General features: G+C 38.1%; 1 protein-coding gene across 1 annotated transcript; it reads right to left on the reverse strand.

The window, feature by feature from the left end:
• Positions 1 to 10,860: 10,860 nt before the first annotated feature.
• On the reverse strand, positions 10,861 to 48,555 carry npy2rl (neuropeptide Y receptor Y2, like). The gene is made up of 5 exons (XM_041780075.1): positions 48,385 to 48,555; positions 46,268 to 46,400; positions 22,187 to 22,352; positions 13,872 to 14,025; positions 10,861 to 11,457 (listed from the first exon to the last, which is right to left on the reverse strand). The coding sequence occupies exons 1-5, from the start codon at positions 48,553 to 48,555 to the stop codon at positions 10,861 to 10,863; spliced, it is 1,221 nt and encodes a 406-aa protein (XP_041636009.1).
• Positions 48,556 to 72,089: the final 23,534 nt, after the last annotated feature.

The following is a 72,089-nucleotide window of genomic DNA, read 5'->3' on the forward strand; positions in this document are numbered from 1 at the left end:
TGGACCTTGCTTTGTGCACTGGTGCACAGTCATGTTGGAACAGGAAGGGGCCATCCCCAAACTGTTCCCACAAAGTTGGGAGCATGGAATTGTCCAAAAACCTTTTGGTATGCTGAAGCATTCAGAGATCCTTTCACTGGAACTAAGGGGCCAAGCCCAGCTCCTGAAAAACAAGCCCACACCATAATCCCCCCTCCACCAAACTTTACACTTGGCACAATGCAGTCAGACAAGTTCCGTTCTCCTGGCAACCGTCAAACCCAGACTTGTCCATCAGGTTGCCAGATGGAGAAGCGCGATTCGTCACTCCAGAGAAGGCGTCTCCACCGCTCTAGAGTCCAGTGGCGGCGTGCTTTACACCTCTGAATCCCATGCTTTGCATTTCACTTGGTGATGTATGGCTTGGATGCAGCTGCTCGGCCATGGAAACCCATTCATGAAGCTCTCTACCACTGTTCTTGAGCTAATCTTAAGGCCACATGAAGTTTGGAGGTCTGTAGCCACTGACTCTGCAGAAAGTTGGTGACCTCTGCGCACTATGCGCCTCAGCATCCGCTGACCCCGCTCCGTCATTTAACATGGCCTACCACTTGGTGGCTGAGTTGCTGTCATTCCCAGTGGCTTCCACTTTGTTATAATACCACTGACAGTTGACTGTGGAATATTTAGGAGCCAGGAAGTTTCACCACTGGACTTGTTGCACAGGTGGCATCCTATCACAGTACCACGCTGGAATTCACTGAGCTCCTGAGAGCGAGCCATTCTTTCACAAATGTTTGTAGAAACAGTCGGCATGCCTAGGTGATGATTTTATACACCTGTGGCCATGGAAGTGATTGGAACACCTGATTTATATGATTTGGATGAGTGAGTGAATACTTTTGGCAATATAGTGTATGTGAGGAAAAGGTGGCAAAAGAGGATTTAAAAGCAGCAAAAATCAGTTTAAAGTGGTAGAAATGGTTGAAAAAAGTGATGAGACATCGGTTAAAATGTGGCAACAGGTGGGGTTAAGTAGCAACAACAGGCAAACTTTGAACAAGAGTAAGAGAGCCAGAGTCTGAGGTAACTCTTAGCTAGGATGGCAGCACCAGTGCGACTGATCCAACACTCATGTATTGATATCATCAATAGTCATGGCTGGGGAGGGCTCAATCTCTGGGTCTGACAGGGGCCCAGCTGGATCTGTGAGTCGGCCTGCACATGGAAAATCTGTTTCACCCCAAGACTGTTTAAGTTTTCATCAAAAACAAACAAACTCAACATGCATATTAGCTTAGCAATGATACACACACTGACAGTCATCTGAATCGCTCTTATAATTCTAAACCAGATTAAAAGATGATTCAAGAACAAAGATTTAATCAGACCTGTGGATACAGGTCTGATTGAAACACCTGAATTCAAAGCATAGAAACATGTCCTTTAAATCTAAGTTTGTTCTAGTGTTTGGTGGCGTACAGGAAGAAAGAGACTAGAGACGCGTTTGTGCTTGAGAATAGTACATCTGTTGTTGGACGCAGGTAAAGGCCAACATTTTGTGCTGGGTTACAGTCTTTCACACGGTCAATATTTACATAAAATAATACAATATACAACATTACAGCAATGTTACAAAGCAGTTTACATTCATGTTTCATAAAGGTCGAGCAGCATCTGTGTCCTGTCATCACAAACCACATCAAAACATGAGCAACGAGGAACTTTACAATCAGTCTTTTCTCCAAAATAATATGAAAAAAAAAACAAATCATTAAACCCTGAGGTTCATGAAGACGGTCTGACACCATGCTATTTACTCTGAGAGCCAGAACCCTAGCTGGGACTAGTTTCATAGAGCATCCACGTTACCAGTTTGGATGATGGTGGCAGCAGCATGAGCTGGTAGGCTTTCAGGAAGTTGCAGAGCTCCCTGTTACAACTGGTATCGGTTTCTTTGACTTAATGATGTTTTAATTATCAGAATGTCTTTCAGTCATCTTAACTGGTTCTAAATATTTTACCAAAGCTGAAAGCGACTTCTTTTAATTTCTTCTTTTGTTCAAGTAGCAGTCCAAAACCCAAACTATCTTTATTACCATAAACTGGGCCCACATGTAACACTTGACACGCTCTTCAGCTCCAAAATGAGGAACTGTTAGCTAGGATGCTAGCACAAATGCTACTCCAACACACAGATGCAGATGTCATCATAAATTACCTCTGGGGAGGGCTCATTCTCAGCCTACCAACTTTCAAAATCCAACATGGTGAAGGGGTCTGATTTTTTTATTTTTTATTTTGTAGGGGTCGCCACAATTAGCCACACCCACCGAAAAAGTCTAGGACATCTTTCTCAGTTTCTTACAGGCATTTTTACCACCATGTTTGAAGGCTGTACAACTAGAAAAAAAATTCTTTCCCTGTAATGGCAAAAAAAAAAAAAAAAAAAACTTCTGCCTGTTTAATGGCGAACAAAGTAGAAAAAAACGTATTCCTGTTTAATGGCGAACAAAGTAAAAAAAGAAAAAAAAAACAAAACTTCCTCCTGTTTAATGGAGCACAAAGTTGACAAAAAACCCTTCTTCCTGTTTAATGGCGAACAAAGTAGAAAAATACCTCTTTTTGTTTAATGGAGAACAAAGTAGAAAAAAAACCTATTCCTGTTTAATGGCGAACAAATTAAAAAAACAAACTTCTTTCCGTTTAATGGCGAATGAAGAAAAATACTTCTTCTTGTTTCATGGAGCACAAAGTAGAAAAAAAAACCTTCTTCCTGTTTAATGGCGAACAAAGTAGAAAAATATTTCTTCCTGTTTAATGGTGACCAAAAAAAATAAAAAAATAAAAAAATCACCATAGCCACACCCTCTGATGAAAAGTTACTGATTTTTCTACATTATAAAATCAACACCTTCAAGCCTTCCTGACACAAATGTAACATTAGTACCTCACACCAGCTTGAAACAGTGGCCTGTACCATATAGCATGGTTCTTCCATTCACCACTAGGAGGCACTATGATCTGTACTAAATATATGAATGTGTTCAGTTTTGGACCCTCTGCATACATGGAATGTTTTGGTTGGATCTGACCATACACAGCTAAGTTATTAACTACTTCCTGTGTCTTAAAAATTACGAGAATCTGAGGGCTCACCATGGCCACCCCCTTTGAGTTTTGTACACTGTAAGAATAACTTTTATCCCTCAGGTCTCTTCTAGCTCTAAGCCGATTTTCACTTTTGTCAGAGTAACACCACAGGAGGAGTTCATCCTCGAAAAATGCCTGGAAATGGAAAAAAAAAAAAAAAAAAAAAATCACACTTTGTCTCAAAAATGGCGGACTTCCTGTTTGGATTTCATTTCTCATCTGAGGAAGCTGCAAATATCCAGTAAATTTATTTCATCTAAGTGAAACGGGCAGACTTTTATACAGGATTAGGGGGTGCTAGTGAGCCAATTTCCATCACCCATGTTGGACAACAATAAAATTTCCATTTTTTTAGGGTTTAAAGCGTTTTCAAAAACATTAAGGCTTTCAAGTTTGAGAAAAACTCATCACTTTTGAAACTTGAAACTAAAATCATATTTGAGGATTCCTGCATGTTTAAACCAGGAGTTTGGTTTCTATCAAACCTTTAATTGTTAATTTACAAAATTAACTTTATGTTAGGAACTTTGCATGTCCGTATCCACAAATTGCATCGTGGGATGGCTGCAAGGATTCAGAGAAAACAAAGTGGTGCCACATTCTTCATGAACCTTCATTTTAAATGCCTCCAATAAAAGAAAAACACAATTCACAAAAACTTAAGATGTAAAAACAAACTGAAGCACACAGTGGTTTACAAGGTTATCATGTTTTAAAGTCATTTTTTCAAACAAAGGTGGTAATACAGTCAGACGTGAGCGTGAAATATTTACTGGCATTATAATTTAGCAGCTGTCCTACCAAAAAAAACTTACTTTTCATGTTCATTTATTCCCTTAAGAAAGACACCCGTTCTAGCTTTTTTGAGGAATGCAGTCAACGGGAGAGCGAGGACAGAGCTCAAACGAGGACGCCGATAAACAGCTGGTCTGGTTCACTGGGAGGGAACAGAGGGATTTTGGGATTGTGGGTAGAGCGAGGCGGTGACGCATCTCAGAGAGAGAGAAAGAGTATGGAGAGATTTGAAGAGGAATAGAGAGGAAGGCTGAGTCTAAAATAAATGAAGGATTTCATCTGCCAGGTGTTTGATCCCGTCTTACACCTGAGTCTGATTGTTTCTAAAGCTTTACCTCATCGCTGATGGCTGTTCTTACATTTAAATGAATGTAATGCTGGCATTAAGAGGAGTGTTTGAGGATCATTATTCAGCTGGTTGTGTTTACACTCAGCTAAGATGCTGACACAGCCCGGGAGGGAAACTCAGAGCTGTAATTAAAACAGGCAGTTAAAGCATCAGAGAACATTTGGTAACATATTGAACGATGGATTTGATTTAGACACTCTTACAGCAGGATTCCCCCTGAGTTTAAGTCTGCAAACATAATCAGCATGTTTACATATCCTAGAGAAAGATTAATCTAACCAAAGCAGGTTGAAGAAAAAACGATTGTTGGGACAATTTTGGGTCAGATTCCCTCCTTTCAACCAGTCAGCCAAAGCCTGAGGCTCTGATGGTTCTAGAGATGGTCTTGACAGATTTCCCTGTAGTCTAACGGTGCGCTCAGAGGGATTTTTCCCTCTTTGACTTTCAGAATCAGTAAATAGTTTAACCCTCAGATGGTGAAGAATACATCATCACATTAAGGGTGTTGGTGACCAAAAATAGCAACATACAAACAATAGCATAAAAAATATGCATAATCATTGATATATTCCAACTTTTTTGGCATTCATTTTAAACTCCATATAGGACCTGGTTATAAATATCAAATAAGAATAAATCTGAGGGAAATTTAACCCTTTAACTGCCAGTGAAAGAGCAAAAACCTGTTATGATAATACAATAAAATATAGTGATGGAATTTCCCTTTGTGGGACTAATAAAGGAGTATTTTTATTTATAGGATTGAAGTTGCTATTTTTAACATATTCAACACTGTTACAATCTCTGTCAAAGAAACAAGTTTGCCTAGTATGTAATAAGTATTTATTTTTTTATTTTTTTATTTTTATATATTAATAAATTGTTACACTCGGGGTGTAAGGCAGGGGTCATCAAGTACCTCTGCACAAGGGCCAGATTTAGTCTCAACAGAAACTCGGGGGGCCGGATTTTCAAATACACAAAAATTAAACTAACATTTTGGTCTGATTGAAATATTATTGCAGCAGTATTTGTATTTTCCTTTAAACTACAGGACATTTTTAGTCATTATCAGTGAGATCTATCCCTGTGATCGAGAATGCAGCAGGCCACAAGGAGACAGGCCTGACAACAGAGTAGGCCGGACCCCTGAAAGTCACAGAGAATGGGCCCTCCCCAGTGGTCATCTCACACCAATATTAACCCAATTTGACACTTTTAACCGCTTTTCGATACTTTTTGCCTCTTTAGCCCAATTTCTGCATGATTTTAACCCCTTTTAAACCACTTTTCCTGCATGTTTTATCCCCTTTGTGCCACTCTTTTATCCAATTTGCCACTTTTTAACCGCTTTTTAAACATTTCTTTCAACAATTTTTGCAACTTTTAAAGCATTTTTCCCACTTTTAACCCATTGTTGATACTCTTTGCCTCTTTAACCCAATCCTGCATGTTTTATCGCCATTGTGCCACTCTTTTATCCATTTTTGCCATTTTCTTCTATTTTTGCCACTTTTTAACCCCTTTTATTACATTTTTTCAACTATTTTTGCAACTTTAAAAGCATTTTTCCCATTTTCAACTTATTGTTGAAACTTTTTGCCCATTTTTGCCTCATTAACCCAATTTTTGAAAGATTTCAACTGCCTTTAAACCACTTTTTTCTGCATGTTTTATCCCCTTCATGCCACTCTATTATCAATTTTTGCCACTTTTCTTCTATTTTTGCCACTTTTGAACCCCTTTCCTTTACTGTCTTGCACAATTTTTTGTAATTTGTAACCAATTTTTGATACCTTTTACCCCCTTTTCCTCCTTTACCATTTTGTGACACATTTTAACCTTTTTACACAACATTTTTCTGCCAATTTTTGCAACACCTCTGCCAACCTTAACCATTTTTTTTTTAAATGGACTAATTTTGACAGTAAATTTCTGTAAAAACAGATCAAATTTTCAGTCATTCTAAAATAATTTCAATGTTAATTGTGGGATGGATTTAACAGCTGCAGACATTTAAAGCCAAAGGATACTCTTAAATTCTTCTTTTCCTCCTTTTCTGAAGTCAATGATCTTTCGGGGGCCGGACAGGAAGCTTTGGGGGGCATGATCTGGCCCCAGGGCCACCTGTTGATGATCAGTGGTGTAAGGGCAAAAATTGGGCGCTTTGTAATTGAACATAAAAATCGAAATATTTTCAATATTCAACATGAGTGGTTCCCAGCCTTTTTATCTTTAGCCTGTAAAGCTCTAAACATATGTTAACCAAACTGTAGAATTTTTGAAGCAATAAAGTAAAAAATCCACCCACTGTTTTTTTTTTTAACTTTGCATTGTTTCAATTTTAAAATGTGACATTTTTTAGTTACTAATTGCAAAGTTTCCAACCTTTAAAACTTAGATATTTCAAGGTTTTTCTTGTTAATGTCTGTATTTTTAAACTCTGAAATTCTGAGTTTAATTTCTTATAATTATATGACTTCACAATCTCAATTTTTTTCCCCCAAAATTTGACCTTTTGTTGCACAAATGTACAAATTAGCTTTGTTTTTTAGTTTGGCCCTGTAGCGCCACATTATGTAATAACGCCACATTATGTAATAATGTAATACATTTTCAATTCATTATGTAATAATGCCACATTTTGTAAGCCACTAAGCGGTTAGGGTTAGGGTAAGGTAGCAGGGTATACCCTGGATAAACACTATACACCTTTGACGTGACGGCGGTTAGCTACTTGCTCTTGTTGGCATGGTCAACAGGAAGAAGGTTCACGTAGCTGAAAGGGGAATCTCTCAATCTACCAGTGTGGAGGCAGACATGCTCCTATAAATAAAAAATCTCTAACGCTGACGAGGACAGCAGCCCCGTTAAATGGCTTAATGGCTCTATAGCTTTATATAAACACGCTGACTGATCTGTTGGTGGAGCTGAGGAGGGATGGTTAAATTTAGGAATCATCAACAGAGCCCTTTGACTCCTTCTCTTCTCTACATCAGCGTAAAACCAACATTTAATGATTCTAGCCTGCAGGCACCACCTACACGGGGTTAAATAACATAGCTGGAGGTGAGGAAAAGGAAGTATTGTACAGGGACATGTGGGTATAAATAGATATGACCTGGAGGAGGTGGAATGATGACACCTGACTCTCAGAGGGTATTAGCAAAAATGTTGATTTGGTACCGACTTCTTACATAATCTACTCCACTCAGGCTATTCAACAACCAAGGCCTTGCTTTCTGGGCAGTTTGTTTTGAAGGTTTCATCCAGGTTTGGTAACCCACTTCCTTTTCTTTCAAGGATAACAAAGTCTAGATCAATTTTATCTCATCTTTGATGCTGTAATTTGCAACAGATGTTGAAAATGCCAAGTGTCATGCTTTTTCTGTCTACCAAATCATTATGTCACAGCTAGTTTATCCGATATATCCTTAATGAAAACTCAACAAAGACAAATTCACAAAGAACACCAGTTAACATCAGGTAACATGATGACGAGTAAGACACTAGCTGGTCATCTGCTTGGTTTGTTGACTTCTGTATTTTACCAAGTGTTGCTGTACTTTTATGAATATGCTCATCTGTCCAAACCTCAGTAATAAATTTGACCTCCTGCTACTCCAAGTACGGCTCACCTCATTGGTAGAATTATTAGCTTCCTATAACGCCTTGAATGCATAAAGTCACACAAGCATGCAACACTATATTATATTTTATTAAAAGTGGAAAGATGGAGCTTTGGTGCTGATGAGAGTCTTGGATGGGTCAAAGATTAGCAACAAAATTAATTTCATTGCATTTGTATTTTTTATGTAGTGCCAGCTTTAACATTAGGGCACCCTCTGGACACCTTTGAGGCAAAAATGTACATGTTAAAGAAAAACTGTCATTAAATCAGCATACACCAATATTTGTTTCTACTTTTTTTCTCATAAATCTCTTCACCAACTTCAGACCTGCTCAAAACCACCAAACATTCAATAATTCTCAGAATTTTAACCCTTTCAAACTCACACAAAACTCTCCATAATATAACGGACAAAAATACCAGAATTTGGTGCATGGTCCTACGATGAGTAAATGGTTGAATCTGGTGGAATACGGTAAAAATGTCAAATTTCACTAGACTTCTTCACATTGAAATGCTGACATTAAAGAATGCATGATTTTATACTGCAATGACAGTGAGATTAAAAAACCTGGTTTTAATGGAAGTCAGTGGAGGCATTTTTGCCTCAAAGATGTCCAGAGGGTATTTCTGACATTACGTAAAAAATATCAATGCAATCAAATCAGTTTTGTTGTTAATCTTTGACCCATCCAAGACTCTCATCACCCCCAAAGCCCCATCATTCTACTATTTATTATATGGAAAATAATCCAGTTTTTGTGTTTTTTTGCGGTAAAAAAATTAATATTTCAAATAATCAAACTGGCATTAAAAGGGTTAAAATTCTAAGAATTATTGAATTTTTGGTAGTTTGAGCAGGTCTGAAGTTGGTGAAGAGATTTATGGAAATAAAAGTTCAAAAAATATTGATGTATGCTGATTTAATGACAGTTTTTTGTACATGTACATTTTTGACTCGAAGGTGTTCCAAGGGTGCCGTAATGTTAAAGCTGGCACTACAAAAAAAAAAAAAAAAAAAAAAATAAAATATATATATATATATATATATATATATATATATATATATATACAAGTGCAATGAAATCAACTTTGTTGCTAATCTTTTACCCATCCAAGACTCTCATCAGCACCAAAGCCCCTTCTTTCTACTATTAATTTTATGGAAAATAATTCACTTTTTGTGTTTTTTAGTAAAAAAATAAAATATTTCAAACATTCAAACTGGCATTTAAAGGGTTAAAATCTTGAAAATTATTAAATATTTGGTAGATTTGAGCAGGTTTGAAGTTGTTAAAGAGATTTTTAAAAAAAAAGTGGAAAAAAAAACTGATGTATGCTGATTTAATGGCAGTTTTCCTGTATGTGTACATTTTTCCCTCAAAGGTATCAGAGAGTAGTAAACTTGAGGGCACAAGGGTTCTGTACTGGCTTGGCAGTAAAAAATAGCCATTCTAAATGACTACTGAGCCACTGATAAGAGACACTGGTGCTTGAGGTTAGGGGTAGTATCAGGGAGCCTGGATGCTCATTTTTCCCTTGCAGTGGTTTCAAACAGACTGAAGTTGATTGAGATATTTAACCCCCAAAATGGGGACCATTTTTCAAACATAATACTTTTCTAAATGCTTTTAGAACAGGACAAGCTGGAATCCCAGAATTTATCAAGTACAAACTCTTCTTACAAAAATCACGCTGCATGCAGTAACAGCCAAAAAGATTGCCAATCAAAAGTGGAATATCCACCATTATGGACCAAATCGTCTGTAACGATACTGACGTCTTAATAAGCAGACGAAGTCAAAGAGATGAGTGTTTCACCCCACAGTGAACCAAACGGCAGAAACACGGCCAAACAAAGTAAAAAAAAAGATCGAAAATGAGCAATCAGACATGTATCTGTCAGCTCTTCACAGGGGGTGTTTTCTCGGCTCATTCCTTGACAGCCTGCTTTTTTCCTTGAGCTCATTATCTCCCTCCTCCCACTGATCTTTTCAGCCCTTATTTTTCCTCCGCTCCTGTCCTTCAACGTCTCCTTTATCCACAAAAACAACAAAAATCAAAGCATCAGTAAAACCCCAACCATCCCTTTCCCCTCCCTCCCTCCCTCCACATTTTCAATCCATCCTATTTTTTTTTTTTTTCTGTTAAACATTCCTATATCTGGCTCTTGTTGTAGGATAATCCACATTGAACACAATTTCATTACATAACAATGGCGATTTCAAGAGCTTGCATCATGCATCCTTAACCTCCATGGCACCACTGGAACGACAGAGAGTCCATTTTTCTGGCCTTTTCTTCAACATTTGGAGGCTTCCAGGGAACATGCAGAAAATCAGCTCATTTCCTTTAGTTTTAAAGAAAGCTGCTGGGGAAATTGATCAAGTATAATCCCCAGAAACTGCTTACGTGTTCTTTGTGAGCCGCTGCGGGTAGAACGTACCGGCTAAATGCTTCACATGTAGAAAAAGGATGGAGTAAAGCCCTGTTTTGACAAAAGTCCAAGGTAATTGTTTTAAAGGAAGTTCATATTTGAATGTTTGCAATCAAACGTCATATAACTGCCATGAAAATCTTCAGAAACCCCTCGGTGAAGGTTGGGTCCACCATCACGATGAGGTCAAACCTCTGAAGGAACTTCACCGTGAGTCACTGGGAAGCACTTCCTCTTCTCTCGTGTCATTTTGCACCTCTTAATCCCAGCTCATCCCGGCCTCGTATGCTATTTCAGCTTCCAAAAACTCTTTAATCTTCCTTCCTCTCCCTGTTGAGTCGTTCCTTTTCTCTATCCCATCTTTATCTCCCGTCTGTTTCAGCCTCCGTGTGGATTCTTGTTTTCTTCTATTGTCCTCTAAAGAACAAAAGATTTCCTGACAATGCTTTTCTATCCTGTCATCTCTCCATCACTTTATCGTCACGCATCCTCGTGGTTTCCTCCGCCCTCTAGCTTTCAGACATCAGTGGCGTTCAAACGGGTTGAGACTACATCCTGGGTTTCCAGCACTATCTTCTTCGCCCTCCCTCCTCCACCTCCTCCTCCTCCTCCTCCTCCACCTCCGATTGGGTGGATGCTGTCCAGTCGCCCACTCCTTGCTCTCTCCCCTCCCTTATGACACTTAAAGACGGCGAGGAAGGCTGCTCTGTAGTTCCGGTTCATCCATCCGTACAGCAGCGGGTTGGCGAAGGTGGAGCACATGGCGACCACGTGGAAGATGGTGTAGAGCAGGCGGTAGTCGAGCATGTCCAGCACCGTGCTGTCGATGTCTGTGGCCAGCTGGAAGGCGTGGAAGGGCAACCAGCTGACGGCGAACACCACCACCATGGTCACCAGCATCTTGGTGGTTTTACGGCGCCGGCGGTGTCGCTCGGAGCCCGCGCTGCTGCTGCCTCCGTTCTCTGCCGGGCTGACGTGGCCGCGCAGTTTGGACCAGATGCGGGCGTAGGCGAAGGAGATGATGGACAGCGGGAGGAAGTACTGCAGGATCAGCATGGAGATGCTGTAGACCGTGCCGCCGGTGTTTTTACCGGGCCACTTCTCCGTACAAACCTTTAGTAACGACAAAGACAGAAGAGAGGATGGAGAACAGCGGAGATAAGCTTTACAGACTGGCTCATTGGTCTCTGAGCAAGGATTAACTCATTACAACCCATGCTCCAAAAAAGTTGGGGCACTGATCTTAAATGTAAATAAAAAAGAATGCAATGATTTTTAAATCTCAAACCCATATTTCATCCAAACAAGAAAAAAAACAACATCTCACATGTTGAACCTGAGAGAATATACCATTTTAATATACCAAGCCATCTTAAAAATGTAAAATACTTAATTTAAATCAGAATAACAATGGGTCAAAGGTGGCAATAATTGGCTGAAAGTGGCAACAAAAATGTTTTTAACAAATAGTGAAATGCAGTTAAAATTGACAAAAAATGCCAAAATAATGGTGAAAAGGGGTAACAGTCATAAAAATTAGTTAAAAATGGCTAAAAATGGCAGATAATATATAAAAAAGGGTTAAAAACATGGCAATGTAGTAAAAATGGGGTTAAATGGGCAATAACAGGCAGAGAATGTGGTGGAAAGGGGTTAAAAAAAGGGTCAAAAATGGGTTAAAAAAAAATGGCCAATATGGGATGAAGCGGCAAAATGTGCAAAAAAATTGGGGCAAAAGGGTTTAAAAATGGCAACGTGGCTCATAGGTCACAACAGTTGGTTCAAACTGGCAAAAATGGGGTTAAACGGGCAATAAAAGGCAGACAAAGTGGGAAAATGGGCAATAAATTGTGGTAAAAACAGGTTACAAGTGGCAACAGTAGGCAGAAAAGTGGCAAAAAAGGGTTCAAAGATGGAAACTAGCAGAAAAAAATGGATGAATAGGGTAAAGAAATTGGCAACGTGGCATTTACGTGGCAAAAGCTTGTTCAAGAAAACATAACGTTGTTTAAGACTCAAAAATCATGGGGTTAAACAGGCAAAAACAGGCATTTTTCTGTCAAAACCAATGAACAAAAAAAATGAAAAAGACCACCCTTTTTCCTTTTTTCGTTTTCAGCCAAAAACAAAAAAAGGTTGTTTTTTTTTTCTTTCTTAAAAAAAAGAAAAAAACAAAATCAAATAACAGCTGATTTTGGTTTTCGGATTTGTCCTTTTTTATTTTGCCGTTTTAGGTCTGGAAACAAAGAAATGGAAGCATGTGACCATGAGGTAAATGGATCTTTTTATTATTATGAATTTATAAGTTTGGATTTTATTTTGGTAGGGAGTCCATTTACCTCATGGTCATGTGCTTCTGTTTCTTAGTTTCCAGACCTAAAACGGCAAAACGAAAAGGGAAAATCCAAAAAAACAATAACGGGCCGTTATTTGATTTAGTTTTTTTTTTTTTTTCGGTTTTTGTTCAGAAATAAAAAATGTTTTGTCGTTTTTGGTTGAAAACAAAGAAAAAGGGCACCATTTTTGTTTTTATGTTTATTGGTTTTGACAGAAAAATGGATTATACTTTAGTATATTCTCACCCAGAGAAAGTGGTGAAAAGGGGTCACAAGTGGCATCTTTAGTTGGAAAGTGGCAAAAATGGGTAGAGAGGCTAAAGAGACTTGGAAAAAATGGTAAAAATAGCTTAAAAGTGGCAAACAATGAGTGTAAAGTGGCAAAGATGGGGTAAAAACATGCAGGAAAAAAGTGGTGAAAGGGGGTTAAAAGTGGCCCAGGTGGCCTTGAGTTCAAATCAAACATGATTCTGTCCTGATTCTGCCTGGGCTCAGGAACACTTCCAGAAATCACTGTCTGTTGTTGGCAGTGCCAAGTCAAAGAAGAGAGGAGGCTACACAATGGTAAACATGTCCCTGCTTTTTTGAGATGTGTTGCTGCCATCAAATTCAAAATGGGCTCACATTTTCATGTAATGTCTTAGTACAAACACCGGATGTTTATGTTCTGTTGAGAATAAAATATGGGTTTATGAGATTTGACAATCATTGCATGCCATTTTTAGACACATTTTATACAGTACACCAACTTTTTTTGGTATATGGGTTGTAATCCTTGAATCAGAGAGGACATCTGTGCAACGTTACAAGAAAATACCACGAAGCTTTGTTGAGAAATTGAGTCCATACTGGAGGACTATATTAGTCTTTTACTAAGTGGAAGTGAGCAGCAGGATAATCTGGCTAAAATAAAAATTAAACACGTATTCAGGATTAAAATCCAGTAAAGGAGAGTGGAATATGTCAGAGAAGAAAAAAATGTGACGATAGTTGTAGCTGGAATGAGGAGCGTCGGGATTTACAGAGAGGCAGAGACTGAGACATGAAAGGAGAAAAGAGGAGGGAAGTCAGAGATGTGAAGGACGGCGGAGGAGGGGGAGGCAGCGCCGAGCGAGCAGGGACATCAAAGAGGCACCTGAGGAGGGAGGTGAAGGGACTGATGTGAAGTGTCACAGGTGTGTATGTGTGTACCTGGATTGTGTGTCCAGGCTCCAGAGTGAAGGAGCGGTATTCTCTGAAGATGGCCAGAGGGCTGGCGAGCACGGCGCTTAGCACCCAGGTCAAGGCTATCACCCCGAAACACACGTCTTTACGCATCCTGGTCTCCAGGTGGTAGACGATACACCTGAAACCCACACATATAAGCTGTCACACCACTCAACACATCTGAGTCCACCTTTATGTTTGAAAAGATCAGAGACCAAGGATCATTAAAGGTTGATGTCAGAGATATATTCATCAGAATACGTGGATTTGTCATCAACAGCACTTTACAGCAGCAGCAGTTTGAAAACCACGTTCAGTTTCATCCAGGTCAAATAAAATCAACACACTTAATGTCTGAAAAGTCAGACGGCAATGGGGGAAGATAATGAATAAAGCAAATACTTTGAGTTTTATTCACTTAGACCTTTGAAACTTTACAAGATCAGAAAACTAGTGCACTAGAAAACAGAATGCAATTGTAAATGTTAAAGAAATCTGTTTATTAAATGCATTTTTAAGCACAAAACAAACGCAAACTGGTCACACCAAACCCCCATGACAGCTTGCAGTTCTTATAAATGATTCAAAAGAAAGGCAGTCTACGGGTATGGCCCTGCTCCAAGTGTCCGTATGGCTCTTTGATGAAGCTGTCTGAGGTTATGGCCCAGGTGCATGCATCCGAACAGCACTTTGATGTTAGGGTCTAAGGGTAAGGCTCTGGTGGAGGGGTCCTAGCGCCTCAATAAAGCTGTCAAAGAGTATGACCCAACTTTAGCATCCAAACGGCACTCCAATGATGCCGTCTGAGGGTGTGGCCCAACTGCAAGCATTCTCAATGTCACCTCAATGACATCGCCTGACAGGTATGGCCCAAATTTAAATGTCCCAACAGAACTCAAATGACGCCATCAATGGGAGTGACCCAACTGTAAGGAGAAGGGTCTAGGTGCAGCCGCAGCCGCTACACACCATGCTCCGAACAAAACGTGCCCCCTACAAAACACGCCTCATCGATCCATATGATTAATTCTAACCCTAACCAGTGGAAATTCAAATGCTAAACCTAACCTAAAGCTAATTAAAGTCTATCTATACTAATCGAAGTTAGCCTTAAACTAAGCAAATAGCACAAGTGGGCGTGTTTTGTTGGGAGCATGTTTTGTAGGGGATGGGGTTTGTACGGTACCCATGGATGCAGTTGGGTATTATTGACTGTAAGCCTCCAAATGCATCTCCAGTGTCGCCGTCTGAAGGTGTGTCCCACTTGCAAGCATCTGAACTGCACTCTGATAATGCCATCTGGGGGGTACCGCCCAACTTTAAGCGCCAAAACAGCACTCTGATGACACTGTCTGATGGATTTGGCCCAACTGTAAGCGTCCTAACAGAACTTTGATGGACCCTCATGCTCTGCACTCGTTTGTCCCGCCCTATCTTTTTGAGGATGGAGTAGTCAGTTGTCTCTTTTTTTTTTTTCATTGGTAACTCATACATATTTTAAAAGCCAAACAATTACCAAATGATAAACAGTATGGAAGCCAGAAGACGGGTTCTGACCACTGAGCTGAGCTCTAGTAAAGGCAGTTGCTGATGCAACCAAAACAGGTTAGCGTCCCTTGCCTCTGTTGCCTTGGGGTGCTCTCCTCTTACACTGTATTGTACGTAGACACCTACAATTGGGTCCGCTGTAGAGGGGTTCGGGGTGAGAGGCCTGAAGCCCTCGGGACATTTGTTGCCAGACCAGGAAAACCCCATGTGCAGCAAACATTGGCAGAACATTGCTGGTGGTGCTGAGGAAGTGACGACTAGTGTCTCAGTTGTTTCAAGAGGACTCTCCAGTACCTGTGGAGGGAAGGGGCATGGGCCTGGCACAGATCTGGATGATGGCCATCAGGAGGCTGGAGCAGGGCAGTTTGACCACTTGGCTAGCTGTAAACAGCGCAGAACTTTTGCATTTCGATGCTACTTCTTTTTGCAGTAACCACCTTTTGCCCCTCTCATTTTTTAATAGTAGTACCAATGAGGTTGCGACCTCAGATTAGTTAGTCTTCCATCATTTTTGTTTACAATGCTGTTTGTTTATGAAGTCCTGCTCCTTTTTTATGTTATATTTTGATCCGTTGGTGAGGTAAGAGACATTGACGAGTGTGCCGGGGTGCCATAGGCTGTACATTTTTTAAATCAGACTGCTGTAAGGACAAAAACAAACACAACACGGTTTTGTGGCTACCATAATAGCAATGTTTGATAGGTCTATTTTTTCACTTGTGCTCTTATTGTCAGAACAGAGTCAAACATTTGCCTTATTTTTGGACACCAATGTCACAGGGTGAGGCAGTAAATTGAAAACAGACCTCATATGTTCAGGTCTTGACTATTCTGAGTGTATTTGTCATGACTTTCCTGGTAAAGCGTCTCATTTGATTACAGAGCAGAGATGCTTTGTGGATCTGCAGTCCCTGGACAGGTGGAGGGAAACGACACAAAAAGAAAAAGCAGATTGTGAATTCTGATGCAAGCTTTCAAATCCTCTCAAAGGACCAATTATGTTCACAGATTTAGTGTTTTAACTTTGGTATTTAAAAAGAACTTTAAACTGTGGATATTTCATCAGGAAGCCCACACAATGGTTCATTGATGCTCTGTAAAAAGGTGGGAAGTTGCTGAGTCCAGCTGATTTAAAAGCCGCTCTCTAGGGTTACACGGGTTCAAATTATATAACACTTAACCATAATGTTATTCTTAACACCTACACTCAGACTGCCTAAACAGCTCCAAACCAAAGTGAATGGTGCTGTTGAACAGCTGAGAGGCCATCAAAGTGGGCTCCATTTGCATGTGAATCGCTGCTGTAATCCTCTTTTCCAAAAAAGTAGTAAGGAGGTCAGAAAAGTCTTGAATATTTTACATTTTTAAATTTGTAGCTCAGCACCTCAGCACACAATGATCCAGCTGGTAGGAATAAGATGAACTTTTGACCTTGTGTAACTTCTTCAGTCATGCATTTGCATGTTTCAGTGATGGCCTTCAGGCTTTACCAGGTACAATAAGTCAACTGGGAAAGGTTTCCAAGGCAATTTAGAGCAGAAAATGAAAGTATCCTGGCTGCTGCTGCATATAAAAGCAACCAGAATGTTGCTCCACTGCACTGCATTGGCCGTCACACCAGTGTCAAATCTGTCAACTAAAACTATTCATCAAAAGCTTTTTTTTTTCCATTACAAAAACTAGACTAAGACTAACAAAAATAGAGCTGTGATGACTAAAACTGACAAAAAAATTAAGTTTATTTTTTGTCAAAATTATTAAAACTAGACTAAAATGCAATTAAAAATTTGTGATAATTCTCCACTGTGGGTAAATCCATCAAAATACAATAAATCTGTATCTATTCTATGTCTCAGCTGTAAAAAGCAGGGACCCCAGATTTGGCGGAGAGCAGAAAACACACTACCATGACTTGGTACAAGATTTAGGCAAGAAAATAAATGCTGTGACTAAAGTAAAGACTAAAATTTTAAGGACTAAAACTAGACTCAAATGTTTTGACTTTTTGTTGACTTAAACTAGACTAAAATGTTTTGACTTTTTGTTGACTAAAACTAGACTAAAATGTTTTGACTTTTCGTTGACTAAAACTAGACTAAAATGTTTTGCATTTTCGTCAACTAAAACTAGACTAAAATGTTTTGACTTTTCATCAACTAAAACTAGACAAAAATGTTTTGACTTTTTGTTGACTGAAACTAGACTAAAATGTTTTGACTTTTTGTTGACTGAAACTAGACTAAAATGTTTTGACTTTTTGTTGACTAAAACTAGACTAAAATGTTTTGACTTTTTGTTGACTGAAACTAGACTAAAATGTTTTGACTTTTTGTTGACTGAAACTAGACTAAAATGTTTTGACTTTTTGTTGACTGAAACTAGACTAAAATGTTTTGACTTTTTGTTGACTAAAACTAGACTAAAATGTTTTGACTTTTCGTTGACTAAAACTAGACTAAAATGTTTTGACTTTTCGTTGACTAAAACTAGACTAAAATGTTTTGACTTTTCGTTGACTAAAACTAGACTAAAATGTTTTGACTTTTCGTTGACTAAAACTAGGCTAAAATGTTTTGACTTTTTGTTGACCAAAACTAGGCTAAAATGTTTTGCATTTTCATCGACTAAATCCAGCCAAAAATGTTTTGAGTTTTCATTGACTAAAATTAGGCTAAAATGTTTTGAGTTTTCGTTGACTAAAACTAGACTAAAATGTTTTGAGTTTTCGTTGACTAAAACTAGACTAAAATGTTTTGAGTTTTCGTTGACTAAAACTAGACAAAAATGTTTTGCGTTTTCGTCAACTAAAACTAGACTAAAATGTTTTGAGTTTTTGTTGACTAAAACTAGACTAAAATGTTTTGAGTTTTTGTTGACTAAAACTAGACTAAAATGTTTTGAGTTTTCGTCGACTAAAACTAGACTAAAATGTTTTGAGTTTTCGTCGACTAAAAGTTCCGCCCTTCTTTCCTGATCCTCCTCTCATATGGCAGCTGAGAGAAGGGTCAGGAGTGCCACATCCTTTTCTTGAGAGAGGTGGAGTCAGACAGCTCAGTAATATTTAAAGCCACAGACACAGAAGCAGGGCTGAAACAGAAGGGGTTTTAGACATGTAAAAATCCAATAATGGAGTGTTTTTGTCAGTAACAAACTTTACAGGCATGTTTTGGGGACCTCTGAGACTGATATAAACTTGTCTTAAAGGGGTAAAATATGTGACCTTTAATCTTATTTGAGAAGAACTCAATCTAGCTCTTTCAAGAGTTGTATTTTGTACCCAGCATCCTCAGACTGTTAATCAGGATGTCTAAAAGAGTCCAGAAAGAGTTCTTACAAAGACAGAGGCTGTTTTCAAAGAGTGACATTCATGTTTTAACAAAACCATTAAAAAATTCATCAAAGATACATTCAGAATATGAGGTTTGTCCTTGTTCATTTTCCTTGTTGGTATTGTTTTGAGACCTGATGTTGTTGGGTGTTAAAAATGATGCTTAGACACAGTAACAGGCAAACTGATCATTAGTGGCTGCACTAGAGAAAGAAAAAGCAAAAATAGGTCTTTTTTTCCATGTCTGGGTAATGGAATCTGGTGGCAACAATTGCACAGCTTTATAAAACAGCTTTCTCTGGTCTAAAATACAATCATCTTCCTCTAACAATAAGGCTTCTCTCTGAATAGATCCTTTTTGAAACGTTGCCAGGCGCTGAGAATAACAATCCGAGCCTGTCAGCTACTAAAAAGAAAAAAAATGTAGCAGTGATTAAGTTGGCGCCATCGCAGCTCATTTTACAGCTGCTGTTTGCCAAATTAATTTAGTATGCAATCCTGAAACTCTCTTAGCACAGGATGCGTAGAAATGGCATCCAGGGGGGCTATGATAGCCTTGCGGTTCAGCGTATTTCCACATATGGAGGCTAAGTCCTCAAACTGCCACTTAGGTTCAAGTCCTACCTTTCATTTCCCTGTCATTTATGTCACCCCCCACTTCCTGTCCTGATATCTAACCCTATCCCAGCGGTTCCCAACCTTTTCAGCCCGCAACCCCCAAAATAAAGGTGTCAGAGACCCCCCCCCTCTGTACCTGAAGGTGGTTGAACAGCCAGGAACATTCAAGAATAGTCATGTGGAGACAAGGCCACCCATTAGGGGGAAAAATGGCCCAGCCAAACTGGGGGCCAGCAAAATCATGGTCCATTGTAAAGTTAAGCTGTGGTATTTTATATTTAACCTGCATCATGACCACTCTTATCAAAGAAACAAATATCTTTTTAATTCATGTATGCAGTAAGTAGCCCTCTTAAAAATGTTAATCCTTTGTTTAAAGCAGAACTAAAATACTTTAAAATAGCTAAAATGGATTAAGACTGCTTGGAAAGGTGATGTAAGTGGAGTTTAAAAGTAGCAGAAACAGGTTAGAAGAGCCACAAATTGGATAAAAGTGGCAAAAAATAACCAAAAATGGAAAAAAAAGTTTTAAGTGGAAAAAACTGGAATAGCAAGTGGTAAAAGGGGATTAAAAAAGTGACTGAAATGGCATTAAAGTAGCAAAAATAGGTCTGACATTTGGTGAAATGGGATGATAAAACTGATAGAAACTGGAAAAAGAGTAAGCTAAGGCAGAAATAGGCAAAAATGGGCATATAAAATTGTGAAATGTGGTGTAAAAAAAATGGTAAAAAGGGGTAAATTGTGGCAATACCGGGTCAACAGAGCCAACGATAGGCAGAGATTTGGTTTAGAAGTGGCAAAAATAGGTAGAAAAAATGGTGGAAAGGGTTAAAAACTGACAAAAATGGGTTTTAAGCTGGCAAAATTGCTGTAACGTGGCAACAGTGTAATTTAAAACAAATTCCTCATTTTATTAAGGCATCTGGAGACCCCCTCTTAGAGTCTCGCTGCTTCCAAGGTTGAGAACCACATGTTGCTTTGAGCCCACTCTGTAGGCCCACGACTCCCCATAGAAGGCCTCACAGCTGACAATAATATCAGAGAATGAACCAAGCCATGAGGTCAAAGAGCTTGGGGACAGGATGGTTGACAGGCACAGATCTGGAGATAGCTAAACAAATCTGTTGCACTGAGAGCCCCCAAGAGCACAGTGGCCTCCATAATTCTCACATGGAAGAAGTTTGGACCAACCAGGACTTTTCTAAAAGCCGGTCTCCCAGCCAAACTGAGCAACAAGGGGATAAGAGCCTTAGTAAGAGAGGTGACCAAGAACTTGATGGTCTCTCGGATTGAGCTCCAGAGATCATGTATGGAGATGGGACAAAGTTCCGGAAGGACAACCATCACAGGAGCCCTCCACTGACCTGGTCTATGAGGAATAAGATTCTCTGGTCTACTGAAACCAAAGTTTAACCCTTTGGGCGCCACAGTTTTTTCAGAAAATATTCCATTTTAATATCAAGATTTCAAAAGGCTGTAGCTTGAAAGTGGTTAGAGATAAAGGCATACTGTAAATGAGAGAACTCTTCAGTATGACCCAAACTTTGTGATGGAAGTAAATTCACTCATCTAATTTGCATATTCTGCCATCACCAGGCGGCCTCCACTGCCACAGCTTCTACCACGTCTGCCCCTACCTCCGCGGTGTTTCTTATTCCCGCTACCTCCGTCAACATTCGTGTTTTGACCATCCCTGCAACCCCCACCATGTCCCCACCCTGGCCACAGTGAGGAAAAGCCTTGGCTTTGGTATGTGCTGCTTGTGGACTCTCATGGCGCACAGAGTCACTGTGGCTCACAGACACTGGCAGTCTTGGTCTCACCGGATGACTGAACGTCATCATCAGAGGGGTAAATAATTCTCTATTCCTCCCGGCATTGTGAGTATTCTCGCTAAAATTCTCTTTCTCTCTTTTACGCTCCGACTACAACCACTTCTACCACTTCCTTGTTTCCTCAACTGGCGGTGCGTCTTCACACTCTCTCTCTCCAAAACTTTGAATAGAAACACGCCCACAAATGCTGCTGGGATTGAAGTTACTCATGTCCACCATCTCCTGGTGTAAAGGTGTAACAATATTAGGCACCATATTTGCAGCTAGAGCCCGTTTAATTCACCAATGTTGCTTGTCACAATTTTGCGACTTAAAGAGTTAACTTTTTTAGCCTCAATTCTAAATGTTATGTCTGAAAGAAAGCAGGCAAGGCTCCTCACTTGCCCAGTACCATCCTGACAGTGTAGCATGGTGGTGGCAGCATCATGCTGTGGGGTTGCTTTTCAGCAGCAGGCACTAGGAGACTGGTCAGGGTTGAGGGAAAGCTGAATGGTGCAAAGTATAGAGATATCCTCAGCGAAAGCCTGTTCCCCAGTGCTCTGGACTGGGCTAGCATGACGATGACCCTAAACAATGCAGGAGGACAACTCTGTGAACGTGGTAAAGGGGCCCAGCCAGGGCCGCAACCTGAACCGTATTGCCAATTTCTGGAGAGTCCTAAAAATGGCTGTCCACTAACTGTCCACCCCAACTGAGCTTGAGTATCTGTAAAGAAGAATGGCAGAAAATCCTCCAGTCCAGCTGTGCAGAGCTCATTGCACCGTATTTAAAAAGACTCAAGGCTGCAATTGCTGCCAAAGGTGCTTTAACTAAGGACTGAGGAAAAGGTGTGAATACTTATGATGATGTGGTATTTCTTTAGCATTAGGCTGCAACATGACACAATTGAAAAAAGTGATATCAATGCACCAAATCCAAAGAGCAGCCATTTATATGACGGTAAAAGCACCAGTCAGGGTCTAACCCACCTGTGGCGGTCCAGGGCGATCACATTGAGCGTGACAGTGGAGACGTGCACGGCGAGCCCCTGGGAGTATGGCACCAGGAAGCAGAGGGTGCTGCCAAACTTCCACTCGCTCTGCAGCGTGTAGACCAGAGTGAAGGGGAGGCACAGCGTGTTCACCAGCAGGTCGGCTGCAGACGGGAACAAAACAACACAGAAAAGTCTTTACAAATCAATACAAAGGGGGATTTAAGCGTTGTGTTTATTTGTTCAGCAGGGTTCTGGGCTCTGCTGATCAAAATTAGCATCTCTGCAAGCAATGAAGACAAAAATGCTGATACCGTTTTGATTGAAATGAATTTGCTTTTAAATCTATTGGATGAAACACCAGTCAGTGAAGTCAAAAAGCCTTATGTGTTAAATCTCTTTAGCCTCAAATCAATGGTTTAAAGACAGTAAATAACAGGGATTAAAAATATTCACCTGAGGTAGAAACAGATACTCTGATCAATGCTACCTGGAGGCTGACTCCTGCTGTGATTGGACGCTTGCTGTTTGTGATCGATCAGCTATTGGTCGATGTGTGAGGGAATGCTGGGCAGCAGGTGCAGCTGCCCCGATCAGATCATCTATTATACGTCCAATGAGATGTGACAGCCTGTCTGGTACAGGAAAGCCTGGCGGGGACCGAAGCGGGTGAGTCTGCGACCTCATGAACCATGGCGGTTTGGGATATTTACTCTGGGATAAGGGCAGCATGCCAAATCGAGTTAGATAAAAATAAAATCAATGCAGGGTCCCTCTGTGTCTCATGTCTATAGCCTCCTGATCTGTTTCCTCTGGTTTCCAAAGAGGTGGCCTTTGCTTCTGTGAAGCTTTAGGGCAAAGACAAAATGAGAAAGGAAGAGTCAGAGAGGGATAGGCAGCTTGGAGCAAGGAACCAACTCTTAAAATGAAAGGGGGGGGGGGGGGGGGGCCGCGAGAGAGGACAGATAGCTGCTTTAGTGTGCTTTTAATGGAGGATAAGCTCATTTGTTTTAGCTTAGGCAGAAGGTCAGGTAAGGTATTTTTGGTGTGAAAGGCTTTGAAAATGTGGTAAAGAAGATTTATTTGTTTACCTTACATCACCATAACCTACCTACTCCACCCTAAACCTCACCCTACCTAATCCACACAAAACCTAACCCTACCTACTCCAACCTATTCCTAACCTTACCTACTCCATCCTAAACTTACCTTACTTACTCCAACCTAATCCTAACCTTACCTACTTCAGCCTCAATGTAGCCCTACCTACTCCAACCTCAACCTAGTCCTACCAACTCCAAACTAAACCTAACCTTACCTACACCACCCTAAACCTAACCCAAACTATTCCACCCTAAACCTAACCCTACCAACTCCAACCTAATCCTAACCCTACCTACTCCACCCTAAACCTAACCCTACCTTCTCTACCCTAAACCTAACCTTACCTACACCACCCTAAACCTAACCCAAACTATTCCACCCTAAACCTAACCCTACCAACTCCAACCTAATCCTAACCCTACCTACTCCACCCTAAACCTAACCCTACCTACTCCACCCTAAACCTAACCCTACCTTCTCTACCCTAAACCTAACCTTACCTTTTCTATCCTAAACCTAACCTTACCTTTTCTATCCTAAACCTAGCCCTTACCTACTCCCTAATCAGAAGTATTATCATTTTTTTTTTACATTTTCTTTTCAAAGTTGCTGTGTGTATTTCTGTTCTGACAGTGTTGGTCTGCTGCCAGGCTGTCTTGCCTGAACATTGGTAAGAATTTAAAACTAAAGATAATTGTTCAGGTAAAGATAGGTGTACTTCTCTGCTTTAATAACATTAGCATGCTCTAAATGACTTTGACATTGCACACATCTTGTTTTTGAATAAAATCAAACTTCATTTTCCTCTGTGAAAGTGTTGTGCTCTTTTGACCCACCTGTCCACCCGGAGCATGCCTTATCATTCTCTACACTAAAGCAGAGATTCAATCAAAAATGCCTGAGTCTTTAAATCCCAGGAACCACTTTACAAGGATTAATAGGTTCCTCTTTTCCCCCAGAGGTCAGAGGACTTGTGAAGATAAGGTAAATTGGTGTGCTGACGTGAGGAAAAACTCTTAAACTCTAAAGAGTTTTGACATTTAAACATTACAAGCCCCAACCTTGAAAGTCTGTGTACTTTAGATAATACCAACCCTGAAGCAGGGACATTTCTGGAAGATACATTTCTCATTCCTGTCCATATAAAGATGATGAGCTGAGAGGCTTAATGTGATGCCTGACTTCAAAAATACAAGTGCACCATTTAGAATAAATGTCTTATAAAATGTTTAAAGTAAGGGCAACTCAGAAAAGCCTCTTGCACCCTTGCTACGCATAGTTTCAGACCATCTCCACATATAAGGACTGTTCACAATGCTTACAGTACTGCTGATGCCGCACCAATCTGCTGTCATTCTCACGCTTCCTTTCACCCTCACTCGTAAACAAAACTTCAAGCCACTTAAACTCCTTCACCTGAGGCAGAGACCCCCATCTAGAGGGAGTAAGCCACCGTTTTCTGACCATTGATTGAGAGACTCTGACTTTCAATTCCATGCTCAATTACTGGGAGAAAGGCTGCCCATAAGTGGGGAGAACTTTCTGGGGCCCAGCCAAATTGGGGGCCAATGGAGGTCAGAAAAACCATAGTCCATTGCAAACAAACTGTGATAGCCCTATATATTTTTAGCTGAATAATAACCACTCTTATCAAAGCAGCAAATATATATATATATATATACATATATATATATATATATATATATATTTTTTTTTTTTTTTTCGACTTAAGTGGAAGTATATAACTGTCTTACAAATGTAAACCCCTTTCCTTTAAAAAGAATTATGTTGGGTTAAAAGTGACAAAAAATGGTTAACAGGGGCAAAAAATAGGTAGACAGTTGAAGGGAATGGTTAAAAGTGTCAAAGATGAGTGTAAAAACTGCTGAAAAAGGTAAATACTGGTAAAATGGTTCAACATAGGGTTAAAAGAACAAATGGATTAACCCTTGTGCCCTTTCTGAAATTTACTACCCACTGGACACCTCCGAGGCAAGAATGTAGACGTACAAAAATACCGCCATTAAATGACCATACATCAATTTTTTTTCTACCTTTTTTTCAAAAATCATTTAACAACTTCAGACTTGCTCAAAACTAAGCAAAAAAAAAAGAAAAAAAAATCAATAATTAACAGAATTGTAACCCTTTTAATGCCAGTTTGAAAAAAAAATAAAGCTGAGGACAATGGCCAAAAATGCCAGAGGAGGGCTCAAAGGTTAAAAGTGGCAAAATCAGACAGAAAAAGTGGTAGAAAGGGTTTGAAAAAGAACAATTTAAAATGGCTCACAAGTAATGGATGCAGTAACGGCCAGAGAAGATGTTAAAATGGGTTTAAAAATCATAAAAAAAAAAATAAAAAAATCATTAAAAGATACATAAATATGTAAGGTGGTGAAACTGTGTTTATAAGTTGCAAAAATCAGTTAAAAGTGGCAAAACTGTGCAGGTTAAGTTATGAAAGAGGGTTAACATGTGGCACACATTGGTATAAAGTGGCAAAAATGGACACATTTTGAGAAAACTGTTGAAAAGTGGCAAATATAAGTGCTAAAAATGGTCAGAAAGTGTTTAAAAAGTTTTTACAAAGTGGACTTAATAAATAATTGTAACACAGTGAGGGAACTGTTCACAAGGATGCTTGCACCAATGGAGGGGCCCATCTCTGGGTTTGTCAGCATCCCAGACAATCCGTGGGTGGGCCTGACTGGGAGTGCCACACCGCCTTGCCCAGTGAACCCAGAGATTAGAGAAAGGGGAATGGCATGAGGTGAAGCAGGCCTGACTTGAACCTGGACCACCATACATGGAGCCAGACCTAACCACAAGGCCATCTGCGGCCCAATCTAGAAGTGGACATGTTGGCTCAGGTGCCACGTTGACCAGATTTGAGCACCCATCCCTACTTGAATCATTCCCAAATGAACCTGATAAAAAAAGATCTAGCTGAGCTGCACTGAAGTCCAATCCCCTTCAGAAACCCACAGTGGACGACGGCACGTGTCACCAGTTGGAGCATGATAAACCAGTGGAACTGTGGGCTTATGAGAAGGTACATTCAGCTAATTAAAATGTTGTTCTAGGAAAGAACATCCGAATACTGTAAGAGACCCTAGCCTTATTAAATGAGAAGTTGATGGGAGTGTAGCAAACTTAATTGCTGTTGCATTGTTTGTATCTGCAGCCCAGATTAATGTAAGCATCATTCAAGTTTGTTTGGGACCATTTTGTGATAAATTATTCTAATCATTATGACATGTTATGCACATTGATTACAGTGTAATTAAAGTGTCTATAAACAGCAGAATATAGTCTGTTGTTCAGTAATGAGACAGCCTCTACTGTTCCCATTTAGACGAACAGAAATGGGGAAATAATGAGAAAGAGAGAGCAGACGAGGCTGTGGGCGAGGCAGTGGAGCGCTCACTCGCCTACTTCATTGTTTATCACTAACCGTCTGATCGACTGCCTGCTCCTGCTTTTCCTCTGGGGTACAAAACTGAAAACGCTCTCACTGCCGTCGAGTTCATTTCACCTTATGGATGCTGCGGCGCCGCTCCTCTTTCATCACTCTCTCTCCTGACTTCTCTCCACATTTCTCTCAGTTTTAGCCTCAGTACAGCAGAATATCTTTCACTCCATCAAACTTTAACAATAAAGGATAAGGCCGTGACATTTCTGCCAACACTCTCTAAAACTTTACCCACAGACTTTTAAGCAACAACATGAACAGAAGTCTGAAGAAAAGTCGTTCAAATCTGTGGATTTCCACATATTTGCCTTGTTGAAAGATTTTTGTTGACATTAGTGACTTTCTTGAATAATGTAAGTAAAACCAGGTCTGTCCCATTTGGATGTGACAGATGGCCCACCATAAGACTGTCATGCACGTACAGGCGTTCGAGGACAAAATGAATGTGACTACATCAAAGTAGAGATCATTCCAGTGTGTTAAATCAAAGGCTCATAAAATTGCTTTTGGAGGTTGTTGAAGGTGAGGTGTCAGAACTTTTTAGTTCATACTGAAAGACTTATTTCAGTTCTAAGCTGTATAATGATGCTACAGCAGGAGGCATACCACCTGATAATGACAGTGCTGAGACTGGTTACAGACCAAACAAAGCAGTTGTTGACAGTTGTACTGCTATTGCTGGATTTTTCTGTGATTTAAACTCTAATACCAAGGCGGCTGGGTATTTGGTGAGATATCCTGTTGTAGAGTCAGGACCCTGGTGATGTATTAATCAGATTTAGTCTATCAGGCAGATCTATCCTGTTAAGCTTCAAGCTCAAATGCTAGACCCTGGTCAGAGAACCACCAGACCAATCAGCATCAACTGAGTGGAATTTCAACTTAACCAAAAATGATTTTTATTTTTTACTGTTCTATTATAATTTTAGTTTACTCGTCAGCAGGGGCGGAGCCAGACATGTTTAAAATCCGGGGCTAAGCCCAAACAAAGATGGCCGAGGGGTGGGCATTCCACTAGAATTTTGTTGCATATCGGCCAGTTTATTGCACTATTTTTGTGCACTTTTAAATAAAAATTTAAATTCAAAATGCCAACAAGTCTACACATCATTTACATGAAAAAATTGCTGTTCAACCTAAAAAAAAAAAAAAAAAAAAATACTTAATTGGTAAGATCATTTTTTTTCTTAACCTAACTAAGCTAAAAATGTCATTATCATTCTAAAATCATGATACAACCAATAATTTTCACTTCTGCCTCCTAAAATTGCTTATATTTCTATATAAGTTTATATCTTAAGTAACACTGCATAGGTAAGGTAGAAATTTGGTGAAAAAAACTGGCATGCTTTTTATTTAATTCTGCAAAAAAGTCAAACTTCTGTCATTTTATATAATCTTTTTAAAAAAAATGCATAGCAATACTTTTGTTTTTGTTAAATGTCCCTTATCCTCCCCCATACATACGTTCTTGAAAGTAAAAAAAAAACAAAAAAAAAAAACAGGGATCTGTTTTTGTAAATTACTTTAAAAATTACATTTCCATGCTGTGATCAGCAAGGCCATAAACAACACACTTCCAACCAACCTGAAAGATCCGGTGCTTTTAAGAAAACATTCGGGGCTGTAGCCCCATAAGCCCCCCCCCCCCGCTCCGCCCATGCTTATCAGTATAACCCCTCAAGCCCTAATCTCCTCTTTAACCATTTTGTCTCATCTGGACTTTTTGTCTTAAAAAGCTCATTAAACATCCGTCCTGTGGTTCACAGTCAGCATCCTCTAAACCTGCGATTTAAGAATATGTTTGCTGCGGCAATGTCGCTTGCATTTTTAAAAACATATAAGACTATAAAGACAAAAGAGAAACTGAATGGAAATTAAAACTCAAAGATTTTCATGTGACACACAGTTATCAATAATGAAATTTATTCTGCCGCTTCTTTGGAACCAAAGAGCAAGAAAAAAATCATTTTGTGGAAACAAAATTCAACATGTTGACATATTTACAAAATTTGAGGTTTTGCATTGGCTGTACTTGTGCCAGTATTCTGGTCTGTTTTAAAGAAGATCATGATCTCTTTGTGTGGTTGCAGTATGCTCTGGTTAGTGTCTATCTGTCCATATACTTTTGTACTTTGGCAAACTTTTGTATACTTCAGAATTTCATCTTTTGAAATAGGCAAATATATTTATCTATTTACTTATTTTAGTATATATATATATATATATATATATATATATTGTTTTGTTTTGTTTTGTTTTGTTTTTTGCTTTTGTAATAATGTTCTTAGTTTAGTGTTTAGTTTAGTTTTTTTTTTTTTTTTTTTTTTTTTGGTAATAATTTTCCTAGTTTATTTTTTATTTTATTTTTTTTTTGTTGTTTTTTTTTTTTTTTTTTTTTTTTTTGTTCCTAGTTTAGTTTTTAGTTTAGTTTTTTTTTTTTGTTGTTTTTTTTTTTTTTTTTTTTTTTTTGGTAATAATGTTCCTAGTTTAGTTTTTAGTTTAGTTTTTTGTTGTTGTTTTTTTTTTTTTTTTTTTTTTTTTTTTTTTTTTTTTTTTTTTTTTTTTTTTTTTTTTTTTTTTTTTTGTTGTTTTTTTTTTTTTTTTTTTTTTGGTAATAATGTTCCTAGTTTAGTTTTTTGTTTTGTTTTTCCCCTTTCTTAAATTGTTATGTTTTTGTCAGATTATTACTATTCTCATTATTCCTATTAATGTGATGTTTCTTCGCTATTTTGTTCTTGCTGCTAACGGTATTGTAACAACCCTCATCATTATTTTAATCTTCTATATGGTTTTAAAAAAAAAAAGCCCCTGCCTGCTGTGACACAGTGGGCCACATCATAGGCTCCTGTCTCTTCAGGCTGTGTCTGCATGATCTACCTAGTTAGACATGTGCACTTTAATGCAGCATGATGGAACAGCCTGCCATTGGTTGACAGCCTGTCCCAGTCATTCTGGAAAAACAGTGGTTAGCATTGGCAAAAATGATTTAAAAATGGATAAAAAGCCATTTAATCTTTAAAGACCCTGGAAAGTCAACCAAAGTTAAGGACTCTCCAAGAAGAGCTTCCATAAGAGCTACGAAGGAATGGAAAGGATCATTGGAACGGCTTCAACAGGAAAAGGCTACAATTTTAGAAGTAAAAGTTACGTAACTTTGAATAACCTGTGTCTCTTCTTGTCACATAAAACACTCACTCACTTTTTCTCAGAGTTTTTGTCACCAATGATTCTATTTTTTAGTCCCCTTAAAAATCTTAACTAGACTAAATGTCAAGCACATCCATGTTCTTCCTCTAACATTGATTCCTGAATGAGAGGAGTGTGCGTCTTCCTCTCAGCCTCATTATCAACATTCCTTAATGTGATCTGAAGCTCAGCCAGTCAACACAGGCTGCAGGCTCCATGACGTTGTTGCTCCTTTTAGAGAAAGCTCCCAGCGGTTCACTGAGAGCTCCATGCTGCAAACTGAACAACTTCCAAACAAGTGAGGAGACTTTTTCAGGACTGAGAACAGCCATTAGCTCTGATGTCGGCCTCTCTGTTTACAGCAGGAGAAACTCCAGAACCTCTCAGAGGCTCCATGCTACTATTACCCAAGTGAAATTGAAAATTGATTTTCATTTTAAGCACCACTCCAAAAAAAAGCCAAACTGACATGCTAATGAGGATTTATCACCGGCTCAAAGTTCTGTAGTTCAGAAAGATCCCTTCTCCTAACTTTTACTGGCAGACACAGGGCTTCACAGAAAACCTCAGGCTTCCTGACCTGGGTCGTTTCTAATAAAGGAGTCCTGGATTCTCTGCATCAAACTCACAGACAGACGAAGGCCCGAGGATAAACCAGTCTGGTCCTCATGCACAGTGACAAACACCAGAGCAGACACATGTCAGACAGGTCAAAGGAGACGATATGTGACATCTGCAGCACCGTTCAAGAGGACATTAGTGACCATCAGAAAACAAGCCTGCAACTAGACCCAAAATAAAACATGCAGACGTGACCGGTGGATTCAATCAAGGAACATTTCAAATTAACACCCTGACCCTGATCTTTTAAAACTCTTTAAGCTGTTCCCAACCATGACACTGAGGGATTATTACACATGGAGGGTCTGAAACTCAGAAAGTCTTGGCATCTGTGGTGTCTGAACCTGTGCAGAAAGAGTTAAAAAGACGATAAAACCATACAAAGCCCACTGCATTCTGGATACTGTTTGGACTGTTAATATGCCACTGGTTTGAAGTAACACTACAGAAAAGACTTCTTTAATAATAATAATAATAATAATATCTTGAATTTATATAGCGCCTTTCAAGAAACCCAAGGACGCTTTACAGGAACACATATACATGGACAAACTATGTGAGGGGTAGGATGAGTGTAAGGGCTGGTTTAGTGAAGACTGAAGGCTGTGGTGAACAGGTGGTGCTTGAGACGTTTTTTGAAAATGTCCAGAGATGGAGCGCTACGGATGTCTGCAGGAAGAGTGTTCAGTGAGCACTGAAGGCTCTGTCTCCATAGGTTCGGAGTTTGGTTTTGGGCATGGAAAGTAGGCCGGTGTCTGAAGATCGAAGGTTGCGGGATGGTGTGTATGGATGGAGGAGATCAGAAAGGTACTGGGGAGCCAGAGCATGGAGAGATTTGTATGTGAGGAGGAGGACTTTGTAGTTGATACGGGACTTGATAGGGAGCCAGTGGAGGTGGATGAGGGTCGGAGTGATGTGTTGCCAGGGTCTAGTGCGGGTGAGAACTCTAGCTGCAGAGTTTTGGACGTACTGAAGCCTGTAAGGTGTGGTGCTTGACTTTGACTGCGCATGCGCCGGATGTGTGAGGACGCTGGCGTGTTTGTCGCCGCTTCACAATCCTAAGAAAACTGTCTGCTTTCCTAAAGCCTTCTTTAGTAAGGTACTCCTGGTTGACTTTAACTAAAGTGACAAAAAGCAAACAAGTTTTTCCATGAATAAAACGTACCCCTTTATTTAATGCAACGCCTTTTAGGACACGCACTGAAATACTTGAAAAATTGGAGTTACTTAGTGGACTTTACGAGCTGAAGACGGGAAGTATGATGCATTCAGGTAACCTCAGAAAATTAGACAACGGTATTTTTTGTGTAATGATTTGTTCAAATGTCACATAAAAATAGGGAAATTTAGTTCTTTGATGACAAATGTCAGTAAATACAGTTGTGAATGTGTGTTTGTATTTGAGGGATATACAAAAGATGTGACAGACTGAATCATAGCTTTTTACCTCAAGCTCTATTCAGCTAAGAACACTTGTAGTTTAAATATTTAACCTTACGTTCTCTTTCAGTCAAACTATAGAAAGTATTGACAGTGGTATCGATGAGGACTCAGATCAGCACTTTAATGTGCTGTACATAGAATAAAAGAATAAAAACTAAACACTTGACAACAACAACCTTTAAAAATCCCTTAAAACATAAAATAGACTGAAACGATTTAAAAATATATATATATCTATATATATATGTATATATAAACAGCTCAGTAGACAAATCAAAAGGCATCTGAGCCTTTTTAATGTTCTGATATTTAATTTTCAATCTGTTTTTCCTAATCGAGTTCATGTTAAAATCTTCAGTCAACCAATAAAGCGTGTCTTTATTTAAACAGGAAGTCATAAAAAAGAGCAAAAAATGACACAAAAGCAGTTTAAAATGAAAAATAGTGGACTTTTAAAATGCTCTAAAAAGGGTGAGATTAACTGTGATTAACTTCAAAGATTTGTATATATAATGGTGAAAAAAAATAAAGGTCAACAAAGTAACCACGTATGGCTCCTTGGTTGTTTATGGAAAATTTAAAATCAAATCATAATATGAATGAATATTAAGAAGCTAAAAATAGAAAATAAATACAGATCCACCTTTTTCCTAGTCCCCATGATTCTTTGCGTAAAATATGGGTGCAACTAAATGAGACTTTGCATTGAATATGAGATGTGAAATGTGATTATTAGAGTAATTTGGACATTAAATGTAACTTTTGACTGCTTCACCTCAAACAGGACGATATTATTATTTCTCTGCCCTCTGCTATACAGTACAAAGTGACGACATTAGCTCGGATAACCTAGACAAGCATATTTAGCTAACTTTATTAGCTCCGTATCAGTATAGTAATAGACAATCACGTTTTGTTAACTGAGTTTGGACACCAACTTAAGATAACATTTCTAGTTTGTGGGGTTGCTGAAATCCTTATTCCACCACTGTTGATGCTAAATGACTTTAGTAAACCCGTGGAAGAATTGTATTTTGCTATAATTGTTACTGTACGAGATGTTCCACCCACATTCGCTACAGTAGACCCCCCAGGAATAATGTGGTATCCTCCTTATTTACTTACAGCTTACAAAACAAACAATGTGAACATGTGACTACAAAAATATATTAATATTTGCAAATTTTAGGTGAATTCCTATCAACAACTGTCATTCGTAGTTAGCATCTATCGTTAGCTGCGGTATTAAAATACATGTATTTATCTACTTCCGCCTTAGCACCATAAGTTTCGCCCATATTCAGATTTACAGGAATAAGATGGATAGAGTCAAATGAGAATGATAATAATTACATATTATTTTGAAGAACGACATGACTTGCTTCAGAATACTGTTAATGTAATGCTGTTACTTCAAGTTTTATGTCATTTCCATCAGAACAACTATAATATTTAGCAGTGACGAGACTTGCAGGTATTATAAGAACTGATTGATGTTTTTTAAGTTTACTAAACTGTTTAACTGTTGTAAACTGACTAAAATCAAATACAATTCATTATTTACACCAGTTAGTTTTCTTTATTATTCCACCAGAAACCATAAAAAAAAATCACAAATATTACATTTCTGAAATAATCGAAGCATAAATACGGCTAACAGTGAAAATGAAAACTGAACCACACAACTATAGTAAAACTTTTATAATGTTTAAAAAACTGACAAAAATTCCTACCTATTTTGATAATTATAACTTGAAAATTTCTGTTAATTTGAAAAAATGTACCACTGGATCACTTTTTGACTTTTAAAAATTAGTGGTAATATCTAACTTTTAAGTAACTGTAGAGGAGATTTCTCTTATAATGAGTTATTTGTAAATAAAGTACCCTTAATAGGGTTGGACTTGACCCTTCCACATAGTCACTCTTTTACACCTCTAAGTGGGCATATGTAAAAATATGGTTCCTGTATTTCAATGCTAAAATTTCTGTTGCAAATGCAAATATATCCTATCATACCAATGAGCACTACTGTTCACCTTTATGTGAGGGTTTCATCATCTTATCACGGTTAATTCTGATGCTAGGGCCGTTTGTTTGGGACCAGAAGACATGTAGAACTGCATTATGCAAGTTCTGGAGGGAACAGGAAGTTTGAGCCACTCTGAGCCACTCTGATTGGTCAGAGGGTGTGGTGTCCGTTTCTGTGACACTGCCTGACTGCCACTGATTGGCTGAGAAAAATCATTCTGCTTCTACCATTCTTTTCCCCATAAAGTGTTTAAAATAAACAGAAACCATCATCGATACACTAAGGTAGTTATGTTGAGGACGTTTTTTTTTTTTTTTTTTTTTAAATACAGAAGAGTGACTTTTATTTTCGTGGTGCTTGTCAGCTGGCTGATTTCAGCTCCACACTTCATCCGCATGTGTGGAGACGACCTGGCGCCATTACAATCACAGTGTGTGTTTTTTTGTTCTTCCTACCTCCTTTAAGGAAGTTCTGTCATTTACTGTCCATATTTACATCTAGAAGTAAACAGAACTCTTCAGCATTTGTCTGTCAAAAGTTTATCTCTTGCTTCATCTCTGCTTTGATTTTAAATGTTGTGTTTGTGGCTGTTCCTCTGACTCATCACCCTCCCCCCCGTACTGCATTTCCCTCATGAATACAACAAAGAAGAGTCTCTGACAGAGCAGGTAGTCTCTTTATGCTACATTTACACAACATTTTTCATCTGAGGCTGTTTCTGTTCTCAAACACGCTGCAGAAACACTTTTAAACCTTTAGACTAACCATAAAACACCCAGAGCAACACTTTGATTTACATGTTGTTGTTCTTAAGCTCCTTTTGAAAAAGTTCTGCGACTTTTCTGTTGTCAGCTCTGAGTTTTCTAACTTCTGTTGTTGCATAAGATTAAAAAAAGTAGAAAATGCAAAAGTTCCATTTAATGAGCTGTGTAACTGTCAGAGACAAGTGAGGGTACCAACACAAAAACACGGCAGCAGTCTTTTCACTTTCCACATATAATGATCAATATTGCTGTTTCGACTTATGGGTTTCTCAGCATCTTTACAGCCATTTCTTACTGGGTGGACAGCTGCTGAGGGAAATGGAAGAGCCATCCATTCATCCATCATCTACACCCCTTATCCCATCCAGGGGTGTAGATGATGGATGAAGCCAATCACACCTGTCACTGGGTGAGAAGCGGGGGTACACCGTGGACCGTCACCAGTCAATCACAGGCCTGACATACAGATAAACTAGCCGAGAAATGGAACAACTATCAGGGAAAGCTGGGACAGAGTTTTCAGTTCTTGTTAACAGTTTTGTTATCGGTCTTGAAGGTAAAGTTAAAATTTTTCCATGCAAATAGGAACCTAGACTGTTTCATATATCATTGCATGGATATTTCACATTCATCTGGGAAAGCTTGCTATCCAGGTGTTTGGGAAAGGCAGGACCTCTACAAAAAATATTAGAAGGTGAACATTCTGTCCGTCACCTTCATCACCAATCAGAGCATCAAAACACAGTAGCACGCATCCGTAGCTCTGCAAAAAACCTACCAGTAAAGCTACCATAGTTGCTTTGCCACTCTCTCTGTTCGGAGACAGACTAACTGGCTTCTTTTTAGCTTACAGCTGGTGTGTAAACTTGTGCCTTAAAGCTGGGAGTACACGTTCATCTGACTTAGTCACTAATTTTGAGACGCATGACTCACTTGGAAGTCGCGCCGACTTTCAGTCAGATCACGCGTCGTTTGTCATGCTGTTTACAATGGCCGACCATGACCCGACTACAGCCGGACCAGCTGCTCCTGACTAGTCAGATGGATTTCTGACATGTTTGATATAGTGGTCGTACAACTCCAGACATTCCCACAGCGAGGGCAGACGCTCGAGCAGAATCCTCAACTTTGGGGCTTTTTTTTTCTTTGCAAACTATCAAACAGAATCTTAAATCATCATGACACCAGCAGGAAATATTCCTACCAGCTGACATGATGATGTTTGCATGTGTGGGATAGAGCGATAGATAGCAGGAGTCTTTGCTGACTTTAGGTGTACACTGTGAGCACTCAAGTCATGAACGGTGTAATATAAGCACATAAATCCAGCGCAACGGTCGTGCATCATACGCGATTCAGTGGCACAGTGTGAGCTGACATTACACCATGTCTGTCAGAAGGTCAGAGTGTATGCCCGGCCTTAGCCATACCACTGCTATCAAAGTTACACAGTGCTAAAAGCAGGTGACCAGGGCTCTCTGTGGAAATGGGATAGACATAATTTTCTTACTTTCAAAGTTGAAATAAATCATTGAAAAGTCTGCTAGAGGCCCAAGTACTGCCATTATGGTTAGATTTAACAATCAGTGCTCGTTGGGAGTAAACTCATTCAGCTGGTGTTAACTGTTTTTATCAACAGTGTCTGCCATGCTGTAATCCCTCCATATCTGTGTAGACAGAATGCTGAACAAGTTATAAATAAGTTATCTCATGAACAGAGCAGAAAATATGGACAGAGAACCTCTAAGGTGATGTTGCCTAAAGTTTGATTTTACCAATTAAATCAACAAAAACTTCAACAAACTCCAAAGGCAAAAACAGCTCCGTGTTTTTTCAGGTCACAGTAATCAGGGTGTGTTCATCAGCGAGTGTTTGTGTGGCGTATTAACTAATAATAGCCAGCAGAAAGTTTTAGTTTACATCCAGTTTTTCCAGACACTTCTCTGAACAACAAACGCTCCCGGCTATACAAGGATTTGTGTGAACATCAGAAGATGTTTTATCCTCCCCACAAACTCCAGCAAGAAAAGCCCTTTCTGTACCCCATCTAATTATTTTTGTTTTATTTATGTCACTTTATTAAATTATTCTTTTTGTTTCTTATTTGGTGACAGCTGTGGAGAGGAGGAGAGGGAACGCATGAGCAAGAAGGGAAAATCCTGCTAGGCAGGCGTTTTTTTTTCCTGGAATCTACTTTTTCAGTTTAAACTGAGGAGAGCAACGAGGCTGATGATGAGAGATGAAGTTAAAGGAAACTAGAGACTTCATGTCAGTGTTAGGGTCTGTCAGTTTTACCAAGCCTCCTCCACTATCTAGACCAGTGGTTCTCAACCTTCTCAGCCCGGGACCCCCAAAATAAAGGTGCCAAAGACCGGGGACCCCCACTGTACCTGAAAGTGTTTGAACACAGCCATGCACAATTCAGAATAGTCATGTGGAGATAAGGCCGCTCATGAAGGGGGATAAAGGGGAGAGCTTTCTGGCGCCCAGACAAACTGGGGGTCCGTGGAGGTCAGCAAAACCATGGTTCATGGTAAAGGTAAGCTTTGATATCCATTTTTCATATTTAACCTTAACCCTCCTTAAATTTACTACCCTCTGGACACCTTTGAGGCAAAAATGTACACATACAGAAAAATTGCCATTAAATCACCATATGTCAAAATTTTTTTCACCTTTTTTTCATAAATCTCTTTACCAACTTCAGACCTGCTCAAATCTACCAGACATTCAATAATTTTCAAGATTAAAAGAAAAAAAAAATCATTAATTCGCAGAATTTTAACCCTTGAAATGCCAGTTTGATTATTTGAAATATTTTATTTTTTACTACAAAAAACAGAAAAAGTGAATTATTTTCCATAAAATTAATAGTAGAAAGATGGGGCTTTGGTGCTGATGAGAGTCTTGGATGGGTCAAAGATTAGCAACAAATGTGATTTGAATGCACCTGTATTTATTTATTTATTTATTTTAATTTATTTATTTACTTTTTTTTTTTTTGTAGTGCCAGCTTTAACATTAGGGCACCCTCTGGACACCTTTGAGGCAAAAATGTACACGTACAAAAAAACTGCTATTGATTCAGCATACATCAATATTTTTTTCACCTTTTTTTTCATAAATCTATTTAACAACTTCAGACCTGCTCAAAACTACCCAAAAAAAAAAAAAAAAAAAAAAAAAAACTCAATAATTCTCAGAATTTTAACCCTTTTAATGCCAGTTTGATTATTTGAAATATTTCATTTTTTTACTAAAAAAAAACACAAAAAGTGAATTATTTTCCATATAATAAATAGTAGAAAGATGGGGCTTTAGTGCTGATGAGAGTCTTGGATGGGTCAAAGATTAGCAACAAATGTGATTTGATTGCATTAATATTTTTTACATAATGTCAGATATATCCTCTGGACATCTATGAGGCAAAAATGCCTCCATTGACTTCCATTAAAACCAGGTTTTTTAATCTCACTGTCATTGCAGTATAAAACCATGCATTCTTTAATGTCAGCATTTCAATGTGAAGAAGTCTAGTGAAATTTGACATTTTTACCGTATACCACCAGATTCAACCATTTACCCATTGTAGGACCATGCACCACATTCTGGTATTTTTGCTCATTATATTATGAAGAGTTTTTTTGTCTAAGTTTACTTCTGAGAATTATTGAATGTTTGGTAGTTTTGCATAGGTCTAAAGGTAAGAGATTTACGGAATAAAGTAGGAAAAAATATTGATGTATGGAGATTTAATGGCAGTTTTTTGTATGTGTACAAGGTGTCCAGAGGGTACAAAATTCACTGAGAGATTATGAATGACATTTAAGAGTCAAACATGTTGGATTTCAAAAATGTCACTAGAAAGAAATGTTCCTGTAAAAATTCATGGCACAAGCTGTAAAACTGACAAAATGATCACAAATTAAAAAAAAAAAAGAAAAAAAAAAAGTTGAGAAAAATGGCCAAAAATGCCCAAGGAGGGCATGAGGGTTAAAAAAAAAAAATAACCACTTTTATCAAAGAAACAAATATCTTCTTTTAACATTGGTGTTGAAAATAGCCCTCTTAAAACTGTAAAGTTCCCTTTGTTAAAAACAGGATTGAAATGGTTTAAAAACTGCTACAATGGGTTAATAATGGCAAAAAGTGGTGGAGAAGGTGGTGAAATTGGGTTTTAATAGTAGCAGAAATGGGTTAGAAGTGGCAAAAATTCGATAAAAATGGAAACAAAAAAAAAGGCAAAAATCAGTTAAAGTTGCAAAAAGCGGCATAAATAGTGAATAAAAGGAGTTAAAAAGTGGCTGGAATTACTTTAAATTGGCAAAAATAGGTTGAAATTTAGTAAAAATGTGATGAAAAAATGATATAAACTGGCAACAAAAGGGTTAACTGCGAACGAAAAAATAGGTAGATATTGGCAGAAACTAGCAAAAATGGAAATTTCAAATAATGAAATGTGGTTAAATTGGAAAAATGGGGTGTAAAAAGTGGTAATAAGGGATAATTGGTTGCAATGATGGTCAACAGAGGCAACATTAAGCTTAAGTAGCAAGAACTGGTTCAAAAGTGGCAAAAACAGGCAAACAAAAATGGTGAAGAGAGTTTAAAACTGACAAAAATCGGTATTAAATGGCAAAAATGTGTTAAACTAGCGGGAAAAAAACTAATGAAAAGGGGTAACAATTTGACAAAATTGTTGCAAAGTTGCAACAGTGTGATTCAAAAAATATTCTTAGTTTTCTTATGGCAACTGGAGACCCCATCTTAGTGTCTCGTGACCCACAAAGGGGTCCCGACCCCAAGGTTGAGAACCAGTGATGTAGACTACATTTACTGTTTAACTGTTGTGGACATGTTTGCATTCTTCATCAACAGTGATTAAAATAAAATTCTTATCACCAGTAGAATAATATAACTTCATCTATCTTGAACAGGACTGCTGCTCCTGCTGTCATGGAATCATGTTTTATACTTTGTCCCATCATTGATTCTTTGGAGAGAGTGAAAGAAGGTTTCATCTACTCAGGTCTCTCGCCATGATTCACTATGTAGACTGCACACAGGCTAAATAAGAGTTAAGAGTTGAAGTGAGCGCTCTAGTCCTCTCATGAATTAATTTAGAGAAAATCACAGCAGTCAAGGTCAACGCCAGGACCTTTCTGGGCTGTAGGATGTTTTAATGGCTCATTCAGGATTAACTAGAGAGGGGTGAAAAACAATTTGGCCTCACAATTTCGCATTCATTTTTCATGTCATTTTTTCTTGTGTGGTAAAACAAGTGTTTGCTTTTCAGGCCTAGCACTTTACTTTGCATATTTTATTTTTCCGTCTGTAGAAAGTTGTTTTTTTCTGTAACTAAAATCATAACTGTCGATCTTTCTAGAGCTCTTCATTCTTTAACTTTAAAACCAATTGGGCAAGTCCACCAGGACATATTCTTACATTTTAACATACTGTTGCGCAAATTTTGAGAGTGTTTTTATTTTCTTAACATCAATATAACCCTTATATCCCATTTTAATAATATGTATTGACTTATGTCTTAACTGGTACAATAAATTGCTAAAAAGTGCAATAAACCTTAAAAAATACAAATCCTTTTTGTTTTTTTCACATAAATTTCAAAATTGAGAAATTGCATAGCTGTATCCCTCAAATTTGTAAATGTAAAAAAGTTGCACAATATCCTTTGGAACCACAGGAAATTTATTTGGAGTCAGTACATAACTTGCTTTTTGAGATGTAGTCAGTTTTGTAACCTGTAAAAAAAGAACAAGTCAGATGAGTAGTTGGACTCTTCATCTGATGCTTTAATTAGTTCGAAAGCCATAACTACATATTTGTGGAAGTGTCAAAGGTGTGTGTGATGTATGTCTTGTGTGTGTGGGTTGTGTGAGTGTTTTTGTAAAAGAAAAAAAAAAAAAAAAAAAAAAGTAGGGGCGAGGAAGTGTGCAGGCTATGTTCTTAGGTGTATTCCACAGAAAAAACTACAACTCCTGGGAAAATATGCCACTTCCTGTTGTTGGTGGGGGGGGGGCTATCAGGTAGGGACATGCAAGAATCATGTGACAGGTCATAACATGATGGCGTTTAATTCAACGTAGGTCTCATTTATAAAGATTTTTGTTTTTGTTCTGAAACATGGTGAATGTGTGAAATGTTTGTGTAAATTCCCAGATTTTATATGTTAAATGAATGATGCATCTATCTTATCAGGTTTTACATCTACTGCCAATCAAATATGAATATGCTTATCGTAGCGCCGGCACTATGCTGGGCTCTATAGGGTTAAAAATAACCAAAAGAAATGGTTTTATCCAAACAGGAAGTGAAGTATCAGTGCATAGTATCAGTGTGTTGATCACTTAACGACCCTGTAAAGTGAAATCCAAAATTTATTTTTTAACACCCTAGATATGTGGGAATAAGGTTGCTGTAAACATGTGAAAACACTGAGACTGAATTCTGGATTTAGACAGTAAAAGCGTTTTCACCTCTTTCCTGGCTGGGTTTTATCTGGGTGGGGCAAACATGTTGCATTGCACTGCAATCACTTCCTGTGAAAAGCCTGATCTTGAAGCTTTCTTTCAGTTTTTGTTCAGTGTTGATAGGCCGAGTAAAACATTAAATATGATTATTTTAATTTGATATAAAAATTAGTGTTACACATGGGGACAGTGGACCATGCTGTACAGGACTGGCACTGGTAATTTTCATAATTTCAGCATATTGTAATTTCTTTTTCAAAATGAAAAAATGTTGTTTTAAATAATTAAAAAAACATTTTCTTGTGGGTGTTGTGTTTTTTGGAGGTCTTATATCTAATACAGTAAATTAAACTTAATAAAATATATACTTTTCATTTATAAAGTTGAGGTAGAGCCGATAAAGATTAGCTGTCTGTAGAAAGTTCTTTTTTCTGTAACTAATGTCATAACTGTCGATCTCTCAATAACTCTTCATTCTTTAAAAGATCCAAAAGAAAAGCTTTTATCCAAACAGGAAGTAAAGTACCAGTACATAGTATAAATGCATTGATCACTTAATTTTTAAAAGTTAATTGTTAATAATTTCATTTTTAATTGCATGTTTTAAAAGTCAGTTATTCTCCTTTTTTTTTTTTTTTGGTAGTCTAAAGTGATTTTGTGTTACGGTTGTTAAATAAATGGAGTAAAAGAGACAAATGATGTTGACTGTCTAATAATAATAATAATAATAATGTATTAATTTACAGCCCTGGCTTCTATAGAAATGCTCTTACTACAGGTTAAAATCCATGTTCTTAGTGATGCTGTCCATGGTGCTGAAATCGTTCCCTGCTACATCTAGGAGCAGAATCCCCCTCATCACCTGTACTCCTGTTTGTTCACTTGTCTCTGCCTCATTACAACTTCTTCTGCTTTGTTCGAAGTGTGCATTAAAGCATCAAACAGTCAAACTGTTGACAGAAGAGATAGTTTGTAACAGTATTTAGTAGCTCGTGTAAAGATATTGTGCTCTTGTGTTCAGCCGTTTCCCTTTATCGGGCTTATTTTTTATTTGTTGAACTTTGGTAACTCAGTACTTTCAATGATTTTCCACATCACCCATTTTTAAGAAACACAACTCACTGAAGTGGTCACATGCTCTTGGCAGCCATTGAAGCCCTGAGTAGCTTTACTAAATATTAGAATGTGCTTTCTCTTCAGTTTGCATGCTTTTGTGGCTAAATGGAGTTGCTTGTTTGGTTTTATGGACTCGTACCTTCATCTTAACACCAGATGTACCCAGGTTTATTCTGATTTTTGACTACCAGATGATGGAGAAGGCAGAAAGCCTTTGCTTGAATGTCCACTGGAGTTTATTACATAGACGTTGCTGCTTGCTAAGTTCTAACTACCTTAAGGCGACTTTTAATTGTGGTTTTGTTTTCAAAGCCACCATGCCTCCATAAAAAGACACTAAAAGTGAGATTAATTATGAACCAGCTTGAAATTTATCACTTGAACACTCTGACACTTCTCAGGCGGGGGACTTGTGAATCTCGCCTCTTCACACTCGTCTCATTAGGAACAAAAAGAGCGGTAGAGGACTCAGTCAGCATGTGTTGAGGCTGATACTCTGAGGGAAAATTTGTTTACGGTGCAGAACGTAACAGATGATTGGTTAAGTGCTGATCCTGTCTTCTGGTGCTTTTAAATCCTGTTTGAAGATTGGAGTCAAAGTTGAGAGATTCTCCAGCTCATTAAAAACGTGTTAGGCTCAGCAGGCTTCCACAAATACACAGTTAAACCCTTTTATACTGGTGCTAGTGGGAGAAAACAATCCCAATAACACCATGCTCCAGCTAATTTGTGGGATCTTTGCACATTTTGTACTCCATCTCCATTTATAATGGCTAATTGGAGCTGGAGGCTTGCCGGTGTGATGGACTGATATGAACAGACTTTGGTTTATCATGGACAGGTGCAGATTTTTCTCAGGAGCAGGGTCTGCCAAGTGTACACGACAAAGTGTTAGAAGTGATGCAATGGAAAAATGGAAATAGAGAAAATCAAGAATTGTGTGGTTTTGCATTGCATTCAGTCAAAAAATACACTCCAGACCACATTAATTATTTCAGGTAAGTTTAAACGGCACGAGACGGAACAAACTGAAATTATTGCTGCTGACAGTTAGTAGAAAAAATCAGTGAGAAAAACCCTTAAATATGCATCTAGTTTTTATTTTGTGATAATCTTCAAGAAAAAAAAACTTAATCAGCTGCCTCACTACATTAATAAGTGTAATATTTCATCTCCATACCAATCCAATTTCAGTCTAAAGTTTTCTACGACGGCTCTTCTAAATTTTACCGATGACCTGTTTTCTGCTTTTTATTCTGGCCAGATTGCACATACAGTTTTTATTGATCTCAGCAGGGCTTTTGTCTTCCTATTTCACTCCACCTTTAGTGTAGATCACAATGCTCTCTGCAGGTTCAGGGCCTTCCTTCAGTCAGTACGTTGTTTTCAATGGTTCTCAGTCCAGTTGGACTATGGTTTAAAGTGGCATTCCACAAGGCTCTACCCTAGACCTACTTCTGTTTTCATTTTCATCAAATATCTGCAACAAACATGTTCAGCTCTTCATGTCTAATCTGACACGCCAAATCAACTGTTTCATATCTCCATAGCATGGGTTTATTTCACATTCATCTGGGAAAGCTCCCACAGAAAGCGTTTGGGAAGGGCAGGTCTTTTTCCCGGTGATTGGAAGACGGGCCAAGAGAGAGAGAGACAAGAAAAATGAGGTGGCAGACATGCACAGCTCCAGTGCTAACCTGAGCTATACAGGCTAGTGCTACTGTAAGGAACGCTGAAACATGTTGGTGGCAAAATCCATGCCAAAGCCTATCAGGGTACACAGAAACATCTCTGCTAACAGAAGCTTTCAGTGAGGCTCGTTGCTTTTGTTTTACTAAGGATACGGTTAGGTCTGATGAAACATCAGCTGTCTATAACTACATCCAATCTAATCACTACCATGGTGGTAGCCTTTGGTAGCTTAAAGCAGGGGTTCTCAACCTTATCAGCCCATGACCCGCAAAATAAAGGTGCCAGTGAGCAAGGGCCCCCACTGTTCCTGAAGTTGGCTGAACACAGCCATGCACATTAAAAACAGAATTAAAATGTAGTAAAAATAGCTCAAATTGGTTAATAATGGCAAAAAAGGGTGGTAAAGGTGGTGAAATTAGATTTTAAAAGCAGCAGAAATGGGTCGAAAATGACAAATAAGATAAAAGTAGCAAAAAATAACCAAAAAAAAAAGACAAAAATGGGCATAAAAGGTGGTAAAAGGGGATTCAGAAGTGGCTGAAATGGCATTGAAGTGGCAAAAATAGGTAGATAGTTGGTGAAATGGGATGGAAAAATGATATAAACTGGCAAAAAAGGGTTACCTGAGACAGAAATAGTCAGAAAAAGCCAAAAATGGGCATATCAAATTGTGAAATGTGGCATAAAAAGTGGTAAAGAGGGGTTAATACTGGCAATGATGTGTCAACAGACCCAACAATAGGCAGAGAGTGTTAAGATTTGGTTTAGAAGTGGCAAAAACAGGCAGAACAAAGTAGTAGAAAGGGTTTAAAATGGACAAAAAATAGTTTTTAAGTTGCAAAGATATGTTGAAATGTGCAAAATTGGTGGGAAAAAGTGCTAAAATGGGTTACAATTAGATAAAATTGGTATAAAATGGCAACAGTGTAATTCAAAAATGTTCTTGGTTTTTTGAGGCATCTGGAGACTCCCTCTCAGTGTCTCGCGACCCCAAATGGGGTCCTGACCCCAACGTTGAGAACCCCTGGCTTAAAGTGCGACTTAACCCAAACTGTAAATTTAGCAAACTCAGGCCAATATCGGTCACGAAAGCTACCAGCTTGGCGTTTTGCCTTTCCTTTTATAAAGTAATGTGGTCCAGTTCTGATAAAAGTGCCGCTACGCTATAGCGACACCCACGCTAACTGCTACACTGTAGGGAACCATTGCTAACAGCTCACAGTATCCCTGCAATGACTGAAATAGTGGTGCTGAACCGTTTTTGGTTTTCGCCAAGCTTGACCTTAGCTGCACACGTATCGACATGTGTCGAGCTTAACTCTTGTATCCCAATCCTGGTGTTTGTTTCACGTCTTTCCTCTCTTCTCATAAAGAAGAAGAGCCCAAAAGTCACTTTTATAAACCCCAAAGTTCAGATAATTCAGCTGGATCTGGCTGACTCATTTGATTCTACTTACTGTCCTTGGTACCTTAGAACAGCGACATCAGACTGATGTTGAAAGATGGATGCTGATGAAAACCTTGAGGTAAAAACTAAAGGGTATCCTGTCTAGATGCTAAATGCTTCCTCAGAGCTGACACTAATGGTTTCTGTGAAACGGACTTTAAATGGCGCCTTAAACAGACGGAGACGATGACAAAGATGCTTGAGAATTCCTGTAAACTTGACTAAAAAGACTCTAAAGGTTTCTTTTAATAGATATTAAACGTGTCATCCTGAAGCAGACACTGATAGGACCTATTCACATCTGCATTTATATTTGATGACTTGGGATGATACTACAGTGACATTTGGGTCTCTTAACCCAATCAAACATTTTTCTAAGGCACTAGCAGACTTGTGAAAATCTTTGTCCTGTTGTTCATCAAACATTTATACAGCGCTGACAGACAAAATGACTTTTTCTCCCCTGTGAGGCATGTGAATGTCAAACACGTCAACGATCAATGTTAGATTTCATCTCTCACAGACAGCAGCAGCCAAAGCCCAGACATCACAGAGAGATCGAATATAACAGCTGACAGATGTTTGAGTCATCATCACAGATGACCTACAGAGGGCACACACAAACACACGGAGGCTCCGTTTCAGAGCCCACATAGCCTGGAAACCCTCCACACATCATGACCCCTGTGTTCATGCATGCCAACGTACCCACAGCCAGGTTGGCGATGAAAAAGTTGGTGACCGTGCGAAGTGTCTTGAAGCGGTAGATGACATATATGACGAGAGAATTACCCAGAACCCCCAGTACGATGATGGTGCTGTAGGCCAGGATCAACACCACCTGCAAACAAGAAGAGCAAACGTTGGTGAGAGACAGTTCTCCACTGGAGCACATCACTGGGGGCTGGTTTATACTTCCCGTCTTATTTTACAGGAAAAATAGTATTCAAATATTATCTGAAAGAAAAAAGCTGACACAGCCAATCACAGCTCTTTCTCTCAACATGGTGGTGCATTTAAATATACTTCTCAATAACCTCTTCTTGTATTAAGGCTGATGCACCATAGCAAAGCTTCACCTCCTCCACCCCAGCCTCCTCCTTTATAACATAAAGCTTCACCTCCTCCACCCCGGCCTCCTCCTTTATAGACTAAAGCTTCACCTCCTCCACCCCAGCCTCCTTCTTTATAACATAAAGCTTCACCTCCTCCACCCCGGCCTCCTCCTTTATAACATAAAGCTTCACCTCCTCCACCCCAGCCTCCTTCTTTATAACATAAAGCTTCACCTCCTCCACCCCAGCCTCCTCCTTTATAACATAAAGCTTCACCTCCTCCACCCCGGCCTCCTCCTTTATAGACTAAAGCTTCACCTCCTCCACCCCAGCCTCCTTCTTTATAACATAAAGCTTCACCTCCTCCACCCCGGCCTCCTCCTTTATAGACTAAAGCTTCAACTCCTCCACCCCAGCCTCCTCCTTTATAACATAAAGCTTCACCTCCTCCACCCCAGCCTCCTCCTTTATAACATAAAGCTTCACCTTCTCCACCCCAGCCTCCTCCTTTATAACATAAAGCTCCACCTCCTCCTCCAAAAATAGTCCAATCTCTGTAAGTTTTATTGGGTTATAACTTTTGGAGGAGCCACATTTCATCTTGCTTTCACCTCCCGAGACCCTGTATGCACTTATCAGGAAATTAAATTCTTGCTTTCCTGAAACATTTGTACTCTAAGAATATTTAGGTATTTGTTTGGAATGTTCATTGGAGTTTGAGTAATTCACTGGAAAAAAAAAAAAAAAAACAATTGCAGTTCATTTTTTTAGGAATTACCTTGGAGATTCCGCTGAATGTAACTTGGAAATTTTCAAGTATTTTCATGGAAGTTTTGAGATATTTTTGTATATTTTTGAGAGTTTAATTAAAATTGGAGGTAACTTTTAAAATTCTTAAATATTTTCATACAAATTTGGGGATCTTTATTTTTGGGGTGTTTTAAATTTTTTTGGCAAATTTTGTGCAAACTTTGGAAATGTATTTATTATTTTGGGGATTTTTATTCTTAATATTTAGGGGCTCATTGCTTTAAAATTTGTAGCATATTCTCCATAAAAATATGAAATTTATTCTTTTTTTTAATTTTAAGAATTGTGGTTTGGAATTAGAATGTTGGATGCCCTTTGAGATTTCTGGAATTTTTATGGAAATGTCAGGGAATTTATTTGGATATATTAGGACTTCTTGTGGTTTATATTATCATGTTATGGAAAATTTGTTTTGAGATATCTGGAAATCTTTTGAACACTTTCAGAAATTTACATGAATTTTGTTCGTAAATCTTTTCTATTATTATTATCATTATTATTATTATTATTATTATTATTATTATTATTTTATAAGGCTTTATATAAAGTGTCACTGAAAGGTTTAAGGAATATCTGAAGACATCCTGGGGTACTTTTTATGGGAAGCTTTAAAAATATGTTGAAGAATGTTTTACAGAAATTTAAGGTTATTTATTTCTAATTTTAGGGAATTTGTGTTGATATTGTTGGTCAAACTAATTCCTTTTCAAAGATGAGGCTGCGCCTCTAAACTTATCAGGCCCTAATTATCAGAAATAAGAGGGAGAAAGTAAAAGTGCACTCCAAACAAAAACTCAGGTCTGAGCAGGTCAATGATGAGTTTTTTACAGAAGCAGCAGAGTGTTTAAGAGCCTGGTGAAATTAACGGGTCCAGTTACAATGACCAGAGAAGGGGTCAGTCAATCACAGCTTTTTATAAATAAAATTATTACATCAATAATGAAGTTATGAAATTGTTACCTGCACACTCAGCAGTTTAATGGGATCTTCTGGAAAGTTCACCCCCTCAAACACCAATGTGGGCATGGCTGGCGGGTTTGCACCAGCCATTTGTTCATAGTCCTGGTAAAGGAGTTTCCCAGGGTCATCGTCAGACAGGAGCCCGTCCTGTGTGGCGTTCAGGGCCTCCATGTCCGATCATACGTGTTCAGCCAGCAGAGGCATTTTACAGATGGCTGCAGTCACATGGGCAGAGCCTGAGGAGTAACAGAGAAACGTAGACAGTCAGTGACGTACAAGTACAGCAAACAGAGGCATGAATAAATCAGTAATGTGGATAAATTCAGCTGTAGCATGTAAAACTGTTTCTAAATGGACACGTTTTTGACTCACATCTTTAAAAAATGCTTGCAATTGTTATTGTGAATCTTGCATTTTAAAAGTTTTTTTTCCGAACGAGTGTGTGTTCTGCTCACAGACAGCAAATCTGACTTGATCACACCAAAAAGTGCCAAATTTAGTAAAACTAGACCAACCATGAAAACATTTAACCCTTGTGCCCTCCTCAAATTTACTACCCTCGGGACATCTTTAAGGCAAAAATGTACACGTACTGAAAAATTGCCATTAAATCACTATACATCAATACTTTTTTCATTTTTTTTTCCATAAATCTTTTTAACAATTTCAGACCTGCTCAAAACTACAAAAAAAAAAACAACAACAAAAAACAAAAAACAAAAAACAACAAACAACAAACAAACAAAAAAAAACTCAATAATTCTCAGAATTTTAACCCTTTTAATGCCAGTTTGATTATTTGAAATATTTCATTTTCTACTGAAAAAAAAGCAAAAAGTGAATTATTTTCCATATAATAAATAGTAGAAAGATGGGGCTTTGGGGGTGATGAGAGTCTTGGATGGGTCAAGGATTAGCAACAAAACTGATTTGATTGCATTAATATTTTTTATGTAATGTCAGAAATACCCTCTGGACATCTTCGAGGCAAAAATGCCCCCATTGACTTCCATTAAAACAAGGATTTTTAATCTCAGTGTCATTGCAGTATAAAACCATGCATTCTTTAATATCAGCATTTCAATGTGAAGAAGTCTAGTGAAATTTGACATTTTTACCGTATTCCACCAGATTCAACCATTTACTCATTGTAGGACCATGCACCAAATTCTTGTATTTTTGCCCGTTATATTATGGAGAGTTTTGTGTGAGTTTGAAAGGGTTAAAATTCTGAGAATTATTGAATGTTTGGTGGTTTTGAGCAAGTCTGAAGTTGTTAAAGAGATTTATGAAAAAAAAAAAAAAGTAGAAAAAATATTGATGTATGCTGATTTAATAGCAGTTTTTTTTGTACATGTACATTTTGCCTCGAAGGTGTCCAGAGGGTGCCCTAATGTTAAAGCTGGCACTACAAAAAAATACAAGGGCAATGAAATCAATTTTGTTGCTTATCTTTGACCCATCCAAGACTCTCATCAGCACCAAAGCCCCATCTTTCTACTATTAATTTTATGGAAAATAATTCACTTTTCGTGTTTTTTTGTAGTAAAAATGAAATATTTCAAATAATCAAACTGGCATTTAAAGGGTTAAAATCTTGAAAATTATTGAATGTTTGGTAGTTTTGAGCAGGTCTAAAGTTGTTTAAGAGATTTATGAAAAAAAGTAGGAAAAAATATTGATGTATGCTGATTTAATAGCAGTTTTTTTGTACGTGTACATTTTTGGCCTCGAAGGTTTCCAGAGTGTATAAAAATTCATTGAGAGAGTATGAATGACATCTAAGAGTAAAACATGTTGGACTTAAAAAAAAAAAAAAAAAAAAAAAAAAAAATAGAAAGAAAAGTTCCTGTAAAAATTCATGTCACAAGCTGTAAAACTGACAAAATGATCACAAAAAAACAAACAAACAAAAAGAATAAAAAGAATAAAAAAAAGTTGAGAAAAATGGCCAAAAATGCCCGAGGAGGGCATAAGGGTCAATACTTTTGTTCATGAAACATCATTCACTATGACTGGCTGTTTTTTGTGGCTGAGCAATCAGGTCATAAACCAGAAATCTTCTGTCATCCTGGACTATTGATAATCCACTATCCTGGACAAACCTGGATTAAACAGATCAGATGCCTAAAATAGATCAGATAATCTCAAGTGCGTGTAAATACAACAGATTATAATGGACAACAGTGTACTAGCAAATCAGGGGATGCTTTAGAAGGGGACTGTACATTTGATATTTATATACTTATATTTAAATATTAAATATGTTTCATAATTATTAAAGTCTCTAATTGCTTTGAAACCTCCAATCATTTTTAGCGGGTATGCACCGACATCACTTTTACAGTTCCTCAGTGTGGCTGAGCGGTAAAACCACATCCTCTATTTATTTATTTGGACAAAATAACAAGGTACAGCTCTCAACTTTCATATTATGTCGTATGTTAAGGGAATATCTTTTGATATGACCTGTATTTTGGCCTCTTCTTATAAATGCTGCCGGTGTTAATCTCTACTGAATACCAATATAAAAATCTCTTTTTCTCAAAGGTTACAGCATTTTTTTTCTCATGATGGTTCTTTATCTACAAAAAAGTCTTTAAAAATAATGAAATATTCTGCCTTTTATTCATATCTCTGGATGACAGATTGAACTATATTCAAGGCCGGGTCCTATTTGTTTGAAAGACAAATAAAAATCTCAGACATTTTGAAGTGACTGGCTCAAAGCAATGCACCAAAGTTGAAGACACTTGTACCTCACCTAGAAGAAAGCCCTCATTAGTTGAATTCAAATATCCTCTGTATTATAATCCAGGCAGAAACACAGCCAGGTTTCAGACAAGATTAATCTTTAAACATCAACTCACAGGATTAATGTACATTAGCCTGAGCGGATAGAATAAGCTTTCAAAATGCCATTAGTGTTTGCAAAATCCCAAACCTCTTACTGTTTGACAGGAAAGTGTTTATAATGAAGGATTATGTTTTTAAAGTTTTGTTGGAACTATTTCTTACAAAAAGCTGAAAACCCAAAGTAAAGTAGATAACACTACAACTCCATAAAGAGAGATAAACTTGGTCTATTTTGAGACAAATATGACTTCTCTGCCCTGATGGAGAGTACTTCACCTTCTAAGATGCAGGAAACTTTCTCAGAAACTGTCTGTGCTGTTAAAATCCCCCCCAAGTGAAAAAGAGCATGTTTAGCCCTGGCGATGTGGATCAACAGATGGTGGTTACACTGGGCAGCTCCCAGTGGCCTCAGATCCCCCGGACTGAAACATTCATCCAGAAACATGATGAAACTTGGATTTATTCAGACAATGTGGGCAGATTTAGACACTGTAGATTTACAGTTTTCTGTGCTTTTTCTCCTCTTGTTGACCTTGTCCTCCTCATGCTTGTGTTCTACTTCTACTGAAAAAAGTCTCTCTCTCTCACTCTACTCTACTCTAAATACTCTACACTAAAAAATGTGAAAAGAGAGGAGGAATTAGAAAGAAAAGACAGCAGTAAATACAGATTTTAGCTCAACAAAACACAAACAGGTATGAACGTGGTTTAAGGGGACGTCGGCTGTATTTTTTGGAACACTTGTGGGGACGCCTCCTTTTGTTCAGTTAGATGAGTTTAGCTACATCAGGATCACTTTGTAAACATGAATATGACTCCATACTTACCTCAGGTTTGTCATAGATATGATTAATCATGCTAAAGAACATAGCACCCCAAGTGGACAAACATGGTACTGCAACTATTAATCCTCTGCAGCCAAAAACACCATACTAGGCATCAGGATCTGATTAGCTGGTTTACTTGAAATGTGTCATTTATCATAAATGTATAAGAAGACAGACACTAAAGAGGATCACCTTTTTCATCTCAGATATATTGGATTTTGAAGATCAAAACAATATAAACCAACATTAATCTACTCTACAAACAAAGACATATTCATACAGTCACTAACCAGCCACAGCAACGAAACGTGGTATTATCTACATTTTTTTCTTTCTTCACAGCAAGTTCTTCTTCTGTGTGTGATTTCTTGTTATAATGTTGGATCTTTCTTTAGAGCAGGTCTGCTTTTAAACCCTTGGTTTAAGATTGTGGAAATATCCAACAATGATACAAAAACAATTTCACATACAGAACAAATAAACTGTAAAATGTACAACAAAGATGAGATCAATCTCAAAATGGGTTTTTAAACATTTGACAGCTCTCGCTATATCATATTTAATTTATTTTATAAAACAATCTGCATTAAAAGGTGCAATATAAAACAAAAATGATTACAGCATAGGCAACAACAGTAGGTGTATTTTGGGGCCAAAAATTCTGGTCCTAAAATCAGAAATCTCCTGTGATGCTGGGTTATTGATAATCCCTTAACCTGGAAAACAATGGATTATGTGCATGAAAAAATAAAATAAGATTATGGACCAAAATAGATAGATAATCTCCACTGCGTGTAACTACACTAAGTAATGATGGATAAAAGAGCACTGCTTTAAAAGTGAATGGTAGGCTTAACAGTTAGATTGCACCCCATATACAGAGACATTTATCCTGCAAAAAAAAGTATATATATATATATATATATATATACATACACAAATTATTATCCAAATGAGATTTTCTCAAAATTTTCCTAAACAGTTGATGCAAATGACAGTCAGTATAATTTTGAAGTCATCACCAATCAAAATGCACTGTTCCAAATTATTATGCACATCAGAGTTTCGGAAAATTTTATAGGTTGTAAAGAACTGACAGTGGTCATTTGTTGAATTTGCAGCATTAGGAGGTCATATTTACTGAAATCAAAGCTATTTCAATCAAAAACATCTTAACAGGCCAAGTCCCATGTTAACATAGGAGCCCTTCTCTGATATCACCTTCACTATTCTTGCATCCATTAAACTTGTGAGTTTTTGGAGAGTTTCTGCTTGAATTTCTTTGCAGGATGTCAGAATATCCTCCCAGAGCTGCTGTTCTGATGTGAACTGCCTCCCACCCTCATAGATCTTTAACTTGAGGATGCTCCAAAGGTTCTCAGTAGGGTTGAGGTCAGGGGAGGATGGGGGCCACACCATGAGTTTCTCTCCTTTTATGCTCATAGCAGCCAATGACACAGAGGGATTCTTTGCAGCATGAGATGGTGCATTGTCATGCACGAAGATCATTTTGCTACAGAAGGCACTGTTCTTCTTTTTGTACCATGGAAGAAAGTGGTCAATCAGAAACTCTACATACTTTGCCGAGGTCATTTTCACACCTTCAGGGACCCTAAAGGGGCCCACCAGCTCTATCCTCATGAATCCGGCCCAGAACATGACTCCGCGTCCTCCTTGCCGAGGTCACAGCCTTGTTGGGACATGGTGGCCATCCACCAACCATCCACTACTCCTCCATCTGGACCATCCAGGGTTGCACGGCACTCATCAGTAAACAAGACTGTGTGAAAATGAGTCTTCATGTATTTCTGGGCCCACTGCAACCGTTTCTGTTTGTAAGCATTGGTTAGGGTGGCTGAATAGTAGGTCTATGCACGACTGCAAGTCTCTGGAGGATCTTACACCTTGAGGTTGGTGGGACTCCAGAGGCACCAGCAGCTTCAAATACCTGTTTGCTGCTTTGTAATGACATTTTAGCAGCTGCTCTCTTAATCTGATGAATTTGTCAGTCAGAAACCTTCCTCATTATGTCTTTATCTGCACGAACCTGTCTGTGCTCTGAATCAGACACACATTCCATCACAGTATGACGATCATGCTTAAGCTTTTCTGAAATATCTCATGTTTTCATTTCTTGTCCAAGGCACTACACTATTTGAGGCTTTTCAGCAGCAGAGATCGTTTTTCTTTCCCATACTGCTGAAACCTGTGGCCTACTTAATAATGTGGAATGTCCTACTGGCGGAGGTCTGCAGTCTCCAAGTGCTCTTCAGATATGAAACTTGTGAATCGACCAAAAAATTGACCAAAAATGCCAAAATATTCACTTATTCGTTTGTAGTGCCCTTCCTGACCATTTTGGAGGATGGTGCCAACAGACTTATATATTCATCTTATCATGATATGCTCTGATTTTCATGCACATAGCTCTTCCATTCCCTTACCTTATGTTTGGGGCCGCTGCTTGATGTACTCTCATGATTCCACCAAAATTTCCCCAATTTTCTGTAAATTTCCACACACTTTTTTACTACAGACACCTGCAGAATTTAACCTGAGCTCATGTTGACTGAGTATCTTATTACAGTAAATTGATATGTCAATATGAATTCGTCACAAGTTCCTCCTCAGAACAGGATGTGGGGTGTGTCAACATCACCAGCAGGTGTTTGCCGATCCTCTCTGATCAATAATCTTTTTTCATCCGTTCAACACGGTCACAGAAAATCCTGGTGAGTTGAAATTTTCTTTTAAAACCAAACTTTTATGCATATAGGTGAGAGAATTTGTTTGGAATATGCTCAGTAGTGCTACGTTTCCACAGAGTTTGGGTTTGGTTGGTGAAATGTAGCCTAAGTTTGACATTTCATGATGGTTTAATTTGGACTAAGTCTTATTTCTAGGCTTTTTGGTTTTACGCTGAAAAAGACTAAGCAAATTGATTTTTTTTCTCACTCCAGCAACAATGACAGAGGTCCTATACGTCCTACTGTTTCTCTTGAGCACTATTACTGTTAGAGACAGAAACCAAGAGCCTCTGTCCAAGGCTGAAGTTGCTGATCTGCTCAAAAGCCCAAATAGTCCTCTGAGGCATGGAGTACGTAGAAAGGTACTGCAATATTTTAACGTCAAAAAGCGATGCATACATCTTCATTCTTATTTAGACTGACTCGGTGTACTTCCAACTGTATTTTATTCATCAGATGCCGTTTAATGTGGACCAGTTCTTCCATGAACTCGATGTCAACGGTGACGGGTTCATCAGTCAGGAGGAATTACTGAGCTTCAGAGGCAAATATTAACCCTCCACTTCTACTGTGGTCATGTTGCTTCAGAAATCTGGAGCAAGGGAATCAGACATGAATAAAATAATCGCAGAATCCAAAAGAAATGTTGTGTCATTGTTTGATTATTCCATACATACACTTTATATTTATGTTATTAAAGAATTTTATTTGACAGTTCTTTTAGAAGGTAGTCAGGCCCTTCACCTTTTTAAATTTTATGGTGCAGCCTGATGCCACTGTCAATTTATATTATTTTTTGTTCTCATTTATCTACAATCAACACTCCATAATGACAAAGTGCGGCCCTTCTCTGAACTGGGCTCTATGGCAGAGTGGCAGATGGACACGTCTTCTCAGTTTAAAGCACATAAAGCTCACTAAAGGCAGTCGTCCAACTAAAGATTTCTCCACCGGTTTTAAAGTCACAGACAAAATTCCAAAGTCAGAGTAAAATCATGGCAGTCTTGCTGAAGTTGCAGCTCTCTCCCGTTGTTTTGCTAGTTAGGTATATGGTGGTCACAAGACTCGATTTGAGCCGTTTTAAGGCAGTTTTTCTTCAGTTTTGGCATTCTGAAAATATAAGATGTGTTTGATTTCATCGTAAATCTTAAGTCTGGTCGTATGCAAACTGTGTTTCTCACCGATGCAACTGTCGTCCACGCCCACTGGGAGCATTTTAGCAGCTGCTCTCAATCTGATGAACTTGTCCATCAGTAACCTTCCTCATTATGCCTTTATCTGCATGAACCCGTCTGTGCCCTGAATCAGCCACACATTTCTTCACAGTACGATGATCACGATTAATTTTTCCTGAAATATCTCATGTTTTCATTCCTTGTCCAAGGGGTTGCTCTATTTGAGGCTCTTCAGCAGCAGAGATCCTTTTTCTTTTCCATATTGCTGAAACCTGTGGCTTGCTTAATAATGTGGAACGTCCTTCTTAAGTAGTTTTCCTTCCATTGGGCTCACCTGACAAACTAATGATCACAGGTGTCTGAGATTGATTTCAGTGATCCAAAGAGCCCTGAGACACAAAACCATCCATGAGTTTAACTGAGAAACAACAAACTGAATGTTTATGACACTAAAATCCAATTTACATAATAATTTGGAAAATGGTGTACATATATTTTTATGATCTCTATTTTCCAGTGATGAGATATAATCATGCAGTTATTATTATTTTCATGACAATTCAAATTTATGTAAATGTGTTCACTTTAGTTCTAAAAAAATACCAATAACTAAAGCTTTTAGTGTCATCTGGCTCCTGAATCTCCCAATAGAGGGATTTTATGATATCTCTTAGTAGTAAAGACAAACAAAAAAGCAACAACAACCCATTATATCCAGCCTTTCTCTGGAAAACGGGCACACAGCAAAATAATCACTGTTAATTCTCATATGATGTCAAACTTCCCAATTTTTCCAAGTTATATAAATCTCTCTGGTTCTGAGTTAAATTCACACTTTAAATATACAGTATATATATATATATATATATATATATATATATATATATATATATATATATATATATATATGAATGTATATAATTGGGTTGAATGTGTAAAAAAGTAGCAAAAATGACCAGATACAGTAAACAGGGCTACACATTGACAAAAATGAGGTAAAAGTGGGGAAAAAATGATTGGATGTAGGAAAAAGGGTCATAATGAATGGAAACAGTGGTGAAAAGGGTTCAAAAGAGACAAGAATGGGATTAAAGTGGCAAAAATTTGCTAACAAAAAAAGGGGAGAAATGGGTGGAAAATGTTGAAATGTGGTTAAAGAGTGGCATAAATGCATGAAATTAGACCAAAATTGTGTTGAAGAGGCAAAATGGGCAACAAAGTGGCAAAAATGGGTTAAAAAAGCCAGATAAACTGATAAAAAACTGGTTAAAAAGTGACAAAAAAATAGTTTAAAGTGGGAAAAATTATCCAAAAGTAGCACACAAAGAATTTCTACTTGAGATAGACAAAAATAGATTACAATGCAAAAAGGGTTTAAAATTGAAAAGTGGTTAAACAGTGGCAACAAAAGGTATAAAGGGGCAAGAAGTTGCAAAAATGGGTATATGAAGCAGGAAAATTGGGTTCAAAAATGATAAAAATGAGTTAAAAATAGAAAACATGGGCTAAACATGGAAAAAGTTGTATAAATGAGCAGGAACAGTGTTGAAAAGGGGTTAAAAAGCCCAAATTCTTTAAATCCAGCACACATGTGTTGATGTTATTATTATGTCATCAAAAAACGTGAAGGGGGTGCCTATTCACTTTGTTTTTGTGTTGGACAAAAATGTAAAATGACTTTTGTAGTTCAATCTAATTGATTCTGAACTATGCTGTTTAAATACAAATGAAAATATATAGTTTGTGTTATGGACAACTATAACTTTCTATTAGGACAACTGGGTGCAGGTTTTTATGGGTTAAAGTACAATTACTGTGGTTAAAACGTACAAAAGTAAAAGTACTGGTCTATAAATCTAATCATGTAAATGTATAAAGTATTTAATCTCAAGTTTACTTTTAGTACCGAGTAGCTACTGAGGAGTTACGCTGTAAAACATGATCTCTAACTTAGTTTCATATTAGAAACTGTAGCAACTTAAATTCATTCAAGAAACGAACTAAATGTTTTTTATTGGACCAGTTAAGCACAACAAACTCTTAATTATTCTCTGACATTATAGTCTACCTCAATTCTGTTTAGTGCTTTCTCCTGTCTGGATATTGTGCTTTTTATTTTGTTTTAACACTTTTTGAATTGTATTGTAATAATTTATAATATTTGATGTTCATTTGAATGTTTAATTTTTCACTTGGGGGGGGTGGCGGCACTCAACAAGCCTGCTTGGGTTTCTTTGGCTTCTCCTGCACATTTACTCATTATCTGACTTCAAAATGTATCATATTTTGTTTTATTCTGTATTGTCTTTTCTTTTTTTCTTCTTTTTTTTTTACTTTTTTTTGTTCAATATGTGCAATAAAGAATAAAAACTAAGAAAAAGTGGAATTAACAACATTACTTTAAGTCACAGGAGGGAACTTAGTGGATAACTTCACTCATTGTGCAAAAAAGTGCAACAGTCCACCAGATACATGACCAAAGGAATTCCAGCAGTCATCACCTTTTTTCAGATATAATGTGGAATCATTTCCTCTCTATGTGTGACTGTAGAGTCAAGACAAGACTATTGTACTCAAGTAAAAGTACAGCTACTCTGATTAAAACTTATCTAAATAGAAGTAAAAGTACTGATTTCAAAATGTACTCAAATAAGTACAAATCCCACCATAAAACAACTCAATTACAATAATTTGAATAAGTTTATATGTTTGTTTCCAAACCCGCTGACTAAGCCACTAACTGAGTGGGTAACTTCACTCAGGGTGCAGAAGTGTATACCCCCAAAAACCAACAATTTCCCACCTGAAACAAAAGCAAAAGAACCCTAACAGTGATCACAAAAGGCAACAACTAAAGACATCTAAACAACCTGAAACACATAAAAATATATCTGTTAAACTCATGATTCTGAGGAATACTTTGTGTATTTTGGTATTTGAGTGTTCCTGTTGTGTTTCTTTGCTTCCTTCCTTGTGTTTCTTGAATGTTTCTGATATCTTCCTTCTAGTCCAAAAACATCTAAAGCACATCTAAACACTGTCCCCAAGGGCATGCTGGGAAAACCCAGGCCCCTACTGATAGCAACGGCTGATGCTGGAAAAGCTGTTAGCTCAGATGTAGCTTTTCATCATGGAAAATATGTTTTCTTCTAATTTCTGACCTGCTTTGGAATAAAGTTGAAATGCTACAGACGGGGTTTATTTGTGCAAGAAGCCGGTATGTACAATGGCTGCCTTCAGTGTAGCGTTAGCTCAGATGTAGCTAGAGTAAAGCAGCAGTTTTATCAGAAGTGGAACATATTTACTTTCTAAAACAAGAGCAAAGAGCCACACTGAAAGCATTTCCTGGCAGAGATGTTTTTGCACTTCTCTTGACCGGTGTCATCATGAGTTTCATCCACCAACAAGCTCAAACACTCATTTGCTACGGCAGCGCCTGTCTGCTGAGCTCATGTTACTCACCAGAGCTGTACATGTCCACTACCTTGTTTGGTCTTGTCACTCTGATTGGCCTGTAATCCTAACATCTAATATGGGAGATTAATGTGAAATATTTCCCATACAGTGGATGTATAAAACATTCTATCTGGTGTTTGAGGTTGACATTTTTATCTAAATAACAAAAAAAATACAGAAATTTCAGCTCCATCACAGCACAGATACTCTGGGATTTACAGGTTGAAGAACTGCACACACGCTGTGTAGTCATTCCTTCACTTACACATGGACACACAAACCCAGGTATGGCTCTGACCTCTCAATTTAACATCCCTTTATAGGCGGTCTGCCAGCTGGCCTCAGGGGAAACTTTAACGTGCACAAACTCCGGTATTACTGTACAAATGCTAGCATGAAAACATACTAAAGCACACTCTAACGGAGGTGAATGCGCTCACAAGCATGCCTCTTTATGTCAGATAGAGTCGCTAGAGAATAAACAGAAGCACTCACACTCCAGTGAGCTGATTCAGAGAGCATGTTGCCTGAGGGCGTTCAGATCCCTCCTGCTCTCGCTGACAGGATCAGTGCGACGCTGACTCACACTAGAAGACACATGCTGCAGCGGGTCTGCACACTCACCTCACTAAAGGTCTAAGGTTGTATCACCTTAACTTCTCCTCCACATTCACATCTCTACATATAGACCAGTGTTATACAACCCTGCTCAAAAAAAAGCCAAATTGTTAAAAAAAAAAAAAACCTTTGCAAGAGCCGCAATCTAAGTGGTGAAAAGTGGCAAAAACAGCTTGAAGTAGCAATTAAAATAAGTTAAAGGTGGCAAAAAATGGTGAAAAGGGAAGAAAATTGAGAGAAAAGTGGAAAAAGGGTTAGAAAGAGGCAAAAATTGGTGAGAAGTGACCAAAAAATGAGCAACAGGTGGAAAAAACTGGTCAAAAAGTGGCAAAAACGAGACAAACAGTGTGAGTGAAAAGTGACTAAAATGGGCAAAAAACAGTCAAAAGTGGCAAAAGGGGCAAAAAAAAAAAAAAGAAAACAAGTGGTGTGTAATGGCAAATGGTAGCTTAAGTGGATGAAAAGTGGCAAAAAGCACAAAAATGGGCAAAAATGGCAAAAACAAGTTGCAAAAATGGGCAAAAATAAGAGGGATAAGTGCTATTTAATGACAAAATGCAGCTTATATGGGCGAAAAGTGGTAAGGAATTATGAAGAAGGGAAAAAAGTGGCAAAAATGGGGGGGATGGCAAAAAGGAAGAATTTACTGAAAACAGAGAAATTAACCCTGCAGGGTGCTTTGCATACAGATTGCTGCACAGAGTATGTGGAAATTCAGGGTTAGGAATAGACATGAGATCTGACAAGCTTGACTAAATCAGATCATCACTATTTATTCTTACAGAGTGTGGGCATGTGCATCATTGTTTAAGTCCACCTCTTTTTTACATTGGCTTTGGATGTTGCTTTCTAATCTACCTTGCAAGTGACCCACTTCTCATTGATCTCTTTATGATAACAATAAGAGTATGAAAAATTATTAGAACAATTTAACGTTTAATATTTTAACAATTTAATGGTCTGGTATTTTAAAATGCACTGTATTTCAACTTCTGGACCAGGTCCCACTGGTACAACATCAGTGCCTGACCTCGTAAATGCTCAGCAGAATAAATGGGCAAAAATTCCCACAGAAACACTCCGGAATCTTGTGGAAAGCCTTCCAAGAAGAGCCGAGCCTGTTACAGCTGCAAAAGGGGGGCAGCTCCATATTACAGTCCATGGATTTGAAAGCAATGTCATTACAGTCCTGGTTAAGAGCATAAGGCCCAATGAGCTTGACCTACAACCTTTAAATTAATCAATCTAATTCTTGAGTAAGAGTGGATATTTGTGCTTACATTGTAGAAAATTTCTTAAGCATTTTTAAGATTGACTTAACATCCTATGGACAAACAACTTAAAAACGCCATGCCTTAAGTCCCGGACTTTGCAACTACAGAGACGTTTAAACTTAAACTTCTTTACCCTTTTGGGAAAAGAAATAACCAGCTGTTAAAGCCTCAGTTTGCTTGTGTACTGTCTCAAGCATCATAATTAACTATCATCGGGCATCCTATTTGATCCAATCACCTTTCTTAAAGGAAAATGAACTTTGGAACTGCCTTCATCGCCATCACAAAACCATTTTAATGTGGTTCTGCAAACTACTGAAGTATGCTTGGAAAGCTGAGTCTGAAAACTTGGCATCAACTTCACTATAAAGTCATTAAAGAGAAGTGTAGCAGCACAAACTGCAGCCTGAACTCTGAGTTAAATCAGTATACCCTGTACTGACGGATGCACTCCTCAAATTAGGTAGCATCATTTGTAAAAAAAAAAAAAAAAAGCTGACAGCTGCTACCGCCTCCACATAATGACTGCTCCCCTAAAATAAACATCATCCTCTGTGTTTGGATAGAAAACCCACCCAAGAACTGACACATGAATCTAGGGCGTTTGCTCTTTGTATCAACCACAGAAACAGCAACAAATGTAGGATAAGACATGACACCGGCTGGTTAAACAGTTTAAGATGTGCCTACTTAAACACGTCGACTCCTAACCTTCCTCTAACTTCCTCTGAACTGTGGAAACAGAAGGCTCATGTATGTCAGTCTAGTCTAGTTTCCTTGGTGTCACATTTAAAAGTGAGAACACAAACACTGCATTAAGCTGTGTTTCTCTGTTTTCAGCTGCAGACGGTAATCTTGCATCAGGGAACAGTTGACAAAGGCTGTTTTTATGCTGCAGTCTGAGCTGACTTTTTGCTACACCAAAACATTCATGTGTAACTTATTCAAACAATTTTCTTGATTGTGACTTTTGGAGAAAGAGGCGTTTAATCAGTGAAATGGAGGTTATAACTGACTCTGTTTTCAGTCCTTGCAGATTTGAGACTCTTGGGTGTTTTTTCATAAGAAGAGCTCGGCTGTTATAGAAGCCACAGGTGTAAATTAGCTAGGCTCAACAACGACAATGAGTTCTTTTCAAAGTCTCCAGGGCCATCTCAGACTCTTATTAGACTGAAGTGGCATTTTGTTCCACTTCAGTCATGCTCTCCGGCATCCTGATTGTCAGGCAAGGTTGCTCAGGATGTGGAAAATGATGTTTTTGAGTCGGCGCGGAAGAAAACTTCGAGCTGACGGTGTCCATGTAAATGATGTTATTGTTCACAGTCATTGAAAAAGTTTATATTGTCTTTTATTCCACATTCAGGTTCGATATCTGTTCCTTTATTATGTCGGGCTCAAGGGTGCCCTCTCTTGCGTGGGGATCAGGTACTCATCTTTGACGGGAAGCTGAACCCCTTAACTGGAAAACAACAAACTGAATGTTTTGGACACTAAAATCCAATTTGCATAATAATTAGGTGTGCAGCATGAATCTCCAGGGTGTCTAGTATGAGCAAAAACATTTTGGAGGGATCTCATTGAGTCATGAGATCCCTTAGACTAGTTTGTTACCTTCACCAAGGAGGTTATGTGATGTGGAAGAACTGATAAGATTTTGGGAGTGATCAGGGTTTTTTGAAGGACTAGTAACTATTGGGGGATAGGGCTAATGGCGGAGGTCTGCACTCTCCGAGTGCTTTTCTGGTTCAGATATGAAACTTGTGAATCGACCAAAAATGCCAAAATATTCACGTATCTATTTGTAATGCACTTCCTGACCATTTTGGAGGATGGTGCCAATAGACTATTTTTTTTTCATCTTATCATGATGTGCTCTGATTTTCATGCACATAGCCCTTCCATTCCCTTACCTCATGTTTGGGGTCGCTGCTTGATGGACTTTCACGATTCCACCAAAATTTCCACCATTTACTATAAATTTCCACACACTTGTTTACTACAGACACCTGCAGAATTTAACCTGAGCTCATGTTGACTGAGTACGTTATTACAGTAAATTGATATGTCAATATGAATTCGTCACAAGTTCCTCCTCAGAACAGGATGTGGGGTGTGTCAACATTACCAGCAGGTGTTTGCTGATCCTCTCTGATCAATAATCTTTTTTCATCCGTTCAACACGGTCGCAGAAAATCCTGGTGAGTGGAAATTTGCTTTTAAAAAACAAACTTTTATACATACAGGTGAAAGAGTTTGTTTGGAGTATGCTCAAAGAGTGAGGAGTGTTTGGGTTTAGTTAGAGAAGTGTTGCTTAAGTTTGAAATTTCATGAGTTGTACAGTTTAATTTGAACTCAGTTCTATTTTGACGCTTTTTGGTTTTACTCTGAAAAAGACTAAGCAAATTATTTTTTGTTTTTTGTTGTTTTTTTTTTCACTCCAGCAATTGGGGAAAAATGGATATTTAATGATGAAAGGTAGCTTAAATGGGCAAAAAGGTGAAAAAGGGCAAAGATGGGATAAAGGTGGAAAAAATGAGGGAAAAGAGGCAAAAAGAAGTGAAAAGTTCTTCCATGAACTCGATGTCAACGGTGACGGGTTCATCAGCAAGGGGGAATTACTGAGCGCCGGGGGCAAATATTAACCCTGCACTTCTACTGTGGTCATGTTGCTTCAGAAATCTGGAGCAAGGGAATCAGAAATGAATAAAATAATCGCAGAACCAAACAGAAATGTCGTTCCAATGTTTGATTATTTCATACATACACTTTATATTTATGTTAATATATATTTTTTATATACACAGTTCATTTCGAAGGTAGTCACACCCTTCACTCGCTTAAATTTTATGGTGCAGCCTGATGCTACAGTCATTTATATTCACTTTTTGTTGTCATTTATCTACTATCAACACTCCATCATGACAAAGTGCAGCCCTCCACTGATATGGGCTTAGAAGGAAGCCTCTCCTCTGCTTGGAGTTTATAAAAACATGCTGAAGGACTCTCAGACTGAGAAACAAGATTCTCCGCTCTGATTGGACCAGTGTTAATTTTGGCAGCTATTTTTGTTTTAGTCTTAGTTTTAGTCTTTAAATGAAATGCATTTTAGTTTCAGTCTCATTTTAGTCATTTCTATCCTTTTCAGTTTTAATCTGGTTTTAGTCAACAAATCTCAAAACATTTTAGTCTAGTTTTAATCCATAAAAGTCCTCACAGTTTAGTCTTTACTTTTAGTCCAAACATTTATTCTTTTGCCTTAACCTGGTACTAAATCATGGTAGTGTGTTCTCTGTTCTCTGTCAAACCTGGGGTCCCTGCTTTCTACAGCTGAAGGGAAGAATAGATACAGATGCATTGTTTTTGACAGATTTACCCACAGTGGAGAAATATCACAGGTTTTCCATCACATTTTAGACAAGTTCTTGTCATCTTGACGAAAACTAGACTTAGTTTTTGTCAGTTTTAGTCATCACAGATCTATTTTTGCTAGTCTTAGTTTATTTCTTGTCATTTTTAGTTGTCACAAATCTATTTTTGTTATTCTTCTTCTTATTATTATTATTATTCCAGTTTTGGTCGTCAGAGATCTATTTTTGTTAGTCTTACTCTTGTTTTTGTCAGTTTTAGTCGTCACAGATCTATTTTTACTTAGTCTTAGTTGATTTTTTTTTCCAGTTTTGGTCGACGCAGATCTATTTTTGCTAGTCTTAGTTTATTTCTTGTCATTTTTAGTCATCACAGATCTATCTTTGTTAGTCTTAGTTGATTTTTTTTCAAGTTTTAGTCGTCACAGATCTATTTTTGTTAGTCTTAGTCTTGTTTTTGTCAGTGTTAGTCATCACAGATCTGTTTTTCTTAGTCTTAGTTTTTTTTTTTTTTTTCCAGTTTTGGTCGACGCAGATCTATTTTTGTTAGTCTTACTCTTGTTTTTGTCATGGAAAAAAAAGGATGTCGACAAATATTTCTCGTCATAGTTTTAATCAACAAAACTAACGCTGGATGGAACCAAGATTGAATTGCTTGACCTCCATTCTAAACATTTGTTTGAGGAGAACCAGGCTCACATTCCCAATACCATCCTAACAGTGAAGCATGGTGATGGCAGCATCATCCTGTGGGGGTGTATCTCAGCAGCAGGAACTGGGAGACTGGCCAGGGTTGAGGCAAAGCTGAATGGATCAAAATAAAGACCTATCCTTGGTGATAACCTGCTCCGCAGTGGTCGGGATCTCAGACTGGGATGATGCTAATACAAATACTGTTTTACTCTGCTCAGTTTATTGTTTATTGCATAGTAAAAGACTGTAAATGTTAGGTCTGGTATTCCCTTTCTTGATCCAGCTCAGCTAAATATGACATTAGTTAGATTTTTTATCACTGTTAGTTACCACCTAGCGGTCAAACTGCATCATCTTCAGAGTAAAAACACAAACACAGAAAGTCTCAGTGCTCCTATCGGTGCTCTAAACCTCGTCTTTGTTCAGAAAATGTTCAAACTAAAGTGTTTCTTGATCCTGGAGGAAAGGTTTGTGCCCTGAACATCCTCAAAGGAGGGCGATGACAACAGAGAGGAAGCCTTTATTAACCTCGTCTCAGTCTGGGTTAAACACCTCTGAGCGCCGCTGTATGATTGAATTAGAGTTTACCTCTCTGTTTGCCCTGCCGCGGATAAATCATCATTCTGTCTGCGGTTCCAGTCGGACCTTTGATGGACTCCATTAATGGGGTCTCTTTGATTCAACCGCGCTAATCAGCCGAGCCGGCCTGAACAAATGCAACAGTGGTCCTCAGAGATCCAGTCAGCCGAATGTCAATGAAGTCGCTCTGCAAAATGAAAGTCCATCAAAGTGTCCTTTGACTCTGAGAGGCAACACAATATAACCCTGATACTATCAGAGTTTGGTTCGCCTCTTTGAAGGGATTTACAACCATTTTCAGTCCTCCAAGGATCCCATTCATGTCAGAACAGAGCAGGAAGTCCATTACAGCGAGTGGAGGTTTACTTGGACGTGATTCTGATGTGGTGTTAACGGCTACACAAGCAGAGGATTAACAGAAGAAACGCATTAAGAGGATTTGTTCTCTTTCAGGACAGGAGAGTAAACAAAGTAGTGATCAAAGTGAGGAAGGAGGAAAAACTGTGGACGCCTATAAAGTTAAGATGGATTAACAGATGTTCTTAGCTGCGGGGTAAATCATTCAACTAAAGCTACAAAGCTGAAACAAAAGACTACGGGGAACGGTTGAGTTGAATTGATTTATTTTGGCTCTAAAAGGCAATACACCACTGCTTCCTTACATGTTTGTGAGGGCTGTAAATTTGTAAGGCTAATGTTTCAGGCTTCTCAGATTCTCTGGATTTACCCACAGTGGAGAAATATCACGCATTTTGAATGTCTGACGAAAACTACATTACACTTTAGTCTAGTTTTAGTCATCTTGATGAAAACTAAACTCAGTTTTTGTCAATTTCAGTCATCACAGGTCAGTGGCGTGCACAGACTTTTTCAAGGGCAGGGGCGAAAAGAAAAAAAAAAAAAGAGCACATAAAGCGCATTCTCGCCACTAAAGAGGCACTAAGTTTAGCATCTTGTCGAGGGCACTTTAGACATGTTTATATGTTGGCACATTATATAGCCTTAAAACAGACTAACTAGACAGACTACTCAAGTTAGTTTGTAGTCAGGACTAGCATCCACAAGAACTGTGTAGATTCAACGTTAGACTTAAAAGACTGTCTTCTGGAATTTCATGTGTTTTCTTCACCCAAGAGGGCAGTTTAGTGTGTTTCGCCAACAAGGGGGGCACTTTAGCACGCGTTTTGGCTCCAAAGAGGACACTTCAGCACGCCCTTTTGCTCTCAAGGGCACTTTAGCACACATTTTGGCTCTTGAGGGCACTTTAGCACATGTTTTGGCTCCAAAGAGGGAACTTTAGCATGCTCTTTGGCTCCAAAGAGGGCACTTTAGCATGTGTTTGGCTCTGAAGGGCACTTTAGCACTTGTTTTCAACAATTGGGCCACGAGGGGGGCAACCCCCCACCCACCACTGTCGCAGGTCTGTTTTTGTTAGTCTTAGTCTGGTTCTTGTCATGGAAAAAAAGACTGTCGACGAACATTTTTAGTCAAAGTTTTAGTCAACGAAATTAACACTGCCCTTTGCTACAGGTTGGTAACTCATGATACTGAGGTTGGTTCAACTTTACGAGTTTGAAGTCGGAGCTCAGGGTTCATTTTTGATGATGTCCATGATCCAAGATTTAACGGAAGGCACCACTAACCCCAACCTTTGCTACTGGCTTGTTCTCCTTTAATTGCGCTGATTGGTCAGAACCATTTTTGGGTTTCACACAAACTTTAGAGTTCTTCCGCAAGGAATTCCCTGATGATGGACACGGAAGCTGGCCAATCCATCTGCTTTGCAAGTTAGGTTTGAGGGACAACTTTGTAAAAGAAGTTGGCATTGCAGAGGGAGCACAAGAAAAGTTTTGCATGCCAAGAACATTGTTGTTGTGGACATAGAGATGGTTTACAGAGCTGAATAAAATCAAAAGATACCATGTTACACTGCAGTTTTAGCATTTTCTACTGGTTGGAGATGTTTCTAGCAATCGTTTCCAGCCTGCTATAGCTCCCACATGACAGTTTCAGTTAGGTAACCGTACTCCGGTCCATGATTCCAGATGATTTCCATGGTGCAGTTCTGGTCAATCTCACAGTTGGCTCATTTGATCAGCAACAAAAGGATGGCACATGCACTTTAGCACAGAAGCTAATGAACGTAGAATGCTTTTTGGACATTTTGGCACTAAAGAATTAAGCCACCCAAAGCATACCACGTAAACATGTCCAAAACTTGCACTGCATTCATGACTCCAAAAAGTGTAGATACCGACATTTATACCCAGTACTGAACTCTACTGGTTTATGAGAAACCTCAATCACAGCAGGGGCCAGATTCTGGATTTAGGTCTAACCTGAGAGCCTAACAGGGTCACATTTAACCAGAACTGTCACCTCATTTTCACTAGTAATAAAATATGGGGAAAAAAAAAAAAAAAAAAAAAAAAAAAAAAAACAGCACTGATAAATCATTTGGAAATTCAAAAAATTAAAGATGATGAGTTTAAAGGCTCAAATCTGAAATTTATTAGTTTCAAAATATCAGAACATGATATTAAAAATAGAAAAACATATTTTTTTCTTTCTTTCTTTCTTTCTTTCTTTTTTTAAATTGTGAGTCTGATAGGTCAAAATATGGGATTAAAAAGCCAAAATCAGGAGTTGAAAATGTGAAAATATGAGCTAGAATTTAAAATGATGACATAAAAAGTTAAAAATACTACTTAAATTTAAAATTGGGAGTCTAAAAGTCAAAATATGATTTAAAAAAGTAAGATAAAATGATTTGAAATGTCAAAATATTAGAAAAGAATTGAAATCATGAGTTTACAAGTCAAAATATGGAATTAAAAAGCCAAAGTAAGAGTTAAAAAGGTCAAAATATGACTTCAAATGCAAAATTGGGAATCTAAAAGACAAAAATTTGATAAATAAAGTCCAAATTTTGAGTTGAAAAGGTCATAAAATGAAATGAAAAGTCAAAATCATAAGTTTGAGTTGTAATCTTGAGATGCAAAATTGAAAGTATGAAAACATTTAAAATACAATCAATTCCTTTCCCCACATTTCTGACTTCTTATGAAATCTTTCTTACTCTTTCCTTTTTTCAGCTTTTTATTGCTTAACATGGATATTTAAAATAATAAGATTCAATTTGACATTTTTATACTGAAGGAAATCTGCAGACCTCAAATTGGTGGGCCAGTTAGAATACAAATATGATATGATCTTGCGGGCCGGATATAATCGTTTCACGGGCCAGATTTGGCCCCCGAGCCTTGAGTTTGACACTCCTGTCTTAAGCAGGCCACAGGTTTCAGCAATATGGGAAAGAAAAAGGATCTCTCATAGAGTGCAATGCCTTGGACAAGAAATGAAAACATGAGATATTTCAGGAAAACTTAAGCGTGATCATCGTACTGTGAAGAAATTTGTGTCTGATTCAGAGCACAGATGGGTTCATGCAGATAAAGGCATAATGAGGAAGGTTTCTGACAGACAAGTTCATCAGATTGAGAGCAGCTGCTAAAATGCTCCCATTGGTCATGGATGACGGTGATATCACTGAGAAACACAGCTCGCAAATCACTCCCAAAATCTAATAACTTCTTCCGTATGCCATTCCTGATATTTCCTGAAAATTTCATCGAAATCCGTCAAATGCTTATTGAGTTATGTTGCAAACAAACAATCTAACAAACTAAATAACTAACTAACAAACCCTGCCGATCACAGAACCTCCTTGGCAGAGGTAACAAACTAGTCTAAGGGATCTCATGACTCCATTCAGTTTGTTGTTTCTCAGTTAAACTCATGGATGGTGTTGTGTCTCAGGGCTCTTTGGATCACTGAAATCAATCTCAGACACCTGTGATCATTAGTTTGGCAGAGTCATGTTTTGGGCTAGAATCATGAGGAGAGAGCTGGTAGGCCCCTTTAGGGTCCCTGAAGGTGTGAAAATGACCTCAGCAAAGTATATAGAGTTTCTGACTGACCACTTTATTCCATGGTACAAAAAGAAGAACAGTTCCTTCTGTTTTGAATTCATTTGAGCACCAAAAATGATTGATTTTGAACTACTAGTCAATACTTAAATCAGGGGTGTCAAACTCAAGGCCCGGGGACCACATCCGGCTCGTGGCACAGTTATACCTGGCCCACCAGATCAGATCATATTTTTATTATAACTGGTCCACCAGTATGAGGTCTGCAAAATTCCTCCAGTATAAAAATGTAAACTTAACCTTGATGATCCTTGTTCAGTCAGAAGGATTAGAAATAGTTAAGAGTTATAAGAATTTGATAAAAAGTCAGCAACGTAGGAAAATATAAGTATATATATATATATATATATATATATATATTTTTTTTTTTTTTCCAGTTCGTATGTTCTAATTTGCATCTCACCATTATGACCAAAAGTTATGGTTTTGACTTTTTATATCATATTTTGACCTTAGCAAATCATAATTTTGACTTTTATCTCATTTTTTGACCGTTTAGATTCATAATTTTGATTTTAAGTCTTATTTGGATGTTTTAAACTCATGAAATTTAATTTTATCTTACATTTTGACAGTTTCAACTCCTAACTTTGAATTTTAATTGCAAACATTAACCTTTTCTAATTAAAATCTTAAATTTTTAGCTAATCTGTGGACCTTGTTAGCTGAAATTTTTTTTTTCTCATATTTTGACATTTGAAACTCATAATTTTGAATTTTATCTCATATTTTGACTTATTTAAACTCATGATTTTTGTTTTTTTAGTACTTTAACTGTTAAACATCATGGTTTTAACTTTAGATTTTTTTTTAATCTCAAAATCATTTATCATCAATGTTACATTTCATTCCCTTATAAGTCGTTATCGGTGAAGATGAGGTTTTAAAAGTTTATGGGAAACTTTTACCTGGTTAGGCCCTCAGATTAGACCCAAATTCAGGATTCGGCCCCTGCTGTGATTGAGTCTGACATCCCTGACCTAAAAAGGTCATGTAGAACAAGTACTGCACACTAAAAATAAAGAACTTTTTGTTACTTATTTTTGAGGCAATGAGTTTGCAAATTTTTTTTAAGTAAGCTCAACTCATGTAATTTTACAGTGTAAAGACTAAGACTGAGACTTGAATTAAAATAGCAGTTAAAATTAACACTGATGATATTGAATTTAGATCAACTGGGCGGTGCCAAGATGCAACCAGGGTAGAGTACGGGAATGTGTGACCTAATGGGACTACAAGGCTGTAGATAAACATGACCATTCCTCGGTTCAGTGGCTAATGAACTGACTGAATGACTAGTTAATTCAGTGGCTAATTGATTGGTCTAATTAACTGGGTTATCGACCCGGGCTGCTGCATTAGAGGAGCTTCGATGTCCACACATGCTGCACATACTCAGTGGTTTATAGCCCCATAAACCAGCTGACCAAGCCTTAAAATCACACATGGTTTCATTAGAGGACGAGTGGAGGTGCTGAGTGGAGAACACTAGAGTTTAATTCAACCCAGCAATAAAAGTTTGCTGTTTTGTTTGGATGTAGTGTTTGAGCATAGACCTGTGGATCAATAATTAAAACATTGTTTAACATGGTGAACTAATCATGTAGCAATTAACCTCATCTGCCAGAAACAGGAAGAAGTCCTCCTGCTTCATGTGAACTGTTTATTACATTAAACATGATTCACCTCTGCATACAAAGAGAATTAACATGTAGGAGGAAATGAGCCTTCTTCTTAGCTGATTTATTAACCCAGTAAACATCCCCTAATGACTTTATGGTGGCTGTTTACCAGCCTTTAGAACAGAGAAGCTCTCCTTTTATTGTGGATTCTCAAAAACATTCCATGAAAAATGTTTTTATATGGATACGGTTCATCTTCCTCCTGAAATGTTAACAGCAATGTGGTTTAAATCCTCTCCTGCTGAGGCGTTCTGGACCTCAGCGGGAAGCTGGAGCCTGCAGCGGCGCATCAAAACGTGCCTGATTCGCCTGGCGGAGGAGGAACTGGAGCAAGGAGAAAAGAGTCAGATGAAGGCGACAACAGCTCTGTCATCCTGAAGCCCACAGCGCTCTGACACAGGAAGTCACACCCCGCGCGGGGAAGGGCCAATTTCTTCTACGGCC

Source organism: Cheilinus undulatus, linkage group 22 (assembly GCF_018320785.1).
Source record: "Cheilinus undulatus linkage group 22, ASM1832078v1, whole genome shotgun sequence".
NCBI classification, from domain to species: domain Eukaryota; kingdom Metazoa; phylum Chordata; class Actinopteri; order Labriformes; family Labridae; genus Cheilinus; species Cheilinus undulatus.

Coding starts and splice junctions, on each gene's coding strand:
- npy2rl (XM_041780075.1), bottom strand. CDS start 48,555: ATGGAGGCCCTGAACGCCACACAGGACGGGCTCCTGTCTGACGATGAC. Junction 22,353..46,267: donor CATCGCCAACCTGGCTGTGG/GTACGTTGGCAT, acceptor TCCCGTCTGCAG/CCGACCTGCTGGTGAACACG. Junction 14,026..22,186: donor ATCGCCCTGGACCGCCACAG/GTGGGTTAGACC, acceptor TGTGGGTTTCAG/GTGTATCGTCTACCACCTGG.